The following is a 64,554-nucleotide window of genomic DNA, read 5'->3' as shown; positions in this document are numbered from 1 at the left end:
GGGCGAGCCGATCCCCGCTTTGCTCCGCTGCCTCGTGTCCTCGCGGGGACGGCAGGACAGGCGTCCCCACCGCATCCCTCGGCTCCCGGATCCGGTGCCGGCACCGCTGCCGGGTGCTGTGGCTCCAGCCCCACAGGGCGTCAGTCGGAGCCCTGGAAAAGGAAGAGATTTAAGAACCCCGCAGGGTTTTCCCTTCTTCCACGGAGGCGCAGGAGCCCCGGCGGGGTCTGGGGCAGGGCAGGGACGGGGGTCCCCTGTCCCCAACTCGCTCCACGTCACCCCGGCACCACCGCTGTCCCCGTGCTTTTGCTTGCAGGTGGTGAAGATGGAACGGGAACGGGGGGACGAGGCTCCGCGCGCTGCTGGACCGGCACGGACAGCCCGGGAGCTGCTCCCCGTCCAGGCACCGCAGCATCACACCACGGCCGAGCATCTCCCCGAGGCCGGAGCGTCGTGCCAGCGGGGTCACGGTAGGCTGGGTAACGCAGCACGAGGAGGGGGAAATCTCTCCGGGACTTTCCAAAGCCTTTTTGGGGAGGGATGCCCAGCTCGGCAGGGTGGGGGGGATGCTGGTGTGCAGCTGGGCGCGTAGGAGGTCCCCCCGGCGAGGGCAGCGAGCCTGCAGACCCGCTGGGGATTTCCCCACGCCTTCTCCACCCCACGCTCACAAGTCCCCCGGGTCTCTTCTTGGCACCCCCAAATTTATCCTAGGGTGGGGGGGGGTCTCTGCTTCCCGCAGGGATCTGGCCGGGAGCACCCCCGGGGTCGGCAGGAGCCTCCTGCTGTTAGAACCACCCGAATCCACAGGTGCAATAAAACCCCAAAGCTCTTTCATCCAGTCCCAGCCTCCTCTTAATGGCAATTAAAACCTCCTCCAGCCCCATTCCTGCCTGGGGTGCTGTTAATCCTCCCTTGGCACCCAAAAGGCAAAGCGAGCTGCTCCCGCCCGGCCGGGAGGAGGGATGAGCCGCGCTGTCCCGGCTCTGCGAAGCCCCAGGGCCTCATCCTGCCCGGCGCGTGGGCTTTGCAACGATGTCGGCTGCAGCTAAAAAGGGGCCTGGAGGCGGCCGTGGTCTCGGGGTGGGGGGCTCGTGCCGGCGGGGTGGGCGCTGGAGGGGGCCGGGACACGTGAAAACGTGAGCGAAATGTGTTTATTACGAGGAGTCGGTCGGCGCGATTGCTATCGATCGGGAGCTGTCACCTTCCATCCCCGCTAATGGGACCTGAAGAGGCTTCAGGAACCGGAGCGGGGCCTCATCCTGCTCCCGGCACGGTGCCCCAGCACCCCTCGCCTGGCTCCTGCCTCCTTTCTCCCTTTTCCTTTCCTCCTCTTGCTCTTTTATCATTTTCTGCCGATTCTGCCTTCCCGTCTCCGGTTCACCACATCCCCTCGCTCTTCATCTCCCCCTCTCACCCCGTCCCTCATCCTCATCCTCAGATGAGCCCCCTCCGCTCCTCCCTTCCCTCCTCCTTCCCTTTTCATCCCCCCTCTCCCTTTTTCTTTTCTTTCCCCCCCTCGCTCCACCCCGACCCCTCGGTGGGGGGGGGGATTAACCCGTGAGAAATGACTTAGTGATCCCGGCTCGCGTTTTGCGACTCCATCCCGGCGGCGGGGGGGGGAGATGGGGACACCTCGGTGGGTGATCCGCAAGGAAATGCCGGGGCTGGACCGGGAGCATCCTCCAGTTCTGTGCCGGTGCAGGGGGAAACCGTGCACAGGGTGCCGGGACACGGTGGGTCGGGGGGTCCGGCACTGCTGCCTCCCCGTCCCGCTGGCTCCCGGCGCGCTTTAGGCGTTCAAGTCTGAACAGATAGCGAGAGGCCCGGGCCCTTCCTCCCAATTACGAGGAGGGAAAGCCAAGGAACGGGAACTCGTCCGGCGCTTTGGTAGGCAAAGCGCTCGGCGCCCGGGGGGCCCTGGCATCGGGCCGCCGCGGCTGACGGTGTCGCAATGGGTGGGCAGCCGCGAGCCGGCTACACCCTGCGGGATTCGCAGCGAGCTCCTGGATCGGCAAGAAACGTTCTCCCGGCTCCACCCGGCCTCCGCGCTGCCAGGGCGCGTCTGGCTGGCTCCGGCTGGGCTCGGGCCGCGGGCAGGAGCGTTGCCGGCGGAGCTGTGCCGGCTGGGAGCGGGCAAAGCCCAGCCCCAGCGCCGGGGAGGTGCCGCGGGCACCGTGCTGCTGCCCGCGGTGGGCGCATCCCGGCGAGCTTGGCCGTGCGGAGCGGGGTCGTGCTGCCCGTGCCGTGGGCTTGTATCCCAGTGGGAGCCTGGCTGGAATGGGAGATGGATGCGGCACGGGGAGCCGGGAGATTTCCACTCCAGCCCTCATGCCTGGGTGCTGGGGACCCGGACAACTCAAGTTTGCAGCATCCCGGTGCCTCCAGAGGGGATGAGCACCCACTCGAGACCCCCCCGCAGCCATCCCCCGCGCCCATCTCCCTCTCCCGCCCCATCCATCGGTCACCCCCCCGGCCTGTACCCCTTTCCATCGCGTTAGCCTCGCTTGATGTAACCAGCAAACAGCCCCGGGATTTAATTTCCCGGCACCAGGCAGAGCGGGGTACGCGGAGGGGGGGGGATGCTGCTCCCCTCCATCACCGCCGGCTTCCCGGGACGGCTGAGCCGAGCGGGGCTTCTCCCCGTGGCAGCCCCTCGCCCAGCCTTCCCCTTCGGGTCCCGGCTTTTCCCCATGGCCGAATCCCTCCCGGCTCAGATGTGACCCTGCGCCGCTGGAGGAGATGAACCGGGGAAGGTCCCATCCGGCTGCCCGGCATCACCCGCTCCGCCCGGATCACAGGGATGGGCAGCGCGGGCAGGGATGGGCTGCCGGCCCTTTTGGTGGCCCTGGGCTTCGTGTGTGGTTCCGGGAGGGTTTTCCAGAGGGCTCCGGGGTTGGTGAAACCCCGTCCTGGCCAAAACATCCCTGCCGCATCCCCGCTTCTCCGGCGGGACCCCCCTGGCGCTGCCGGCCAAGGCGCCCGGTGCCCTTCCCGGCTGTCCCCCTCCCCGTAGGGAGGGACTGGTGCGCAGGGCCCTGCACCCCGTCACTCGCAGGGACCGGACGCGAGGAAGAGGAGGAGGAGGAGGAGGAGGAGGAGGAGGAGGACCACAGCAGTGGTCGGCAGCCCGCGGCTGGCGAGGGGTTAACGCAATCGTCCGTGCAGCCACAGCCGCCCTCCCGGCAGGACTGGGTTTTCATTTGAAGTGACCCTAACGCGGTGAAATGCATCAGGCCGGGTGCGCCAGCGGCGGGGAGCGCACGGGCGAGACGGACGCCGGGTGCCGGCAGGAGGTAGGAGACCCCCACCCCCCCGAGCGATCCGGCGCGGATGCTTCGGGCCCTTTCCTCGCAGCGACCCGGGGGTCCCAGCACCCCTCGGAGCCCTTCTTGCTCCCGGCGCGGGTTGGATGCCCACCGCAACGGCACCAGGCGGGCAGAGGGCACGGCCGGTGCCCCCGACACTCCGGTTCCCCCCACGGCTCCCACCCACGTGGCTCTGCTCGGGGTCACGGTGCCGGCCTCGTGCTCCCGAGGCTGCTCAGTGCCTGCACCTCTGCCTGCAGGCAGGGCTCGGCGCAGGCAGGATTCACTGCAGGCAGGGCTCGGCGCAGGCAGGGAACGGGTCTCATTTTCCCATTTTCACCAGTTTCACCAAACCAAGGGCAGGGTTTCCCCCTGTTCGTTCGGGGCGGTGCCCCCGCGCCAGCCCCCACCTTGCTGCCGGCTCCGAGGAGGATTTAGGCAGCGAGGGGAAAACCCCAAAGAGCTTTGAGGATTAGGGCTGGGCTCGGGGGGATGAAGATGACGATAACTCAGCCCAAATCCCAGCTCCATAAAAGCTCCATGGTCAGGAGCTGGATCCAGTGCCCCCCTCACCCCTTGTGCCCACCACGGCCGCCCCGGGATGGCCGTATCCCGCCCCGGGATGGCCGTATCCCGCCCGGGATGGCCGTATCCCGCCCCGGGATGGCCGTATCCCGCCTGGGATGGCTGTATCCAGCCCAGGATGGCCGTATCCCGCCCCGGGATGGCCGTATCCCGCCCCGGGATGGCCGTATCCAGCCCGGGATGGCCGTATCCAGCCCGGGATGGCCGTATCCCGCCCCGGGATGGCCGTATCCCGCCCGGGATGGCCGTATCCCGCCCCGGGATGGCCGTATCCCGCTCCGGGATGGCCGTATCCCGCCCGGGATGGCCGTATCCCGCCCCGGGATGGCCGTATCCCGCCCGGGATGGATGTATCGAGTCCTGGGACGGGCTGTATCCAGCCCTGGGATGCAGGAGGGGACCGAGCAGGGGACACGGATGCCACCGTCCCAGGGCTGGGCATGGCCGGGGAGCAGCCCAGCCCCCCAGGGACCCCCTCAGCCCCTCGCCTGGATGTTTCCAGGGCTGTGACTTTCCGGCGTGACCTTCATCCCCTTCTCATCCTCCCCCCCAGCCCGGTTAGGATTTCTCTTTGAAACCTTTTAAATCCCACGGTCCCTGGAGAGGGAAGGATGGGAATGAGCGGGGCCAGGGAGGGAAGGGGGGGAAACCACCGTGAGCGTCGGAGGATGCTCCGAGCCGGGGCTGGGGCTGGGGTTGGGGGTCGGACCCCGTGGCACGGGGGGGGCTCCCAGCCCCGGGAAATGAGGGGGTGACCGAGGGTGGCTGCGATGATCCTCCGTCCCCATCCCGCTGCCGCAACCCCTCTCCCCTGCCCCTGGGATGAGCCCCGGGATCTGCTCCCCCCCCCCCCGGCCCTCTTGGGGTCCCCCCGGGCTCCTGGCTGTTCCGATGCTCCTTAATCCGCTTGTTTTAATAGCATTAAATGCTTTTAAACAAACAGGCCCTTCACCTCTGCCTGCCCGGGGGGTGACGTCCCCCCCCAGGGCTGGGGGGGGGCCGGCTAAGGAGATTGGAGCGGGATTTGGGAGAGATAAAGGAGCAGGAACCCGGCCAAATCCCAGCCTGGATCCTTGCGGGATCAGCCCCAAACGCTCCCTTGCATCCCCCCCCCACTGTCCCCCTTCCCTGTCCTGGGGGGACCCCGGGCATCCTGGCTCCTTGCCCACCCCCACAGCAGGACAGCAGGGACCCCCTGCCCCGGTTTGGAGCCCCCCCCCCCATGTCTGCGGTCCCCACTCTGCCTCTCTCCCCCTAATCCGGGGGGGACCCCCACCTGGAGATGGGGCACCCCAGGAAAACACCCTCAGGGCTGAGGTCCCGCAGGGTTCAGGGGGACCCCGGACCCCCACCCTGCACCAGAGACTTGAAAGAGGCGACGAGGCCCTCGCGAATGAGAGACGGAGAATAAATGAGGAGAGGAGAGGAAAAAACGGGGCAGGAAGCCTTTCCATCGGCACCCGAGCCCTCGGGGGGGTTCGCAGCCTCCGTTTGCCTTCCTGCTCCCATCCAAATATCCCAAATTGTCCCATTTGGATTTACCCAGCCGGGATACGGAGCCGGGGAAGCGCCGCGGCCGCTCGGGCGAGGGAGAGGAGGGAGCGGGGAGGGGGATGAAGCCGCTGTCACCCTGTCCCATCGCTCCCATCTCTTTTGTTTTTTTCCTTTTTTTTTGGCTAAATCTGGGATCACGCTCAGATAAAACAGGGAGGGGGGCACCCACCTCCGGGCACCTGCAGCCAAAGGGGCACAAACCAGTTGGGGTTTGCGGCAGCGGTTCCTTCGCCGCCGCCGGGCAGGGACCCCCAGACCTCCCCCCCTGCACCCCGACTTGGCTCCCCCCGCTCCCTCTCCTCCCCGGGGGGTGTAAGCAGATTTACGCTTAACCCATCCCACCCTTTATATACCCAGGTGATGCTCCCCGAGACCCTCAGAGGGTTTCTCCTGCCCAGCAGCTCCCACCCGGGAAGACCCCCCCAGCCGGGCTGCAGGTGAGTGGGGCAGGGGGGGCTGGGGGGTCCCCCCCCCCACCCCGGGACTCCACGGGAAGCCATCGGGGTTGGTGGTTTTTGGGGTTTTTGGCGCTGCTGAACCCCCTGCAAGTGAGGATGCGAGTTGCAGCGGCATGGCCTGTCCCGGCCACGGCAGGGAGGTCACGTAGCACCCTGCATCATCCCCCGGTGCTGGGTGCATCCCCCTCGTCCTGGGTGCATCCCCCTGGTGCTGGGTGCATCCCCCCGGTGCTGGGTGCATCCCTAGTGCTGGATGCGTTGTTGGTGCTGGGTGCATCCCCCCAGTGCTGGACGCATCCCTGGTGTTGGGTGCTTCCCCCCAGTGCTGGGTGCATCCCCGGTGCTGGGTGCATCCCCCCATGATGCAGGGTGCATCCCCCCGGTGCTGGGTGCATCCCCCCGGTGCTGGGTGCATCCCCCCGGTGCTGGGTGCATCCCTAGTGCTGGATGCATTGTTGGTGCTGGGTGCATCCCCCCAGTGCTGGACGCATCCCTGGTGCTGGTGCTTCCCCCCAGTGCTGGGCGCATCCCCAGTGTCGGGTGCATCCCCCCAGATGCAGGGTGCATCCCCACGATGCAGGGTGCATCCCCCCAGTGCTGGGTGCATCCCCCCGGTGCTGGGTGCATCTCCAGTGCTGGGTGCATCCCCGGTGTTGGGCGCATCCCCAGTGTCGGGTGCATCCCCCCAGATGCAGGGTGCATCCCCACGATGCAGGGTGCATCCCCAGTGCTGGGTGCATCCTCTCACTGCAAGGTGCATCCCCCAGATGTTGGGTGCATGCCGCGGTGCTGGATGCATCCCGGGTGCAGGGTGCTCACCGCAGAGCTCCTCTGCTTTCTGCTGGCAGGCTGGAGGATGCAGCGTGGCTGCGCGTCCCCGGGGCTGCCCGTCCTGCCCGGCTCCTACTGGGTATCAGGTGAGCGCCCAGCAGAGCCCAGCGAGCGGGGCAAAGCCTTGGGGAGGGAAGGGACCCCCCGCTTTCCTCCCTGCCTGCACCCAGGGTCGGTCCCTCCCTGCAGACCCACAGCCAGACTCCGGGATGGGGCACGGATCTCGTCACCATCCTCCCCGGCAGGGAGCAGTGACCTTGGGGTGATGTCCCCCCCCCCGGGCCCCAGAGAGCCCTAAGCGTGGTCCCGCTCGCTCCGCAGGACTGGCCTTCCCCGACTGGGCGCACAGAGCCGGGTCCGGCCCCGGCTCCCGGCAGATCCAGTTATGGCATTTCATCCTGGAGCTGCTGCAGAAGGAGGAGTTTCGCCATGTCATCGCCTGGCAGCAGGGCGAGTACGGGGAGTTCGTCATCAAGGACCCTGACGAGGTGGCCCGGCTGTGGGGCAGAAGAAAATGCAAACCCCAGATGAACTACGACAAGCTGAGCCGGGCGCTCAGGTGCCGCAGGGGACGGGGGGCACGGGGGCGCAGAGCCCTCGTCGTCCCGCGGGTCCCCCCAGGGTGGCATCCGCCATCCCAAGGGGACCCCTCGGCTCACCCTGTTCCCAGCCCTCGGCGGGGGTGTCCGTCCGTCCGTCCGCCCGTTAACACCCTCGCCTCCCCCCCAGGTACTACTACAACAAGCGCATCTTGCACAAGACCAAGGGCAAACGCTTCACCTACAAGTTTAACTTCAGCAAACTCCTCTTCCTCACCTCCCCGCTGTGGGATGCCCGCTGCCCGTCCTCGCTGCCGGGCACTGGCAGCCTCTGCCACCCCCCCGCCGTGCCCCCCGGCATGCCAAGCCAGGTAGGGGATCGGGGGGACCCAGCCCGGCTGGGGACATCCCTGGGGACAGGCTGCCCTTCCCCGGGGCTGCCACGTCCCCTTTCACCCCCTGCAGTGGGTGCCGAGCGTGCTGAGCCGGCGGGTGCTGGCGGAGCCGCTGGCCTGGCACTGGGGTCCCCCGTACTCCCAGCACCCTGACATGCTGGAGAAGAGGGCAGCCACCGCCGGGACCCGTAAGTGTGGGGCCAGTGGCCATGGCAAGTGCTGGCACTGGGCACGCTGCTGCCTGCGCAGGCAGGGGATGCACCGGGGACAGGCAGGGCTGGCTGCCTGCAGGCAGGGCAGGGGGCTGCAGGGCGGTGGAGAGCAGTGGGTGCCAAGGCTTTTGTGGGTGCAGGGTTTGGTGGGGCTCGGGGCCCTTGGTGCAGGCAGGAGGGCCCTGCCTGCAGCCCCAGCACAGGCAGGGACGCCGCCGTTGCCGATCCCACAGCAGCACCCAGTGGCTGTGGGTGGGAGAGAGGACGGGGCACCCACCCGGAGGGTGCCGAGGCTAAGGGAGACGGGACCAGCCGGAGCATCCCGGGGTGCTGCCGGAGCATCCCGGGGTGCTGCCCGCGCCCGTGGCTTGACCCCGGCTCAGCCGTGCCGTACGGTGCCGCCGCCGGCCCCGCTCAGGGTGCTCCTCGGCTCTTGCTGCCCACAGGCCTCGGCTCCGCGCCCCCCCCCATGCCTGGGGGGCTCCTGCTGCCGTCTGGGGGTCCCGGAGGAGCTTCCCCGCCTGGCTGCCTTCCCCCCGCCGCTGCCAGCCCTGGGCCCCCCGGCACCCGCCTGGGCCACCTTCCCCGGCCACGTCCTGGCCCCCCCCAACCGCCCCCCACTGCTGCTGCCCCCCCAGCCGGGGATCCCCCGCCATGCGGGGCTCCCCACATGGGTGCCTCTGCACCCCGGCTTCCCCCCCAGAGCCTTCCCGGGGCTCCCGGTCGTGGCCAGGGGGCTGGTGTCGGAGCCCCCATCATCCCAGCCGAGGGAGGAAGGCGAGGAGGAGGAAGAGGAGGAGGAAGAGGAAGGCCGGTGTGGTGCCACCGCTGTGCAGACCTGCCCTGGGGTGAAGCTGGAGCTCAAGGTCAGGGGGACGGGCAAAATTGGGGTGCTCCCGGCCAGCAGCTTCGCATCCCCCCGGCCCCCCGGCTCGGCCCCCCAGCCGCCCTAGGGTGGGCTGTGCATCAGGGGGGCGGGGGGCAGCCACGACACCCCCTCGTCCCCCCCATCCCAACCCCGCAGCACCCCGGGATGTGGCCGACATCCCCACGAGGTCCGGCTGAGCCCCCCACGGGGTCTGGGGTGCCCCTGCGGCCCCCAGGCTCAGCCCTTTGTGTCGTCCCCCCCCCCAAATAAACCAGTTTGCAGAGCGGGGTCTGGCTGTTCTCACCCCGGGCGGCACCCCAAATCCGGTGGCACCCCAAAGCCACCGCCACCACGGAGGGGAGGCCGCGTCCACGGCCCCAAACCCCCCCCGGGGGCCTGCAAACGGGATTTCGGGGGACGGTGGCGCTGGGGGATGCAGGAAGGACAGGCTGGCCCCCAAAATATGGCCCCGGGGGGCAGTGGGAGGCTGGGAGCCGGTGTGGGGTCGGGATTCGGGGTGCGGGGGGACGAGCCAGGCGGCTGCCGCTCGCTCCCAGGGATTCCCGGAAAACGGCTCATTTTCATTTTCACTTTTCCATGTTTTCCACGCTGGGAAATCCGCAGGGGCAGGAAGGGGGGGAAAGCGCCTCGCTCTCCTTTTTGGGGCTCCCCTCTGTCCTCCCCTCATGGGCACTCAAGGGGTGGCGAGGATTTGGGGGGGCTCCTCGCGAGGCACCCCTCCGTGGGTGTCAGGGGGTGAGCCCCCACGTCCCCTCTGAAGCCTTGTGCCCCCCAAATCCCGGCGGCGGCTGAGGGCCCCCCCATACCTGGGGTAGAGGTGGGACCCCTATAACCGGGCTGCGTCTGTGGGTCCCCCCCAGCCGGGCTGTGACGGGGGGTCCCAGCAGACCCCAGCCACGTGCTGGTCCCCAGTGACAGGCTGTGGGGGGTCCCCCCGACCCCGGGTTGTGTCTGTGGGTCCCCAATACTGAGGCTGTGTCTGTGGGTCCCTCCACACCCGGGTGTCCCCATGTGCCCCCCCACACTTGAGTGTCCTCATGGGTCGCCCCCATCCACGCTGTCCCCGTGGGTCCCCCACACCCGGGTCTCCCCATGGGTCCCCCACATCCACGCTGTCCCCGTGGGCGTCCCCCACACCCGGGTCTCCCCGTGGGTCCCCCACACCCAGGTCTCCCCACAGGTCCCCCCCTCCACGCTGTTCCCGTGGGCGTCCCCCTCACCCGGGTCTCCCCACGGGTCCCCCCTTCCACGCTGTCCCCGTGGGTGTCCCCCACACCCGGGTCTCCCCATGGGTCTCCCACATCCACGCTGTCCCCGTGGATCCCCTCCCACCCCCAGGTCTCCCCATGGGTCCCCCACATCCACGCTGTCCCCGTGGGTCCCCCATACCTGAGTCTCCCCACAAGTCCCCCCCTCCACGCTGTCCCCGTGGGCGTCCCCCTCACCCGGGTCTCCCCACGGGTCCCCCTTTCCACGCTGTCCCCGTGGGCGTCCCCCACACCCGGGTCTTCCCGTGGGTCCCCCCACACCCGAGTCTCCCCGTGGGTCCCCCTCACCCGGGTCTCCTCGTGGGTCCCCCCATACCCGGGTCTCCCCACGGGTCCCCCCCTCCACGCTGTCCCCGTGGGTGTCCCCCACACCCGGGTCTCCCCGTGGGTCCCCCACACCCGGGTCTCCCTGTGGGTCCCCCCTTCCACGCTGTCCCCGTGGGTGTCCCCCACACCCGGGTCTCCCCGTGGGTCCCCCCACACCCGGGTCTCCCTGTGGGTCCCCCACACCCGGGTCTCCCTGTGGGTCCCCCCTTCCACGCTGTCCCCGTGGGTGTCCCCCACACCCGGGTCTCCGCGGGGGTCCCCCCACACCCGGGTCTCCCTGTGGGTCCCCCACACCCGGGTCTCCCCGTGGGTCCCCCCACACCCGGGTCTCCGCGTGGGTCCCCCCACACCCGGGTCTCCCTGTGGGTCCCCCACACCCGGGTCTCCCTGTGGGTCCCCCCCTCCACGCTGTCCCCGTGGGTGTCCCCCCCCCCGGCCGGGTGTCCCCTCAGGTCGCGTCCCCCCCCCCCCCCTCCACCGCCCTCCTCCCCCGCACGGCCCCCGCCGGCGCTGCCCCCTCGGCGGCGGCGGCGGGGGCCGGGCGAGCCCGGGGATTGGGAGCGGGCGTAGGCCTCTCCCTCGGCCCGGCCCCCAGCGCCGCCGGGCGGGTCGGGGGGGGGCCGCGCCGCCGCCGCCGCCGCCGCTCGGAGCCGAGCCGGGCCGGGATCAACGCCGGGAGCCGGGGGGTCGGGTCGGGCCCCGCCGCCGCCGCCGAGGCCGCCGAGGCCGCCGCCGGGCGCCGGGGATGGTGGCGGCCGGAGCGGGGCGGCGGCTCCCCGCGCCCTGACCGCCGAGGGGCCGCGGGCGAGGCACCATGAGCGTGCGGCCTCCGCAGGCCCTCGACAGGTAGGTGGGCGGCCGGGGAGGGCCGGGCAGGGCCGGGCAGGGGGGGCCGCAGCTCACCGCGGCCTCTGGGCGGCTGTCAGCCGGGGGAGCGGGGCTGGGGGCGGCGGGGAGACCCCCCCCCCCCCCGCAGCCGGAGGGTCCCCAGTGAGAAAGCAGCGTTTTTGGGGTGAAACTCTTGGGTTTTGGGGAGCGCGGGCAGGGCAGGCCGCGGCCTCTCCGGCTCCCGGGGGAGCGGGGTCTCAGCCCGCCCTGGCCCCCCGGGTCGCGTCGCTCCATCACCCCGGGATGGTCCCGTCCCGCCGCGATGCTCGGGCCAGGTGTCCCCCCCCCGCCCCCCCCAAAAAAACCCACCCCAAAACCAACCCCACCCATCCCACCTCCGACCGGTGGGAAGATGAAGGCAGGCAATTAAGCTAATTAAACCCCAGCGGGATGCGTTCGCTTTCTGCCCCGGGAATGGGGGGCAAGCGGCTGGTGAGGGTCCCGCTCGTGTCCCCCCACCCCGTCTCCGGACAGCGTGGGCCCGGGTGGGCAGCGCTGCCTGCGTCTTCCCCGCTCTGTGCGCGGGAAGGTGGAGGTCCGAGCAGGGCTGGGAGCTGGATACGGCACCTCGCTCCTCGGGGCCGGCTCGGACCCCTCTTGGCACCCACGTGCGGGGTCCAAGCAGACCGGCGTGGCCGGGGGAATAAGCCCTAGAAAAAACGCATTTGGTTTTGGAGTGATTTGAGGGATGGAGGAGGATTGTGACTGTCCTGTCTTGGGGCAAGGGGCTTCCTCGTGTCTCTGGCACGGCCGGGCTCATGGGCCGGGACCCCCGGTCCAGCCGCAGGGATGCGACAGTGCCTATTCCACGTGGATCTCGCCCATTCGTGCCGCCGGCATGGCTTTCTGCCGAAAACGAGCTTTTCTTTTCGCTCCCCGTGCCCCAGAAGAAACCGATTCAGGGCGTCGGGGGTGGCTGCGATGCCGCGTCCGCTGGAGACATCCCTGGCCGACGGCGTTGAAGATGCTCAACGTGGGCTCCCGGCGCATCGGCACACGCTGCTGCGCCGAAAGGTGGTTTGGTGCGTTCGTTGGCAGGATGGGCAGCGTGTTTCCACCTCCTTCGCCAACGACCGGCTTTCTCCTGGTTTGGGGGAAAAAGCGCGTGTGTGAGGCAGGAGCTGGGGTGGAGCACGAAACCACCCCACCGTCCTTTGCATAACTCTTAATTAGCCGGAGAACCCGGCCACGAGGCCAGCGACGAGGCTCTGTCTGTTCGCAGCCAGCCCCTCCGGAGCAGAAATTAAGGAGCTGCTGAATTTCGCTCCCATCCCGAGCGGGGAAGCGGCAGGATCAGGTCCCGGCGGCGTGTCGGAGCGGGGACGCGCTGCGTGAGCCTCGCTGCCTGACTTCCCCGCCTCTGGGAGCTGTGGGGCGTCATTACCGGGCTTAAGACTTCTCTCTGCTCTTTAAATAGCCGCGGTCTCCTCCGCTCTTTAAGGTCAGGCGCCTGAAGTGCCCTGGCCGAGCCGGGCTGCTGGGTGGCACGGCTCTTCAGCAACCAAAATGACTTGAAAAGGGGTTAACGTGAGGACTTTCCCCCCCAAAACACCCCAGCAGCCCCTGCCCTCCTGCTACCACCCAGCAAACAATGGCTTTGGGGTGGGCGGAGGGCTTCTGCCCGCCGGTCCCCGCAGCCCATCGATGTCCAGGCAGCTCCTGCGGCAAGTAGGCAGGCTTCCAGGAGAGGCAGACCAGTGCAAACCAGTACAGGTCTCCCTCCTCTGGTGTTAGATGCAGAAGGAGCTGTGCGTCACCAGCGAGCGCCGTCCGGCTGCAGGGACGTTGCCTTGTCCGTGGGTTTAGTCGCCGCTCTCTAACCTCTCGTGTCGCCACGGTTTTAATCGTAGAAGGACCCACGGAGAGGCTGGAGCATTTCGAGAGCGGCCGTTCCCGAGCTGCACTGGTGGAAAGAGGCGCGATCTTCCCCGCTGTGGGGTGCGCGGCTCTTGTTTAGGAGGAAGGTCGGGGAGAAAACATCCCTTCGGGGTAGGTTATTCCATATCTCGCTCGCTGCTACAGATCTCGCACCCCAAAAAGCGCCGTCGGTGCCGGACAAACCAGCTCTGCCAGTCTGTGTTTTCCAGGAGATGAGTGGCACCGTTAATGATTACACTGCCCGGCACGGGGAGAGCTTGGGAGCGATTTGGAGCTGCTCACGGTCCCTACCCGTCCTGCTGCGCGCTCCGGCAGCGTTCCCGGAAAAGCTGGGCCCCGCGCTGCGTGTGAACCGCATCTTCCTTGGTGGGGAATTCGGATTCCGGCTCCGCTTTCCCCGTCGGACTCTCTCCTCGCTCCCGTGCCGTGGTTTTCTTGCAGGCGGGGAGGGGAAGGATGGCACCCACTTTTTAAAACAAAATTTTGTGGGAGGAGAGGGCTTTCGGCGTGCAGGATTGCTGCTGATCCGGCCTAACTTTGCTGGTAGAGGTCACGATACTTAGCATTCATGTAGCAGGGTGCGTGCGCAAAGCGCTTTGCAAACATTATCTAATTAAGACGTAAATACTTGCTCACCCCTTCCTCGCCTCCCGCCTTGGCTCCCGCAGCCCCTCCGTGCTCTTCCCCAGCTCTTGCTGGTCTCTGCCAGGCGGAATGCTCCAGTCTCCGTCTCTTTTTGGGGCTAATCCTGCTCGGGAGCTCCCACAGCCGCCTCCGGGAGTGGAGCCGGGGTTGTTTAGGGTCTCCCTTCCCCGGCTGCCCCCTTGCAGAGGCTGCCAGGGCCGTTTCGGGAGAGAGCGGTGCAGGAGGACCCCGGCCCAGCGAACCGGGCAAGCATCGCGACTGCGAAACCCGATGAATTTTGCGTAACCGACTGGCTGCCCGAAATCACAGCTGTCCCCGCGCTCAGCCTCCGATCCTCCCCGTGGGGAATTGGCATTGCAAAAATTTGCAGCACACAGACAATTAGAAATGTGGGGAACGGAGTCTGCTGCGCCATTAAACAACCAGAGCTGCTGTGCTCGTCGTGTTAATTTTTTTTTTCCCCATTTAATTAAAAGTCTTAATTTAAATAAAGCTTTTGCAGAATCCCCTGTCTGCTGCGACAAAGTTGCTGGAGGAATCCGGGGATTTAAATTCAGTTTGCTGGGGCGTGTACATGGGACTTTGCATCCGATTTGCAAAATGAAATTTGTTACCAGCCGCCTCCTGAGGGCTGAGGCTTTGCTTTGCTTTTCTCCCTTGGAAAAAAAAAAAAAAGGCAGAGAGAGAGAGAGAAAGGGAAAAAGCTTTGCTGCATAAACCCCAGATGGATCCGGGATGACTCCCAGCCTCGTGGATTTGCGGGCGGACGGGCAGCAGCTGCAGGGTGGCTTGGCAGTCGCACGTAGCCTGCGTGCCACGGGGACGCGTCGGAGCTCAGCCGCCCGCCGCGTTGCTGCCGCCGCTGCCCCGGCCCTGCCGAACCCCTGGGGTTGGCATCGCGCTGGCGGTGCCGGCTCTGCTGCCGGGAAGAAGGAGCTGGCTCGCAGCCTGCAAACGCACCGGGGTCGGCACGGCGGGGATGGAGGCACCGGGCTCTTGATCCAACACCGGCCAAAAGTCCCCGGAGGGCTGCTCTCGTCCCGGCGCTTCAAGCGGGCTCTGACGTGCGTTGCCGGCTGGGAGTCGGAAACCTGTTGTGCGCTCTCGTGTGGGAAAAGATGAGAAGAAAAGCAGATCTCCTCGGGGACGGGGGGTGTCGGCGCAAGCTGCGTCTGCAGGCGGCCAAAAATGTGGAGAACTGATTTTTCCCCCCCCCCCTCTCTTTCTTTCATTTGCTAGCAACACCCTAGCAAGGTTTAAATCTGCCTCGCCGTGCAAACTCAGACGCAGACGCATAATTACAAGCTTCCCCGATGCGTCATCGTGCAGCGGGCGATGGAGCGGCCGCGGAGCAGGAGCGGCGGGCGGCTTTGAGCCTCAACCCCTCCGTCCCCTGCAGCCGTCCCCAGCGAGAAGCAGCAAGCGTTCCCAGGGGACGCAGCCCGCTGCCGCGGCGGGGGGCTGCGGGGGGACGGCCCGGGGAGATGTGCATCCTCGGCAGGGCCCGGCTTTTCCGCTGCAAGGCTGGAGCCGCTCCAGCGAGAGGAGCGTCGGGGCTGGACGCGTTTTCCCTCTGCCGTGCCGCGGGGAGGGGGAAGGGGAGGAAGCTGAATCTTTTTTTTTTTTTTTTTATTTTATTTTTTTTTTTTTTTGTAGCTGAAATTCCTTCCTTCCTTCCTGTCCCCAGAATACCAGTATGTGAAACCATCCGTGGGGCTGTGGCCCGGGAGAGCGGCCGGCGGCAGGGTTTGGCACGGGAGATGTCGGGTCATCCTGGTGCTACCGGCAGTGCAGACCGTATCATCGGGCTGCGGTGGAAGCAATGACTCAATTGCAAGAGGCATCCCACCGAGGCGCTGATTTCCCTTTTCAAGTTGGTTTTTTGGTGTGTTTTTTTTTTTTTTCTCCTTTTTTTCCATATATATTTCTATTTTTTTTGCAACTTTTCCTGCTGACAGGCCTCCCCGCTCACCTCCAAAGGCAGCGGGTTTCCAGGCGTGCCGGTGTGGGCTCCGGCTGTTAGCAAAACGTTTTCTCTTCCCTGGAGCTGGGATCGCAGGGAGCAACCGTTTGGAGACCTGGGAGAGGAAAAAAAATAAAGCTCCCGGTCTGGGAGCGAGCGTTTTGCAAAGCTCTGGCTGGAGGCTGACCCGCTTTGAGGATCTGATCCTGTTCCTCTCTTAATCTTTTAATTGTGGCGTTTGCTCTGCGTGGGCTCGCGGGGTGGCAGCGCCTGTGCTGGGCTTTGCTCTTTAGCGTGCGTGATGATTTTATCTTCCTCCTTGGTTTTCTCTTTTTTTATTTTTCCCCTTGGCTCCCCTCCGCCTGGCTGGCTGCCGCTCGCCGGGATGCCCGCCGTGCCCTGCTCTCTCCCATCCTGGCAGGCAGGCTAGGCAGAGCATCGCGTCTTCGTGAAAAGCAAATAGCCGTCATTTAACTGAAAGTAGCCAAAATCGGCAAAAAATAACCTCAGAGGGTAGGGCGGAGGATGCGGCTGCAGGTGCCGGTTCGGAGGTTGGCACCAGCGCTGGGACCGGGTAAATCAAGGGCGGTTGCAGGATTCGGGCATCGTGCGAGGGCTCTGGAGTTACAATTTTTAGGAAAACCGGAGGGCTGATCTTTTAGGGTACCGAAAGGAGCTTCCCCGGCTGGAAACCGGTGCCGGGGTCAAGTCTCTGTCGAGCTGGCAGCGTTTGGTTTAAAATGGTATGTTTTGGCTCTCCGTAAGTCAATTAGGAAGGAGCTTATGCAAAGCCGAATTAAACGACTCTTTTAGACGGCAATAAGCCAGCGCTGGCCCGGCTCCTTCGAGTGGGGTGGAAACGGGCTCCTGCCACGGGTGCGGGGTTGGCATCTCCCCGTGTGGGACTGGTGTCGGACTGGGGGCTCCTGGCCGGGCTGGGGGGGGCTCAGCCGCATGTGGTCCTGGTGCCATCGGGCACCGGGGAGCTTCCCCTAACGAAGAGGCTTAACGACTGTCCCTCTGTGCGGCAGCGCCTTAAGCCCTGGCATCCGGGGCGATGCGGAAGGAGGAGCCGCTCCTTCCTCGGCCTGGATAAGCGGCAGGTCTGCCCTGCCCCGAGCACCCTGCGCCTGGCTGCCGGCTAATCCCGAGGGGTTAATCCTGCACCTACCCTTTGACCGGCAACAGTGCCGGTCCCCATCCTGGATTGCCTCTGAAACGGGGGGGACCGGTCCCATTCCTGCCCCCAGCTCCCAGGGAAGCTGTTGGGGATGCTTCGGCTGTGTCCCCCCTTCCGCAGCCCCCGTCCCGGGCTGCGACCGTGCCCGAGATCCCGGTTTATCCCCCACTTCAGCAAGCGAGGGTTGTGATCGAATAAATTGGAGGCTGCGGCAGAACGGCTGGGCGGGTCGGCTCTGGATTGGGATTGTCCAGGCAGCCTCAACCGAGGTGTTTCCTAATATTTGTCTCCTGGAGCCGGGGAGCTGTTGCGCCTCGAGAACCGGCTACGGCCGCGGGGCCGTTGGGTTTACGCCGCTGTGGGCTTCGACTTTGCATTCCCGTGGGGTGGTTTTGAGGGGGGGGACCCTCTCGCTCGGCCCCCGCAAAGGGCTGGTCCTGCAACGAAACCGGGCTGGGTTCGCTGCGGACGTTGTTTTAAGCAGGTGGGGGCTGGCTAAGGGGGGGTGCTTGCCTGGGAGACCCCCCCCATGCTTCCCCCAGCCTGCCTCCAGGCAGCCCCCCTGCCCGAGGGACGACGCTGGGGGGCAATGCCGGGCAGCGATGCCGAAGGGCGATGCCGAGGGGCGATGCCGAAGGGCGATGCCGAGGGGCGATGCCGAAGGGCGATGCTGAGGGGCGATGCGTCCCTCTCCCCATCGCCCAGAGGAAGGTGCGAAACTGGAAGGAGGAGGCGAATCCTTCGCTGGGGAGTGGGGGGCGCGGGGAGGTCTTTTTGGGTCCCGCCACCCTCCCCGAGGGGTGTACGCGTGCCGTCGCCGTGCCGTGTGTCCCACCTCTGCCTCTGGATCTCGTTGTCTCCTCTCACCGCCACCACCCCTGTCTCTGTCCTCCCCAGCAGCCGACCGGGCAGCAAGAGGCAGCCTCACCTGCCCCGGTAAGCGGGGTCAGGGACGGGGCTGCTTCTGCTCTCATCCCGCGCCCTCGCTTCATCGCAGCCTTCGGGGTGTAAGGCAGAGACCGGCTGCTCTTTCCGCCGGGAACACCATCGTTTTCTCGCTCTTCCCGTTGCTTTCTGACCGCTCCGGCCCTGCCCTGATGAGGGAGAGCTATGGCTGGTTTGGTTGGGAGGAGGAGAGACAGGACAGCGGAGCCGGGCTTTCATCCCTGGGATGGCGTGGGATCATGGAGGGGCACAGGGAAGGGGAGGCAACGCTCCAGGGCCCTCGTTTTGCAGATGGAGCCAGGTTTGGAGGCAGAATCAGGCCCCCGAGGAGGGGTAAAGGCTGGGGGCTGCTCTGGCCGCAGCTTGTGGATCTCCTGCCCACACACCAAACCTGCCGGCACCGTCTTATTCAAGCAGTGTTTGCCGGGATGGCTGCCCAGCCTGGACTTCTCCAGACCCCTGTTAGCTGGAGAAAAAACGCCAGGGCTAAAAAGAGCCTTGCGGACGAGCCCCCCCTTCCTATCGCCGTCCTTCCAGCGCGGCAGCGAGGGGATGTGCTGCGCCCCTCCGATGCACAGAAAGCCCCAGCCCACGCGCCCGTCCAGCATCCGAAGCCTTGCTGCGGGACTGGCGAGGCTCAGCGAGAGGGCAGGACCGTCAAGTATCCGTCCGTTGTCCGTCCGTCCGTCTGTCTGTCTCTCACCCGTCCTTTGCTGCTTCGTGTTTCTCCTTCCATCAGCCCCGTTGCAGGCTGGTAAAGACCTGACGCCGAGCTCCGTCCCGTCTGCGCTGCATGAGGCATCTCTTCCCCTCGCCTGCCGCCTTTGCCGCCTCCCCGAGCCCCGCTCACCCCGGGCAGCGCCCGCCGCTCCTCCCTGCCGGCGAACGTGAGGCCTTGGGGTCCTTTCTGGGGCTCTCCTGCGATGGTGAAGGGAGAGGAGCCTTTTCCCAAGGCGGTTTGGGGACAGGCAACTGGAGGATGGGCAGCACTCGCGCCGTGCTGGCTGCCTTTGCCTTCCAGCTCCATGCATTTGTTTTTCCCGAGCTCAAGAAGGAGCCGTGGATGGAGGACGGCTCCGTCCAGCTGTCCCTGGTCCCACCGTGGCTGGAGGACGGCTCCGTCCAGCCGTCCCCGGTCCCACCACGGCTGGAGGATGGCTCCGTCCAGCCGTCCCCAGTCCCACCAGGGCTGGAGGACGGCTCCGTCCAGCCGTCCCCGGTCCCACCGTGGCTGGAGGACGGCTCCGTCCAGCCGTCCCCGGTCCCACCGTGGCTGGAGGACGGCTCCGTCCAGCCGTCCCCGGTCCCACCGCACTGGAGGACGGCTCCGTCCAGCCGTCCCCAGTCCCACCACGCTGGAGGACGGCTCCGTCCAGCCGTCCCCGGTCCCACCACGGCTGGAGGACGGCTCCGTCCAGCCGTCCCCAGTCCCACCACGCTGGAGGACGGCTCCGTCCAGCCGTCCCCGGTCCCACCGTGGCTGGAGGACGGCTCCGTCCAGCCGTCCCCGGTCCCACCACGGCTGGAGGACGGCTCCGTCCAGCCGTCCCCAGTCCCACCGTGGCTGGAGGATGGCTCCGTCCAGCCGTCCCCGGTCCCACCGTGGCCGGGGGATGGCTCTGTCCCCCCCTGAGCTCTCCCCTCCTCCGCAGGTTAAGCAGCCTGTCTTCCCTGGGTGATTCCTCTTCAGAGCGGAGGTCTCCCGGGCACCACCGCCAGCCCTCCGACTCCTCCGAAACCACAGGTAGCTTTTCCTGCCTTCTCGTCTGCTTCTCTTGCGCTTGAGGACTACATTTAGTGCCCTGTCCGAGCCCAGGGAGCTCGGTCCTTGCAGCGCCCTTGGGGACAGGGCTCCTGTGCCCCTTCGCAGCACCCAAAGTCACCCGGCCAAGGCTGCGTGTGCCTGGGGGGGGCAGGAGCCTTCCTCGGCTGCCGGCGACGCAGCCCAGCGGGGCCAGGGCTGATGTTCCAGCTGCCCGCAGCCGGGAGCTCTTCCCAGCACCCTGCCCGTGCTCACCGGGGCACCCTGTTTTCAGGAGAAGGGGTCCAAGCAGGGACATCACGCGAGGGGTTCGTAGGGTGAGGAAGAATTAGCCGTGCCCTTGGGATCTGGCAGCGGGGTGGCTGACTCCGGGGGCTCTGCACTGGGCGCTGCCTTGGGGGAGCCGGCAGGAGCCGCAGTCCCCGAAACCGAGAGCGGCGGGGGGTCCCCACAACCCAAGCCGGCGCCCCAGGCTTGGAGTCTTACTGGTTCTCCCTCCTCTCCCTCCCCAGGTCTGGTCCAGCGCTGTGTCATCATCCAGAAGGACCAGCATGGCTTCGGTTTCACCGTCAGCGGGGACCGCGTCGTCCTGGTGCAGTCGGTGCGGCCAGGTGAGGGGGGGCCGGCGCTGGCAGCAGGCAGGGGGGGCAGGAGATGCCTCGGGGCTCCCCTCACCCGCTCAGAGCCACATTCCTCATGAGAAAATGTGGGAGAAAGGGGTTTTCCTTCCTAAGTATTCCTGGCTTGGCGTCTCACTACGGCATCGGCCGGGATGGGCGTGACACCATTGCTGGGGGGAAGGAAGGCGTTTTTGGGGGGAGCTCCCCAAAACCACCGCACTCTCCCCACTCCTTCTAGAACCCGGGGAGCTGCTGACGGCGGGTGGGTGGGGAATTCCCTTTTGTAGCCCTGGGTAAACACGGATTCAGCAGCTCGCTGCTCTTGGCGCTGTGCTGCAGGAGACGCTGCCGGTTTTGCTGTATAATGACTTTGCGGGGTGGCAGGGCTTGGAGCAGCAATTTAAATAGACAATGAGCTGCTTATTTTACAGCGGATGTTCCCACCTCCTCCCCCTTCCCCCCCTCTAGCCCGAAAGCCAGGAAAAAGGAGAATATAGGAAAGGGAAAACGCTGCGAGTTTCAAGGGCAGGTTAGCTCTGGAGTGCCTCTCTCCTGCAACTTGGAGCTGCGTGGGGAGCCCCCCGCGTCGGCCCCCTCACCCCGGGGCCAGCTGGGGGGACGGGGATGAGGTCCCCAGGTGCAGGACAGCCCGAAGTCCCGTGCCCCCTCTCCCCGTTTACTTCATTTTGTCAATAACGAGACCGTTAAAGCCGAAAGAATCTGAACAATCCGACGTACTTTCCACTCGGAGCTCACTGCCGTGTCTCAGGCCCTTGGCTTGGAGTTGAACCTCATGGAAACATTTTCCTCTTGGTTTTGGCTTTAGGAAAAGCGCATTTTTCGTGTATTCCAACCTCGGCAGCTTTGTTAAAGAGCAGGCAGGGGGAGAGGAGGCAGAGCAGGGCTGCTCTTCCTGGGCCCCGCTCCTGCCTTTGGATCCAGGCACGTGGTGGCTCTCTAGATGTGTTGGAGCCAACCCGAATGGTGGGATAACAGGTTGGGGCCCCCTCTTCCATCCCAGGGCGGGTGGAAAAGGCTGGCGTCTGACTGGGTGAGCAGAGAAGGGCTTGTCTGGACGAGCCATGAGCTGAATGTGTGCTGGGTGTTGTGCCTAAAGCACCCAAGGCTTGGTCGCCAGCCTTGTCTTGTGGGGAATATGTGCCTGGTGGTCCCCGTGTCCCCCCCCGGCAGGACGGTAGCTGCACAGACTGTGCCAGGACGATCTGGGACCGGCGGGAGGGGAGCCCCTGGCTCCGTCTGCTGCCCCTCCGGCCCTCCTGACGCCTGTCTCTCCTCCCTGTGTCGCAGGGGGGGCGGCCATGAGAGCCGGGGTGCAGGAGGGGGACCGGATAGTCAAGGTGAGCATCCCCAGCAGCATCCCTGCTGCTTCTCCGTGCGGGGCCGCGCGCCCCGCTCCCCCCCTCGCCAGCCCGTCTGACCCCCTCTCTCCTCTCCCAGGTGAACGGCACGATGGTGACCAACAGCTCTCACCTCGAAGTGGTGAAGTTAATCAAGTGTGAGTACGGCCAGGGAGCTGCCGTGGCTCCTTCTCACCCCGGCTGCCCTGCCCGGCCGCCCCGCTCCATCCTGCCTGGGCTGCTGCGGGTGAAACGGGAGGAGGCAGCGCGGGTGTGCAGGAGCAGGTTTCCGTCGGGCTGTTAGGGAGATTGGTGGCAGCCAGCCCCCACTTCTTGCACCCACTGGGTGATGGTCTACCCCGTAGCAGGGTCCTAAAATGACAAATCAGTGTTTACAGCCTCGCTCACGAGCCTTGCAGCGTGGAGAGGGGCACCTCGTTCCTCCCCAGCCCGGGAGGATCCCACCCAAGGGCAGGTGTTGATTCTTGGGAAAAGATGGGAAAACCTGTCTGGGTCCAGTGAGTGTTTGCAGGGTGGAGCAGGGCACCTACCAGCAGAGGTGGCCTTGCTGCTTACAGGGACACGGACGTGCCCACCCCGATGCCGTGATGCCCATCGGATGTTTTAGCCTGAGAGAGTGAATAATGGAAGTCTTTCTCCCTTCCCCACTCCCAAATTTTTCCAGCCGGTGCCTACGTCGCTCTGACCCTCCTGGGCTCTCCCCCTCCTTCGGTGGGGCTCTCCAGTTCTCAGCAAGATGTGAGCATGGCGGGGGCTCCCCGCATCACCCCCGCCTGTCCCCCACCGCCTCCCCCACCGCCGCTCCCTCCACCGCAGCGCATCACCGACCCCAAGCCCCTGCAGGTAGAAGAACCGGGCGGTGCTCCCACCCCGCCGTCCACGCTGCCGCCCTGCTCCGTCCCCCCACCGCCCGACGCGGCGGGCGGGAGGGAGGCAGAGCTCAGCCTTCTTTGCATCCATCTGAAATTGCAGGATCCCGAAGTCCAGAAGCACGCGACGCAGATTCTCCGGAACATGCTGCGGCAGGAGGAGGCAGAGTTACAGGTACGGCGGTGGCACGGCTCTTTTCTTCTGCGGAGCCGCAGCGGAGCAGCCCTCGGTGCTGCCCCGGTGCCGTCCTGGCTTCCCGGCCCTTGCAGCACACAGTGACTTGCTTCAGCCCATCGTCCCACCGACCTGCTCAGCCCCGTTTCCTCGTGGGCAGCGGGACGGGACTTAAGGAATTGGGGCCGGTGTCAGCGTCCCCTCTCATCTCTCCGCTCAGCGCTTCTACGAGGCGTACAGCCGAAACCCTGCCACCGCGGTGGAGGAGCAGATCGAGGGAGCGCGCCGGCGGGTCAGCCAGCTGCAGCTCAAAATCCTCCAGGAGACCGGTGGCTCCTTGGTACGTGAAATTAGTGGGGTTACCCCCGCTTCAGGGATCCTGCCTTCTTCCTGGCTTCCCTCTGAGCCTGGCTGGAGCTTGGGGAGACCCTCCCGAGGCGGTGGGCACAGCGGTGGAGTCATCCCTGGTTTCCAAAACCCGCTGCAGTGGGAGCTGCTGCGGCTGGCCCGTCCCTGGCCCCGCGGCCGGGTGTCCCCAGGTGCCGGGGGACATCCCACCGGTCCAACACACCTCCTCCTGTTGCAGGATTCGGGGCAGCTGTGCGGCGACTCCGGCTTGGCCGGTTTCAGGGTGATGGAAGGTGAGTTGTGCTGGCGGCTCGGACCGTCCCCGCGTCCCCGTCTCCTGAACACACGGGTCAGTCTCTCCTCTGCTCCCAGGACGCCTCTCCCTGGACTCGCAGGACGGTGACAGTGGGTTGGAGTCCGGGACGGAGCGGTTCCCCTCCGTGAGTGAGGTGAGAGCGGGGCTACTGCGGCCATGGGGAGCCCACCCCAACTTCTGCTGGGCCCTGGGAGTGGGGAGAAGAGCCCGGGTGGACGGGTCTGTGCCTCCTTAGGAGTCGAGGACCTGCCGTTGCAATCGTAATTATTTGTTTGCTATCTGAAGAAGCTGAATTTCTTGTAATGCGGTCTTGGCTCTGAATTTCTTGGGCTTGTAATGCTTAGCCTGGCATGACTGCCCCAAAATGAAGGGTACCCCGAAGTTTCTAGCTTGTGGTCCTAATCTTAAAGTTTTTCTGATGGCCCTGGAGGGTTTTTGTGGTTTCCAAGTTCCCTGGGCCCATCTCCCTTTATGGTCTCTGACCTGGAAACTGCTCTTGAGATGGCCCCGAGTGCTTCTGCCGGGTGGGTGAGCCGCGGCGTCACCCCCCGGCGTGGACCCTGGCTGTCCCCGTGTCCCCTGACGCCTGCGCTGCCGTCCCGAGCAGATCTCCCTGAACCGCAACTCCGTCCTCTCCGACCACGGCCTGGACAGCCCGCGAACCTCCCCGGTCATCACCGCCCGCCTCTTCCAGCACCATCGCCGGCAGGGCTCCGACACCCCCTTCGAGCAGGTGGGCTGGGTGGGGGGTCCCGCTGCACGGCCGGGGCGTCCGATGGGTGCTTGGTCCCATCAGACGTGGTCCAAGCCTCCCTCGGGAGCTGGCGGGGTGGGTGCTGCCGGGAGGGCGAAGGCGTCCCCCCAAAGCCGGGCGCCTGGCTCCTAACTCTGTCCCCTCTCCCTGGCAGGGGTTGGACCGGGCAGGACGACCCCTCATCATCGGGCCGGAGGAGGATTACGACCCAGGATATTTCAATAACGAGGTAACGGTGTCCAAAGTATTCTTGGCTTTTGTCTCTTCTCCTTAGGGTCCTCCCACATGGGTCCCTTGCCCTGGCATCTGGTGGCATTTAGAAATCCTCCCGGGGGACATCCAGGGACGGGCTGGCCCGGGGGAGGCGAGCGCCCGGCTGGGGTGAGGAAGGGGATGTGGGAGCTGGAGATTTACCCCGGTGCTGAGCTGTGGGACGGGCCTGATCCGGAGGAGTTAATTCCTTTCCTTCCTAACCGGCTCTTTCTCCTCTGGTCCCTTCTCTGCGCAGTGCGACTCCCTCTTCCAGGACCTGGGCAAGCTGAAATCCCGGCCGGCGCATCTGGGGGTCTTCTTGCGCTATATCTTCTCCCAGGCAGATCCCAGCCCCCTGGTAAGGGACCCGACGCAGGCACCGAGCGGGGTGGGGGGGGGGGATGCAGACGGGGCGGCGTATTTGGCACCGTCCCCTCCTCCGGCTGCGCGCAGGGTGGTGCTGGTTTGCTGAGCCCGTCCGCCAAGCTTTGTGTTACCCTTCTGCTGGAGGCTGCCTGAGGGTAAGGCAGCTGCCTGCACCCCCCTGGTCTCCGGCTGCCTGCTGCAGGCAGCTGCCAGCCAGTGGTTCCCACAGCACGTGAGAGGGGAAACCCAGCGGAGGGTTACGCTTCCTCCCCTTCCTCCCAGGCGTGGCACGGTGGGGTGCTGCCCTCCCCAGACCCCGGTGATCGTTTCCTGTTTCATGGCCGTTACGGGCGCCGCTTTACCGAGCCTTTCACCTCCTTGTTTCTAAACCTTCCTCCGCCTTCGCTGCCCACCTCCGCTCTCCCCTTCTTGCAGCTCTTCTACTTATGCACGGACGTTTGCCAGCAGACGACCGCCAAGGATTCCCGGGTTTTGGGGAAGGACATCTGGAACACCTTCTTGGACAGGAACGCGGTAAGGGCAGGACTCGGCTGTGAGCCTGCAGAGGAGTGCTTGTCCCTGCGGGGGATCAGCTGGAAAGCCAGCGTTGGGTGTCGCGTCCCTTGCATGGGGACGCTTTTTTAGTGGTGTTTTTGCCACTGACGTTGCTTTGTTGCCGCTGGTTCCTCCGCATCGGTGCAAGCGGTTGCGTAAGGCGCGTACCCACGCGTTGCACAATTGCAGCTGCCCCGGTGCCTGGAAGCTCGGCGCAGGCAGGAGAGGAGGGTCCTGGCTCCCGTTAGTGCTCCTGGGGCCCGGTGCCCCCTCGGAGGGAGCGGGGTCCCATTGCGCTGCTCCGGAGGGGGGGTGTGTTGGGTGCTGGGATGAGCACTGGGCACTTGGTGTGAGCTCTCACCTCTCTGGCTGCAGAAACTGCCGTGGGGCGATGGTGCAGGGGTGCAGGGCACCCTCTCCACGCTGGCTTGAGCGTGGCTCTGGCGTGTGCGCGCCGTATCCCCAGCTCCTTCCAGCCCTGCTCGCTGCACGGGGAAAGTGAAAACCGGTGCTGAGCCATTCTTCTCTTCTGCCTTCCCTCCCCAGCCTCTCCGAGTGAAGGTGTCTGAGCAGCTCCTGGCCGAGATCGGTGAGTGAGGGGCTCCGGGGTCATGTGCCGCGGCCAGCGCCTGCCGCAGCACCCGCGGTCTCCACGGCTGGCGTCGCCGGCACCTTCGCCCTGAACAAACGCTGTTTGTTAGGATGCCAAATCAGGATCCCAAAGGACTTCTGCAGGACTCTGCCTGTTGCCCTTTTAGAGAGCGTGTGCCGAGGTTTGGGACTGGGGTTCCTGAGTTCTTCCCCAGCTCGGTCCCGGTGGTCCCGGGGGTCTTGTTATGGGCAGGTGTCTCAGCCTGGGTGTGCAAAATAGGAGACAGGTTGTCCCATCCTGGAAACCAAGCGGCAAGGGGGGCCGTGCTCTGGCAGGGGGAGGCCAGCAGAGAGGCTCTGCGGTCTCCCTGCCTGCCCCGCTCTGCCCAAGGGCCTGAGGCTGCCAGAAGATCCCTTGTGTCCTTCCTTGCATGCTGAGCACGGTTGGTGACACCAATTCTCCTCTCCCATCCCCAGAGACTCGCCTGCGGAATGGGGACGATGTCCGAGCCGCCCTCTTTGAAGCTCAGGAGATGGTGATGCCAGAGATACAGGAGCAGATCCAGGACTACAGGTAACGCAGCTGCCCGGGTGCCCCGCAGAGCTCGACGGGCTCCTGCCCGTGCGGGTGGCCGGTGCCCGGGCTCGTGGCCCTGACCCTTGTCCTCCGCAGAACAAAGCGCACCATGGGCCTGGGGAGTCTGTACGGGGAGAACGACCTCTTGGACCTGGACGGGGACCCCCAGAAGGAGCGGCAAGTGGCCGAGAAGCAGCTGGCCCAGCTGGGCGACATACTGTGAGTGCCGGGCTGCTGCGGAGGCTCCCTGCCCTGCTCGTGGGGGAGCGCCTGTCTGCCTGGATTTGGGGCGAGGACGTGGGGAAGGAGATCGGACACAGGCTTAGCTCTGCTCCTTGATCCTGCTTGATCCACACGTTTGCTGTTGGAGGTGGGAAGGAGAGTTTGGAGCAGGCGCTGGGTGCGGTGAGGGGCAGGGGGCACGGTGGGCTGGAGGGCTCGGTGCTGCGAGCGCCTTGCCTGGGGGCTGAGTAGAGGAGCCTGTTCCAAACAAGCTCTTTTATCCCTCCCCATCTCTCTCTCCAGGTCAAAATACGAAGAGGACAGGAGGTGAGTGGCCCGGGGGCGCAGGGGGAGCGCATCCGGATGCGACTGCCTTACGGTTGTTAGCTGAGGAGGCACAAGGAGAGGAGTCGCGGGAGCATCCCCTTCCCGTGCCGACCTCTGGCACCCTCTCCCCGTGCCAGGCGTATCCCTGTGGGCTCTCCGGCCGGCCCTGGGGGAGGGTGAACACTTACCTCGGGGTCCTGCTGTGCCGGGTGCGGCCCCCTGCCAGCCCCTGCCACCCCCGCTCCCCCTCTTGAACTGCTTCTTGCCTTTCCTCCCTTCTCACTTGCCTGCCTCCCCACCCGGGCATCCTCTCCTGCCCGGGGAGGGATGGACCCTCTCTCCCCCCGGAGCCCCGCGGGATGTCCCGGCCTCCCGCGTTGTCTCCCCTGGCCGCAGTGCCCTTGTCCTGGTGTCGGATCTCCAGCCTCACGCTCTCCTCTCTTCCAGCTCCCCCATGGCCTTTGCCCTCAGCACGTATATGAACCACACAGGCATCCGCAGCCGGGAGCCCCGGGTGGCCGGCACCAGCGAGAAGTCCCAGTCCCTCCCAGACAGGGACAAGTGGCTGCCCTTCTTCCCCAAGACCAAGAAGGTGGGTGGCTTGCTGGCAGCCGCTCCTCTGCCTTGGGACCAGGCTTTCGCTGCTGGATCTTTTGAGGCGACCCGGGGGGGGGGTTCTCCAGAGATCCCCGTCTCCCCCCATGCCTCGGAGAGCCACTTAGTGCCAGGGCAGAGCCGGATCCCGGCCCCGTCCCTTCCCCGACGGCTCATGCCGCAGCGTTCAGGCAGCACGGGGAAGGCTGGGGACACCCTCGGGGCCCGGGTTTTTATCAGCGCTCTTTTCGGGTGTCCCAACAGAGCAGCAGCACGAAGAAGGACAAGGATGCCATGGAAGACAAGAAGCGCAACCCCATCCTCAAGTACATCGGGAAGCCCAAAATCTCCCAGAGCAGTGAGTATCGGGACCTTCTGGGGTGCCGTACCCGCCTGCCTCCCTGCTGCTGGAGGAGATCTGCAGCCGTCGGCGTGCCCGGGGCCGTCGGGTGGCCTTTGGCACCCGCGGGACCCCAGTTCACCCGGTAGCAGGCGTTTCTCATCAGTCACCCCCTGCTCCGCCAGCCGCTCGTTGGAAACCTGTTGTGTGAACCGTCCGTGCTCCCGAGGGCTGGGGGGGTGGGAAGGTGCAGAGCCCTCCCCCCAGATTTGTCTTACGTAGCCAACCCTGTGTGTGAATCTACACGTGTGTGTACACGTGTGTGAGTGTACATGTGTGTGTGAGTGTACACGTGTGTGAGTGTGTGTGAGTGTACATGTGTGTGTACATGTGTGTGTACACGTGTGTGAGTGTGTGTGAGTGTACATGTGTGTGTGAGTGTACACGTGTGTGAGTGTGTGTGAGTGTACGTGTGTGTGAGTGTACACGTGTGTGTGAGTGTGTGTGAGTGTACATGTGTGTGTACATGTGTGTGTACACGTGTGTGAGTGTGTGTGAGTGTACATGTGTGTGTGAGTGTACACGTGTGTGAGTGTGTGTGAGTGTACGTGTGTGTGAGTGTACACGTGTGTGTGAGTGTGTGTGAGTGTACACGTGTGTGAGTGTACGTGTGTGAGAGTGTACGTGTGTGTGAGTGTACGTGTGTGTACACGTGTGTGTGAGTGTGTGTGAGTGTACACGTGTGTGAGTGTACATGTGTGTGTACATGTGTGTGTACACGTGTGTGAGTGTGTGTGAGCGTACGTGTGTGTGAGTGTACGTGTGTGTGTGAGTGTACGTGTGTGTGAGTGTACGTGTGTGTACGTGTGTGTGAGTGTACACGTGTGTGTACACGTGTGTGTGTGAGTGTACGTGTGTGAGTGTACGTGTGTGTGAGTGTACACGTGTGTGAGTGTACACGTGTGTGAGTGTACGTGTGTGTGAGTGTACACGTGTGTGTACGTGTGTGAGTGTACACGTGTGTGTACACGTGTGTGTGTGTGAGTGTACGTGTGTGTGAGTGTACGTGTGTGTGAGTGTACGTGTGTGTGAGTGTACACGTGTGTGAGTGTACGTGAGCGTACGTGTGTGTGAGTGTACGTGTGTGTGTGAGTGTACGTGTGTGTGAGTGTACACGTGTGTGTACGTGTGTGTGAGTGTACACGTGTGTGTACACGTGTGTGTGTGAGTGTACGTGTGTGAGTGTACGTGTGTGTGAGTGTACACGTGTGTGAGTGTACACGTGTGTGAGTGTACGTGTGTGTGAGTGTACACGTGTGTGTACGTGTGTGAGTGTACACGTGTGTGTACACGTGTGTGTGTGTGAGTGTACGTGTGTGAGTGTACGTGTGTGTGAGTGTACGTGTGTGTGAGTGTACACGTGTGTGAGTGTACACGTGTGTGAGTGTACGTGTGTGTGAGTGTACGTGTGTGTGAGTGTACACGTGTGTGAGTGTACGTGTGTGAGTGTACACGTGTGTGTACACGTGTGTGAGTGAGTGTACACGTGTGAGTGAGTGTACACGTGTGTGAGTGTACACGTGTGTGAGTGTACACGTGTGTGTGTGAGTGTACACGTGTGTGTGTGAGTGTACATGTGTGTGAGTGTACATGTGTGTGAGTGTACACGTGTGTGTGTGAGTGTACACGTGTGTGAGTGAGTGTACATGTGTGAGTGAGTGTACACGTGTGTGAGTGTACGTGTCTGTGAGTGTACATGTGTGTGTGAGTGTACGTGTGTGTGAGTGTACGTGTGTGAGTGAGTGTACACGTGTGTGAGTGTACGTGTGTGTGTGTACGTGTGTGTGAGTGTACACGTGTGAGTGAGTGTACACGTGTGTGAGTGTACGTGTGTGTGTGTACGTGTGTGTGAGTGTACACGTGTGTGAGTGTACACGTGTGTGTGAGTGCACACATGTGTGTGTGAGTGTACGTGTGTGTACACGTGTGTGAGTGTACATGTGTGTGTACACGTGTGTGTGAGTGTACACGTGTGTGTGAGTGTACACGTGTGTGTGTACACGTGTGAGTGCACACGTGTGTGAGTGCACACGTGTGTGCCCGTGTTCCTCTTCCTCCCCTTCTGCTTTGAGTTCTCATGCCGTTAGCTCCCACCTTCCCTCGTTGCCTCCTTCGTTGCTGAAATGCAGGATTGATTTGACATCTCATTTGTTTTTTTTCCTTTCAGCATTTCATGTCCCTTTGTCCCCTGTGGAAGGTAAAAGGCCTCTTCTTTTGTTTGGCATTCACCTCATGTCCTTAGTTTTATTTTGTCCCCCCCGAGCTACCCCAGCGTTGTTGCACCGGGTGTTGGGCTGGGCTCGGATGGGTGCCATGGGGTCCGGGAGGAGGGCTGCCCTGCTCGGGCATCCCGGGTGCGGGCACCCGCTCGGCACATCTCCCGGAGGGAGCCGGCAGCCCCTTCGGTGAGCGCTCGCGGTGCCGCCGGCGCCTTCGCCTCCGCAGCCCGAGCTGGACGGGGCTCCGCCGGGCAGACGGCCGAGGCTGCGGTGCCGCGGGGCGGGCGGCAGCACCAGCCCCTCCTGCCCAGCCGCGCACAGCCCGCTCTCACCGGGGTTGCTTCCTTGCTTTCGCCCCAGCAGTCAAACCCGGCAATGTGAGGAACATCATCCAGCACTTTGAGAACAACCAGCATTACGAGAGCCAGGAGCCCGGCACCCAGCGTCTCTCCACCGGCAGCTTTCCCGAGGACCTGCTGGAGTCGGATGGGTAGGGCAGGGGGACGCATGGGGGGCAGCTCTCGGGGCTCCCACGGCGCTTTTTGGTGGGTTTGCGTGCGTGGGGACGTCTCTGCCTGTCCCGTCAGGCTCAGCCTGTTCTCGGCTTTGTCTCCCTGGTGCAGATCCCGCGCTGAGATCAAGCTGGGCCGCTCGGAGAGCTTGAAGGGCCGGGAGGAGATGAAGAAATCCCGGAAAGCAGAAAACGTGCCTCGGTCCCGTAGCGATGTGGATATGGATGCCGCAGCCGAGGCCACGAGGCTTCATCAGTCGGCATCGTCTTCTGCTTCCAGCCTGTCCACAAGGTAGGAGACGCCGTCCGAGCCCCGGGCAGGGCGGACCTGGATTCCCCTGGGAATGTTTGGCTTCAAAGGGGGGCTGGGACAGCCGGGGGTCTGAAAGCTGAACCCCTTGGACTGAGACGCTGTCTCTTGGGAAAGCTTTTGCTAAGCCTGTGGGTCGAGACCAAGCCCCAGCCGTGCAGACCTGGGGCCCAGCTGCCTGCAGAGCCTCCTGGCCCGGGGAAAACAAAGAGAATTTGGCTTTAATCCCCATTTGTGCCCCAAACCCCTCTCGCAGCCAGTAGCACCGGACCCACGTCTGGAAACGCTGCTGGGTGCTGCCCCACGGGGTGCAGCGATGGGAGGAGGGGGTTGGCCAGGACATCAGGACACCAGGGTGACTTTCCCATTCCTCCCCAGGTCGCTGGAAAATCCCACCCCCCCGTACACGCCGAAGATGGGACGCAGGTGAGTGGCCCAGCCTCGGTCTCTGCCGTCTCTACCGCGCCGCCCCGAGCCGGCCGGGGTCCCGGGGCCCGGTTTGCCTTCAGAACAGGAGGGTCACTGTAGGGGTGTGCCGGGGCTGTGCCCCTGCTTTGGGGGTCAGAGGGGCTCCATCTGTGCCTTCCTAGCTTTTCCCTCCCCGTAAGCGAGCCTTGACAGAGCACAAGGGGAGGCGATGCCCAGGGCTGCCCCGGGAGGGCGTCCCCTCTTAGTTCTCCATCCTCCTGGGGCGAGGGGGCACCTCTGTTCCCTTGTGTCTCACGCAGGAGCTTAAAGGACCTATATAGATGTCTGCTGGGGGACCTAGTCTTTTAGCTCAAGAGTCAGAGGCTTGTACTTCTTGTGCTGAAGGCCCCGGGTTCAAGCCGAAATAGGGCCCAGGTAGATATTGGCTGTACTGGGAGCGCTGCGGGGTGGGCTGGCTGGATGCGGGTGGCTGCAGAGTACTCCCACCGCCGCCTTTCACCCTCCCCAGGAGCATCGAGTCGCCCAATCTGGGTTTCGGCGTGGATCCCTTCCTGCCTCATCTCCTGGAGGACGAGCAGGGCCAGCTCTCCGACCTGGAGCCCGAGCTGGACTCCCAGAACTGGCAGCACACGGTCAGCCGGGAGCTGGTGGCCAACCTGCCGCAGAAGGAGATCGATCGGCAAGAGGTGATCAACGGTAAGGAGCATGGGCATCCCAGGGACGCGAGGGACCCCCCAGCAGCGCGCCCCAGCACCGCAGGGCTCCCCTGAACACTTCTCCACCCCTGTGCTTTTCGCACAGAGCTCTTTGCCACCGAAGGGTCTCACCTCCGCATCCTCCGAGTCCTCGACCTCCTCTTCTATCAACGGATGAAGAAGGAGAGCCTGCTGTCCCGGGAAGAGCTGGCACTCCTCTTCCCCAACCTCCCTGACCTGATAGAAATCCACAGTAAGCCTCTTCCTGCTGGGATCCTGCTCTCTCCTGGAAATACCCCCCTGCAGCGGGAGCAGAGGGTGGCCCACGTGGCCCACGGCTGCCCGGGGCTCCTGCGTGGTCACCCACCATTTGGACCAGCCCTGATGGCATCGTGCCGTCTTGCCGCTCCGACCTCTCCTTTCCCTCTCCTGGGAGCAATCCAGAGCCTGTTTTTTCCGGGCTCTGCCAATGCCCGTGTCTGGGACGCCTGGTCTGTACCAGCCCTTGGCATAGCACGCTTGCAGGACACGCTTTTGGTGTCACACTCCGTGACACACCGCGTCCGTGACGGCAGCAATCGAAGCCCATCTGCACCCGTGCCGGAGAGCCGGCAGGGACCCTCTGGGGCAGGGACCCTCTGGGTGCTTGCACAGACGACTGGTGGGTGGCCCCAGCACCCCGTTCACGTGAGCCCTGTCTGTCTCTCACATCCTCATTCAGATTCTCTCTCCGAATCCATGAAGAAGCTCCGGGAAGAAGGACCAATCATCAAAGAAATTGGGGATCTCATGCTGTCTCGGGTAAGGGGGGACAGGGGTGGTAGAGCCACCAGGGACATCTTCTTGTCCTCCAGCGTGGAGGGCTTGACATCTTTTAGGGGAGGTAGAGGTGACCCCACTGTCACGGCTGCGCTTAGAGCGGTCGAGCTTGGGGAGACTCGGGGCTCAGGGCCAAGCCTGGGGGGTGCCTGAGCCCAATTCTCCCCTGCACCCCCCCAGTTTGACGGCCTGGCCAAAGAGGAAATCCAGCAGGTCGCTGCTGACTTCTGCTCTTACCAATCCATCGCCCTAGAGCTGATCAAAACCAAGCAGCGCAAGGAGACCCGTTTCCAGATCTTCATGCAGGTTTGTCCCTCTCCGGGCTGTTCCTCACCCCGGCGCTCCCCTGGCTTCCCCTGATCCCACCTCGGGGTTTTCATCCTCTTTCCTCGCCCTAGGAAGCAGAAAGCAACCCGCAGTGCCGGCGCCTGCAGCTCAAGGACTTGATTATCTCCGAAATGCAGCGCCTGACCAAGTACCCGCTGCTGCTGGAGAACATCATCAAGCACACCGAGGGTAGGGGCTGGGGGGGCACCGGGGGCCGGTCCCCAGGGTCACTCGGCTGCGTGCTCCCATCTCCAGCACGTCCTTCGGCTGGCTGGAGGCGATTGCTTTCTACCCTGGGGCTCTCTGTTGCCATCCAGAGCAAAATCCCAGGGCGGTGGAAAGGACGTGGGGGGGTCCTGGGGGTGGGAAAATCTCCCTCTTGTCGGTCAGGAGCTCCGGGCCAGCGGCGTTTTGTGCTCGGGATGCGGCTGGGAGCCTGTCACAGCCCCGTCTCCTCCGGGTGCTGCTGACCCACTCCCACCTCCCTGCCATCCCAGCCGGCACCTCGGAGCACGACAAGCTGTGCCGAGCCCGGGACCAGTGCCGGGACATCCTCAAGTACGTGAACGAGGCGGTGAAGCGAGCGGAGAACCGGCACCGGCTGGAGGGCTACCAGAAACGCCTGGATGCCACCTCGCTGGAGAGGACCAGCAACCCGCTGGCTGCCGAGTTCAAGGTAGCTCCAGCTCCCGGGCATCAGCGAGGGGCTGGCGGGGGTCTGCCTGGCCCCGGCCCCCGCTCACCACCACCCTCGGCTTCCCGCAGAGCCTGGACCTCACCTCCCGGCGCATGATCCACGAAGGGCCGCTCACCTGGCGCATCGGCAAGGACAAGACTGTGGGTACGAACCTTCCCCACCGCCCGGTACTGGGAGCACTGGGAGACCTCCCCCTCCATCCTCAGCATCCCCCAGGACATGGGCATTTTACTTCCAGCCCCAGCGGCATTACAGGGACCCCTTTAGCCCCCCTTTGCCGCATCCGCCGGGCCATCGGGTCCCTCCTGGCTGCAAGGAGGGAGCTTCCACCCGGCTTTCGATCGCATCCCTGGCTGAGCCTCAGCTCTGTCTCCTCTCCCACCCCAGACCTGCACGTGCTGCTCCTCGAGGACCTCTTGGTGCTGCTGCAGAAACAGGATGAGAAACTGGTGCTCAAGTGCCACAGCAAGACGGCGCTGGGCTCTTCGGACAACAAGCAGACCTTCAGCCCCGTCCTCAAGCTCAACTCCGTGCTCATCCGCTCCGTAGCCACAGGTAGGGAGAAAGGCCAGGGAGAAGCCACGGGGGCTGGCAGCGAGGACTGCTTGTCCTCCGGCCACGTCCCACTGCTGGTGACAGCCGTGCCAGTGCGTTGGGTTAAAGCCCTCACCGTGCTCTGACCTTCCTCATCACTCTTGGTCATCCCACGTAGATAAACGAGCCCTCTTCATCATCTGCACGTCGGAGTTGGGACCCCAGATCTATGAGCTGGTGGCACTGACGTCCTCCGAGAAAAACGCGTAAGGCTCGGTGGGATGGGTCCTGGCAGCCGTGGGCAGCGCCTGCCCGGGGCGGGGGCTTCTCTGGGGGGCAGCAGCCCCCCCCGGGGAGCTGACGAGGGGCTCTCGGCCGGGCAGGTGGATGGAACTGCTGGAAGAGGCGGTGCAGAGTGCCACGAGGAATGCCACCTTCCCCCCCAAGCGCCGGACGCCGGAGCCCATGCGTGCAGCACCCACCGGGTGAGCAGCCCAGTCCCGTGCTGGTGGGCGCTGGGGGATGAGGCCAGCAGGCTGCTGGAGGGCAGTTGGGATAGGGACAGGTCACTGGGGACCTGGGGGTGGCTGCCAGGGCGCCTGGCACCTTCTGAGGGGGCTTCGGCAGCGTCTGCCCGGGGGTCGGTGCTGCCCCCGCGCCCCTGGCTCCTGCCTCTCGCCTAACGCGCCGTCCCCGTCCTCGCAGCCTGGTGTTACAGGACCCCGACGTCTCCCCCGTCCTGTCCCGAGGCGCCAGCTCTGGAGCAGAGGCAGAGGACGGCTCCTCCGGTGAGCTCCCCCGGCCCTGCCTGCCGCTCGCTGCCTGCACCCTGCCCGTCTTTTCAGGGCCTGGGTCTGAGCTCTCCCCTTCTCCCCGCAGCCGACGACAATCCCACCGCGCTCCTGGGCAGGGAGAAGCCCCCGGCGCTGCTGGAGGAGCCGGTGAGCAGCGAGGTGGAGGAAGAGGAGGAAGAGCTGCCCGCAGCCCCCCTGCCCACGGGCGCGGAGGCGGCTGACGCCTTCCCGGCCGAACGGCCGGGGCCCCCCACGCGCCTGCCGCTCCCGGGGCCCCTCGGCGCGGAGGGGCTGGCCGAGGCGGCGCTGGAGGATGGTGAGTGCGGCGGGGGGCTCCGGCGGGGAGACCCCCCCCCCCCCCAGCGATGCCAGCCTCTCCTCGGGGGAGCTGAAGCCCAAAACGGCTTCTTCCCCCCCCCCCCTCCTTCCTCCACGCCCCCCATCCCAGTGGAGAACCTGCGGCTCCTGATCCTACGGAGGCTTCTGCCCTGCCGGGATGCGGAGCCCGAGGACGACCTGACGCCCACGCCGTCGGTCATCGGGGGTGCTGGCCAGGCCTGGGACTCGGTGCTCTCCAGTCAGGATTCGGCCTCCCAGGAGGTGCTGGCAGAGCCCCCGAGCGCCGCCGAGGACGCGAAGCCACGGTCAAGCCGGGAGGAGCCGGGCGAGACGGGTGCGGCCGCCGAGGAGCCGAGCAGCTACAAAGTCGTCCGAAAAGGTAGAGGGGCGGCGGCGAGGGTCCTCGGCCAGGTGGGGGGGGGGGGGGGGGGGCGGGTGCTGGGGACCCCTCTCCTCTCCCTGACCTGCCCCTGGCTGGGATTTTGGGGTCTCCCTCCCCGCTTGCCTGCGTGAGCTTCGCTGGATGGGAGCTGGGGGCTTGCACGGGGGGCCGAGGGGTGCAGGTGAACCCACCCCCTGTGTGCACCCCCCCCAGGGGAGTGGGGGCTCTGACGGGTGCCGGTGATGGGGTGCTGGTGGGTGCTGGTATTGGGGTGCTGGTGGTGGGTGCTGGTGGACGCCATATTGGGGTGCTGGTGGTGGGTGCTGATGGGTGCTGGTATTGGGGTGCTGGTGATGGGTGCTGGTGGATGCCGGTATTGGGGTGCTGGTGGTGGGTGCTGGTGGATGCTGGTATTGGGGTGCTGGTGGTGGGTGCTGGTGGATGCTGGTATTGGGGTGCTGGTGGTGGGTGCTGGTGGATGCTGGTATTGGGGTGCTGGTGATGGGTGCTGGTGGATGCTGTATTGGGGTGCTGGTGATGGGTGCTGGTGGATGCCGTATTGGGGTGCTGGTGGTGGGTGCTGGTGGATGCCGTATTGGGGTGCTGGTGATGGGTGCTGGTGGATGCCGTATTGGGGTGCTGGTGATGGGTGCTGGTGGATGCTGTATTGGGGTGCTGGTGGCGGATGCTGGTGGATGCCGTATTGGGGTGCTGGTGATGGGTGCTGGTGGATGCCGTATTGGGGTGCTGGTGATGGGTGCTGGTGGATGCCGTATTGGGGTGCTGGTGATGGGTGCTGGTGGATGCTGTATGGGGGTGCTGGTGATGGGTGCTGGTGGATGCCGTATTGGGGTGCTGGTGGCGGGATGCTGTTGGGTGCTGGTGGTGGGTGCCGGTGATGGGGTGCCGGTGGCGGGGCCTGCTCACCCCTTCCCTCTCCCTCCCCCCTCTCTTTTCGGGGTGCACAGCCCAGGCAGAGGGTGCTAAGGAGGCCACGCCCTCGCCAGGCAGCAGCCAATCAGAAACTGAGCTGCAGGAAGGAGGCGGAGCTAATGTAGATGGTAAAGAGCCCCCCCCATCCCCTCCCCAGACCTGGCAGAGTGTCCCCATGTCCCCGTGTCCCCGGGGGGGCCACGTTCCCATTTCGCCCCAAAGGGGATGCCCCCACGTCCCTCGAGGGGAGCCGTGTCCTCTAAGGGGGACTCGGGCAGCAAAACCCCCCCCGGGGGGGGGCCACCAACACCCACCCGAGCAGGCCCCTGCCACGCTAACGCTGCTCATCCCCTCTTCAGGCAACTACTTCTACGTCAGCATGCCCACGGGACCCCCCCAGCCCACGGCCCCGGACCCCAGCCCCCCGCGGGGCTCCCCGCAGGAGGCACCCACCCGTCCCAGCCCCGCCGAGGGGTCCCCGGACCCCCCAGCTCCCCTCCGCGACATGGACCTCATCTTCCGCACCATCGAGCAGCTGACGCTAAAGCTCAACAGGCTGAAAGTGAGCCCCCCCCCCAAATTGGGGAAAGCCGGAGGGACGGGGGACGGGGGGGTCCCATCAGGGTGTCATGGAGGGTGGGGGACATGGGTCTCGACCCCAAACCTGCGCCCACCCCTCTGACGTGGCACCCTTTCTCCCCGGCACCCTCCAGGCTGTCGAAACAGCCCACCGGGAGCTGCTGCGGTCCCTGGGGCGCAGCTCCTCGGCCGACGTCACCCCCCTGGGGGGCTCAGCCCCAGAGACGGACGGGTGGTCCCAGCGGCCCCCCAGCCCCGACGGTGACAGCCCCCTGTCCCGCGCCCTCCGGAGCCTGCATGGCCCTGCCACCAACGCCCCAGGTAAGACCCACGCCGTGCAGTGCTCGGCCCCCCCCATCCCCTCGCCCCTCCCCGTCCCCCTCACCCCCTTCTCCCCATCTTTTCCAGGCTCCAGAGCCCCCCTCGCCGAGGACCCCGCTCGCGACACCGGCCTTTAGCCGCAGTGGGGAGGGGGGGGTCTCCCCCCTAGAGTCGCTCAAAGCCGGGGTGCTGCCCCTCCGCGCCCCCGTCCCCCATCCCGGCAGCCGTGGAAGCCTCTCCCCAAACTGCCGGGGGCTTCGGCTGGAAGGAGGGAGCACGATCCGGTGGGGCCGGCAGCCGGGTCCCCCCCCTCACCCCTTCGCATGGCAGCCCCGGCTCGGCCCCCCCCGCGCCCCCCCCGGCCGTGAGAGCTGGATCTAGTCTGTATAAATGCACTTTGTTCTGTTCCTCTCCGTGCTGCGGCCCCCTCCCCGCTCCCCCCCGCCTATAAATATGTACGTACGTGCACCCCTCCTGTAAATAACCACCGCCGGCCCCCCCGGCCGGCAGCCGGGGACAGGGGGGCAGCGGGGACGCCCCGAGCACCGGGCTCTTCTCCCTGGCTGCCGCCGGTGACAATCGGTGACCCAAGGGGGCGGCCGGGGAGCCGGGGTGACGGCCGGGGCGCGTCCCACCTCCGCTCCCCCCCCCCCAATCCCTTCTCCCCCTCCCAGGTGTCGCGGCGAGGCCAGCGCTGGGGTGTCTGATATATATATTATATATAATAGAGCCAAGACTGACCAGTTGCTGTTCGACGCTGTATCATCTGGTTTATTTTCTTCCTTTCCATGGTAAAGGTTTTGATTTCTTTTTTTTTTTTTTTAAAAAAAAAAAGAAAAGACAAGCAGCGAGCTCTCCTCCGCCCGCGCGGCTCCTCGGGGGGGCCGGCTAGCTGCCCAATTCCTGCTCCTCCTGCTGGCCCTGAGCTTTGGGGAGGGGGTCCCGCAGTGGCAGCAGTTCCCGGAGCCGCGCGAAGGCCGGGCTGGTGGGAGGGATGCGGTTCTTCTGCGGGGAAGTGGGGTGTCAGGCGCTGCCAGCCCCACGGCGACGCCGGCCCCACGGCGACGCCGGCCCCACGGTGACACCGGCCCCACGGCGACGCCGGCCCCACGGCGACGCCGGCCCCACGGTGACGCCGGCCTGCTCACCTCCAGGGAGAGGCGCAGCAGCCCCTGCTGCCCCGGCACCTTTGGCTTCTTCTCCCGCTGCTGCCCCTCCAGCGCCGCCAGGAACGCGCCGAGGCCCCGCTCGGTGATGTGGTTGTCTGTGGAGGGAGGGGGGGGGGGTCGGGGACAAACGGTTGTTGTGGGGGGGGGCGGTGGGGACAAGCCACCCACCCACCCACCCACCCACCCTCGCTCACGGGTCAGGTTGAGGTTGAGGAGCGCCCGGTTTCCCGGCAGGACGACGCTGTCCCGGTGCTGCCTGGCCTCCTCCAGCAGCGGGTGCGACGGCTCAGCCGGATCCAGCGCCTGGACACAGGGGGGGCCCGGAGGGCGTGGGGGACCCCAGAGTCGGGCCCCCCCTCCCCACCCTGCCCCCCGGTGTCCCCCCACCTCCGAGCTCAGCTTCTCCTGGCTGCTCGGTTTCGCGTCTCTGCCGTGGGCAGCTCTCGGCTCCAGCACTGCCGGGAGGGAAGAGCAGGGAGGGAGCTAAGCCAGGCATGGCCCCCCCGTCCCCCCCCAGCCCGTCGGACCCTCACTCACGCTTCTTGGGCTGCCTGGCCTCCTCCTTCCGCAGCGGTTCCTGCAATGGACGGGGCAGCGGCTTGCGGACCCCCTGCCTCCCCCCCACTGTGCACCGCAAAGCTGGAAGGGTGGGGAAACTGAGGCACGCCTCCTCACCCTCTTCTTGGCGGGGGTTTTGCCGTGCTTGGCTGGGGGCAGCTTGTCGGGGACCGCGCTGCTGCGCCGGCTGGAGGGACGCTCGCTGTGACCCTCCATCTCTTTTGGGGTCTGGGGGAGAGGGCGCTCAGGGTGCCGGCAGCGCCCCGGAAGCCTCCGACCTTTCCCGGAGGTGGGGAGGGAACTTGTCTCCCGCAAACCGGGGAGCGGGGGTCTCACCGCGTGGGACCATCCCAGCGCCTCCGCCAAAAGCAGCCGCCTCCGCTCCACCACTTCGGCGTGCGTCAGCGCGAACGGCCCCAGGACCTGGCCGGCAGCGGGGCTGGGGTCAGGGCAGGATCTGGCCCGAGCCGCAACCCCGCAAAAGATGGGGGGCACCCACCTCGGCGAGCCTGATGGCCCCCGCGTCGCCGATGTCGTTGTTCGCCAGGGACAGGGAGAGCAGGGAACGGTTCAAGCGCAAGCCCTGGAGGGCCAAGGGATGGGATGGGTGCTGGGGTGCTGGGCACCCAGCTGACCCCCACGCCCTCCCGCTGCCCACCTGGGCGATGTAGCCGGCTCCCAGGTCCGAAATGCGGTTGAAGCTGAGGACGAGCGAGACCAGGCTGCGGTTGGAGGAGCTGAGGGTGGAAAGGCTCTGCCCGATGAGCCGGGCGGCCTCGTCCCCGATGCCGTTGTTGCGCAGCGAGAGGTGGGCCAGCCTGCGGGACGGGCAGCGCGGGCCTGGGCTTTGCTGCCTGCACCCAGGGGCTGCCTGCGGCTGGGGACCCGGCGGGGGTCCCGTGGGGGGCTCGGCCCAGCTCCGACTCACGTGCTGTCGCTCCCCATCAGCATGTGAAAGGCGGGCTCGGGCAAGGGGTTCCCCTCCAGGCTGAGCATCCTGCGGAGGAACCCCCCCCAGCCGGCATTAACGATCCTCCCTGGCACCCCCGTTCCTAATATTTGGCCTCAATTAGCGATAACGAGGGAGCACCCCTCGATCGGCCGCGTACCGGAGGCGGGGGCAGCGTGCCAGCAACGCCACCAGCGCCGGGAGCAGCCGCTCCGTCAGCCCGACCTTCCAGAGGCTGTGGGAGGACAGAGCGGCATCAGGACCCGCTGCCGGGGAGGGGACGCGCTGGCATCTCGGGGTGGTGGGGGTGGGGGGGCTGCCTGCGCCCCCCTCCCTGCCCGCACTCACTGCACTGCCTGCAGGCTGGCCAGGGTGGGCAGGCACTGGCTCAGGACCCCCAGCACGTCCTCCTCGATCTTCCAGCCTGCCGGAGACAGGGAGGTCAAGGCCGCGTGACGGGATGGGGGGGGGAAAGAGTCCCCAAAATGTGGCCTCCCCCCTCCTGAGAGCGCTGGCACGGCTGGGGGGGGGATCCCACAGGCTGATTTCCAGGGGGTTCTCATCGCTGGGTGCCAGGGGGGACCCTGGGGCTCCCCAGGACCCACCTCGCAGGAAGACGGCGCGGACGCTCCGGGGGTCCTCATGCTCCCTCTCCACCTGGATGCAGGGCTGGAAGTAGCTGTACTTGCGCTCGATGCGGGCCAGGGTCTCCGTCAGCGTCGGCTCGGCCGGCTCCTCTGCGGGACGGGGACGAGGGTGGGTCTGGGGGTGCTGCCAGCAGCCCTGCGCTCCCCCGGGAGGGACCCCACAGACACACAGCTCTTCCCCCCCCGCACCCCGATGTCCCTCGGCTCCGCTCACCATCCGCAGGGAAGCTCGGGGCTGGCCGGAGGGTGACTTTGGGGACGCCGGCGATGCCAGCCCGGGCACAGAGCTCAGGGAAGTCCTGCTCCAGGAGGCCGGTGCACTGGTACTCCTCTGTGGGCAGGGCAGGCAGCAGTGGGGGGGGACATAAGGGGGACCCCCGCAAGCTCCCCCCACCCCTGTCAGGGCCGGGGGCTCACCTGCGCCCTGCTCGGCCTTCCTCCCTGCGCTCTTCATCTCCTCCTCCACAGCCGCCGCCACCTTCTCCCTGGGCGCCCGCTCCCCCCGCCGCCTCATTGCCCGCAGCTGGGGGGGGCACCCGGGGGGAGGGGGCTCAGTGCCCCCCCCCGCACCCACCGGCCCCAGCGCTGGCCCTGCCTGGCACCCAGACCCCCCGCATCCCTGGGCCAGGGGGTCTCAGTGGGGTCCCTATGCGGGTGACTGGGGATCCCAGGGCCCTATGGGGGTCCCAGGGTTGGGGACCCTATGGGGATCCCTATGTGGGTGAGGGAGGTCCCAGGAACAAGGGGCCCTATGGAGGCCTCCCTGGGGGGATCTCAGGGCTGGGGGGGGGCCTATGGGTGTCCCTATGCTGGGTGGGGGGTCCCAGGGCCCTACTGGGGTCCCAGGGCTGGGGGCCCTATGGGGATCCCTATGTGGGTGAGGGGGGTCCCAGGGACAAGGGGCCCTATGAGGGGGGTCTCTTGGCTGTGGGGTCCCTATGGGGGTCCCTGCAAGGGGAAAGGGTGGCCCAGTGGCAGGGGGCCCTGTGGGGGCTCTATGGAGGTCTCCCTGGGGTGAGGGAGGGTCCCAGGGTTGGGTGGGCCCCATGTGGGTCCCTACGGAGGTCTTCCTGGGGGGGTCCCAGGGCTGAGGGGGCCCTATGGGGGTCCCTATGTACGTGAGAGGGCTCCCAGGGCTGGGGGACCCTATGGGGGTCCCTATGGAGGCCTCCCTGGGGGGGTCCCAGGCTTCGTGGCCCTGTGGCGGTGAGGGGGGTCCCCGGGGCGGAGGAGGCCCCATAGGGGTACGGGGGGGGTCCCAGGGCCGGACGAGGACCCATGGGGGTCCCTACGGGGGTCTCCCGGGGGGGGGGTCCCAGGCCCGGGGGCCTACGGGGGTGCGGGGGGGGGGGGCGGTCCCCGGGCCGGCGGTAACCTCCGTCCTCCGGCTCTGCCCGTCCCCAACGCGCAACGCGAGGGGCGGGGCTTCGGGGCGCTGCCGCGCCTGCGCTGGGCGGGGCCGGCCTGCGTGGGGCGGGGCCGGCAGTGGGAAGGCGGGGCTGGCGCGGAAAGGGCGGGGTCAGCCTGGAAGGGGCGGGGTGGCAAAGAAGAGGCGGGGCTGGTGCGGAAAGGGGCGGGGCCGGCGCGGAAAGGGGCGGGGCCGGCGCGGAAAAAGTGGCAGGGCCGGCGCGGAAAGGGGCGGGGCCGGCGCGGAAAGGGGCGGGGCCGGCGCGGAAAGGGGCGGGGGCGCCAGCACCGCTGCCTGTGGATGGAGGGGCCGGGCACTGGGCAGGGACGCTGGGAGCACTCAGGCATGGGGAGAAACTTGAAATGCGACGAGCATTCGGGAAGTAAAGGGAAAAGCGGATGAAACAGGGACAGCAAACTACAGCAGAGACGCAGAACGCAAATTTTAAATCGAGGGCACTAAGGAAAGAACAAGGATTAATTTAAGAAAGACACCGAAAGAATAAAAGTTGGCCTAGAAAGGAGAATTAAAAAGCGATGGGTATGAGGGAAGCACGGGGGGGGGGGGGGGGGAAGCGGCAAAACCGCGGCAAAAGCCGCGAAGGCAGAAGCGCAGGGAGCGAGCGGGTGCCCCAGCCCCCCCCCCCGAGCCGGCGCAGCGAGCTCCGAGCTCCGGACGAGCGGCGGCTCTGACTCAGCGTGGGCGGGGGCGGGAGGGACGGCGGCCAAACCCCCTCGGGTACAAGAGCAGCCCCGGGCGCGGCGCGGCTGTTTGCGCCGGCAGGGCGGACCCCCCCCCCCCCCCCCCCTCCAGGCTCTAGAGGCTCAACTCGTGGTCGTCGCCCTCCCAGAAGAGGACCTGGCCATGGCAACCACTCGGCCGAAAGCCATCGCCAGGAGAAACGTGGCGACCCAGACGGAGCCCCCACGCAAACACCCATCTGTCCAGGCCTCCGGCTGCAGGGAGTGCCCGAGCCTGTCCCTGGTACCGGCGGGCAGCAGAGACGACGCCTGTGTGCGCGGTGACCAGGCGGATGATCTGCTCAGCCTGTGGCAGAGCTGAAGGTGGAGACGTTCAGGAGTGTGAGAGGGAGATGGATCGGCGGAGCCGCACCCTGCCGTCCCTGAGGCAAGGGCAGCACATGGAGGCTCCACAAGAAGCGGAGGAACCCCTGCCCTCTTGCTGCCAGGCAGAAGGAGGGGACCCAGGCGATGGAGGGGAATGGACACAGGTCCCTGCTCAGGGCACCAGGCGAACCCCCGCCCAGCCTCCCTCACCCCAGCCTTCCCAGTTGCCCTTACACAACAGATATGGGGCTCTGGATCTAGAGGGCCAGACAAACGAGGATGCAGATGAAGGCCCACCCAGGGGGGTGCCCGAGGCGAGGCAGCCAGCCCCACGCATTACGACTGCCTCCGCTAAGAAAAAAAGGAGGGTAATTGTCCTAGGTGATTCCCTTCTGAGGGGGACGGAGGGCCCAATTTGCTGGCCAGACCCATCCCACAGGGAAGTCTGCTGCCTCCCTGGGGCCCGGGTGAAGGACATTACTAGGAAGCTCCCCAGTCTGGTACAGGGCTCCGATCACTACCCGCTACTGGTTATACAGGCTGGCAGTGAGGAGGGTGCAGAGAGAAGTCCCGAAGGGATCAAAAGGGACTTCAGGGCACTGGGGCGACTGGTGGGAGGATCGGGAGCACAGGTGGTGTTTTCCTCGATCCCTTCAGTGGCAGGGAGGAATACTGAAGGGAACAGGAAAACTCATCGGATCAACACGTGGCTCAGGGGCTGGTGCCATCGGCAAAATTGGGGCTTCTTTGACCACGGGGAGGTTTACACGGCACCGGGCCTGCTGGCGACGGACGGAGTTCAGCTGTCTCACAGGGGGAAAAGGATTCTCGCGTGTGAGTTGGCGGGGCTCATCGAGAGGGCTTTAAACTAGGTTCGAAGGGGGAAGGGGATAAAACCAGGCTCTCTAGAGAAGAGCCTAGGGACCGCACGCCAATGTCGGGGGAGAAATCGGCAGCGCAGCTCAAGTGCATCTACACCAGTGCACGCAGCATGGGCGGCAAACAGGAGGAGCTGGAAGCCATTGTGCAGCGGGGTAGCTATGACTTAGTCGCCATCACGGAAACGTGGTGGGATGAGTCTCACGATTGGAGTGCTGCAATGGATGGCTATAAGCTCTTCAGAAGGGACAGGCGAGGAAGGAGAGGCGGTGGGGTAGCCCTGTATGTTAGGGAGTGCTTCGACTGTCTACAGCTCAATGGTAGTGATGATGAGGTCATCATCATGTGCTTGTGGGTAAGGATGAGGGGGAAGGCCAACAAGGCAGATATCCTGCTGGGATATCTATCCTGTTATAGACCACCTAGCCAGGACGAGGAGGCAGACGAAATATTCTACCAGAGGCTGGCAGAAGTCTCCCAGTCGCTAGCCCTTGTTCTCCTGGGGGACTTCAACTTTCGGGATGTCTGCTGGAAATACCACACGGCAGAGAGGAAACAGTCGAGGAGGTTCCTGGAGTGTGTGGAGGATAACTTCCTGACGCAGCTGGTAAGTGAGCCCACCAGGGGAGATGCCTCGCTTGACCTGCTGTTCACAAACAGAGAAGGACTGGTGGGAGATGTGGTGGTCGGAGGCTGGCTTGGGCTCAGTGACCATGAAATGGTAGAATTCTCAATACTTGGTGAAGTAAGGAGGGGGGCCAGCAAAACCGCTAGCATGGACTTCCGGAGGGCGGACTTTGGCCTGCTCAGGACACTGGTCGAGAGGGTCCCTTGGGAGACAGTCCTGAAGGGCAAAGGGGTCCAGGAAGGCTGGACGTTCTCCAAGAAGGAAGTCTTAAAGGCGCAGGAGTGGGCTGTCCCCATGTGCTGTAAGAAGAACGGGCGGGGAAGGCGACCGGCCTGGCTGAATGGGGAGCTCTGGCTGGGACTCAGGAAAAAAAGGAGGGTTTATCACCTTTGGAAGAAGGGGCAGGCAACTCAGGAAGAGTACGGGGATCTCGTTAGGTCGTGCAGAGTGGAAATTAGAAAGGCAAAAGCCCAGCTAGAACTCAACCTGGCCTCTGTTGAGAGACAACAAAAAATGCTTTTACAAGTGTATTAATGACAAAAGGAGAGCCAAGGAGAATCTCCATCCTTTATTGGGATGGGGGATAATTGGGATGGGTGGGGGGGGAACGTTGCCACCAAGGACAAGGATAAGGCTGAGGTACTTAACGCCTTCTTTGCCTCAGTCTTTAACAGTTGGAGCAGTTATCCTCAGGGTACTCAGCCCCCTGAGCTGGAAGACAGGGACGGCGAGCAGGATAAACACCCCATAATCCAAGAGGAAGAAGTTAACGACCTGCTACGCTACCTGGACGCTCACAAGTCTATGGGGCCGGATGGGATCCACCCGAGGGTACTGAGGGAGCTGGCAGAGGACCTTGCCAAGCCACTCTCCATCATTTACCAACAGTCCTGGTTAACTGGGGAGATCCCGGACGACTGGAGGCTTGCCAATGTGACGCCCATCTACAAGAAGGGCCGGAAGGAGGATCCGGGGAACTACAGGCCGGTCAGCCTGACCTCGGTGCAGGGGAAGATTATGGAGCAGTTCGTTTTGAGGGCGCTCACAAGCCATGTGCAGGACAACCAGGGGATCAGGCCCAGCCAGCATGGGTTCATGGAAGGCAGGTCCTGCTTGACCAACCTGATCTCCTTCTATGACCAGGTGACCCGCCTAGTGGATGAGGGAAAGGCAGTGGATGTGGTCTACCTGGACTTCAGTAAAGCCTTTGACACTGTCTCCTACAGCATTCTGGAGAAGCTGGCGGCTCATGGCCTAGACAAGTGCACTCTTCGCTGGGTAAAAAACTGGCTGGACGGCCGGGCCCAGAGAGTTGTGGTGAATGGAGTTAAATCCAGTTGGCGGCCGGTCACCAGCGGTGTTCCCCAGGGCTCAGTACTGGGGCCGGTCCTGTTCAATATCTTTATGTCCTGGTTTCGGCTGGGATAGGGTTAAATTTCTTCCTAGTGCTGTGTTTTGGATTTAGTATGAGGAGAATGTTGATAACACACTGATGTTTTCAGTTGTTGCTGAGTGCCTTCCTAGTCCAAGGACAGCTCCCGTGCCTACTGACTGAGCTAGGTACACAAGATGGGAGGGAACATAATCAGGACAGCCAGCCCAGCTGGCTAATGGGGTATTCCATACCATGTGACGTCATGCTCAGTATATGAAGGGTAGGCGTGATCCAGGAAGTGCCGATAGCTACTTGGTTATCGGTCAGCGCGGGTGGTGAGCAATTGCATTGTGCATCACTCATTTTGTATATTTTATCATTATTATTTTCCCTTTTTTCCCCTGTTCTATTAAACTGTCTTTATCTCAACCCACGAGTTTTTTCTCACTCTTACCCTTCCGATTCTCTCCCCGTCCCGCTGGGGGTGGGGGGAGCGAGTGAGCGGCTGCGTGGTATTTGGCTGCCTGCCAGGTTAAACCATGACACTTTATCAACGATCTGGATGAGGGGATCGAGTGCTCCCTCAGTCAGTTTGCAGATGACACCAAGCTGGGCGGGAGTGTTGATCTGCTGGAGGGTAGGAAGGCTCTGCAGAGGGACCTGGACAGGCTGGATCGATGGGCTGAGGCCAACTGTATGAGGTTCAACAAGGCCAAGTGCCGGGTCCTGCACTTGGGTCACAACAACCCCAGGCAACGCTACAGGCTTGGGGAAGAGCGGCTGGAAAGCTGCCCGGAGGAAAAGGACCTGGGGGTGCTGGTCGACAGCCGGCAGAACATGAGCCGGCAGTGTGCCCAGGTGGCCAAGAAGGCCAACGGCATCCTGGCCTGTATCAGAAATAGTGTGGCCAGCAGGAGCAGGGAGGTGATCGTGCCCCTGTACTGGGCACTGGTGAGGCCGCACCTCGAATCCTGTGTTCAGTTCTGGGCCCCTCACCACAAGAAGGACATGGAGGTGCTGGAGCGTGTCCAGAGGAGGGCAACGAAGCTGGGGAAGGGCCTGGAGCACAAGTCTGATGGGGAGCGGCTGAGGGACCTGGGGGTGTTCAGCCTGGAGAAGAGGAGGCTGAAGGGAGACCTCATCGCGCTCTACAACTACCTGAAAGGAGGTTGTAGCGAGGTGGGTGCTGGTCTCTTCTCCCAAGTAACAGCGATAGGACGAGAGGAAATGGCCTCAGGTTGCGCCAGGGGAGGTTTAGATTGGACATTAGGAGAAATTTCCTCACCAAAAGGGTTGTCAAGCCTTGGAACAGGCTGCCCAGGGAAGTGGTGGAGTCACCACCCCTGGAGGTATTTAAAAGACGTGGAGATGAGGCCCTTAGGGACATGGTGTAGTGGCCATGGTGGTGTTGGGTTGATGGTTGGACTGGATGATCTTAGAGGTCTTTTCCAACCTTAATGATTCTATGATTCTATGAAATAGGGACAGCAAACGAAACCTGAGGAAGAAATAAAACTTCAAAAGCGAGGGCAGTAAGAAAAGGCAAGAAATAGTAGAAAGGAAAGGCAGTGAAATAAAGACAGCAAACGGGATAAAAGTAGAAAATTTAGAAAGCGACAGGGATTAAGGAAATGAAGGGAAAAAATGAAACAAAGAGACGGCAAACTAAAAGAGAGACATAGGAAGAAAATTTAAAAAGCGACGGCACTAAGGAAAGGCAAGAAATAACTAAAGACAGCAAAATAAAGACAGCGAATGGGATAAAATCAGTCCAAAAATGTTAAAAGCAACGTTGATTAAGGAAATTAGGAAAAAATCTACGCACAGCGGTGACGAACTAAAATGGAGATGTAAAAGAGAATTTAAAAAGCGAGGGCACTAAGGAAAAACACATGATTTTTAAAAAACTGCAACAGGAATAAAAGTAGGCAGAGAAAGAACATTTAAAACACAAGCGGGATTAGGGCAATAGTAAAAAAAGGGGCATCAAACTAAAAGAGATGTAGAAAGAAAACTTAAAAACTGAGGGCACTAAGGAAGGACAAGAAAATAATTAAAAATTAAAGACAGTGGACGGGATAACAGTAGGCATGGAAAGAAAATTTCAAATGTGACGAGCATTAGGGAAATCAAGGAAAAAGAATATGAAATAGGGACAGCAAACCACAGCAGAGACGTAGAACGAAATTTTAAATTGAGGGCACTAAGGAAAGAACAAGAATTACTTTAAGAAAGACAGCAAAAGGCCTAGAAAGAACAATTAAAAAACAAATGGGTATTAGGAAAGCACAGGGGGAAAAAAAAAAGTAATAGGGACAGCGAACTAAACCAGAGATGGAAATAAAACTCCAAAAGTGAGGGCACGAAGTAAAGTGCAAGAAATACTAGAAAGGAAAGGCAGTGAAATAAAGACAGCAAAGAGGATAAAAGTAGAAAATTTAAAAAGCGTTGGGGATTAAGGAAACTAAGGGAAAAAACGAAACAAAGAATCGGCAAAATAAAAGAGAGACGTAGGAAGAAAATTTAAAAAGCGATGGGGATTAAGGAAATGAAGGGAAAAAACGAAACAAAGAGTCAGCAAACTAAAAGAGAGACGCAGGAAGAAAATTTAAAAAGCGACGGCACTAAGGAAAGGCAAGCAATATTAAAAAATACAGACTAGGACCCGTGGAACAAAACCGGTGGCTGGAAGAAAAAAACTGGGAGCCCGGGGAACAAAACTGGGGGCCTGTGGAACAACCCGCGCAGCAAAACAGGGGCTTGCGGAAGAAAACCGGGGCCCGTGGAACAACACGTGAGTTTGTTGTTCAGCACGGAGGCCCGCGGAAAAATCAAAAGGGTTTCAGGAAAAAAACCGGGTCCCGAGGGACAAAACCAGAGCCCGTGGAGCAAAACGAGGGCCCGAGGAATAAAAGGAGAGCCCGAGGAAGAAAACCGGGGCCCGAGGAAGAAAACCGGGGCCCGAGGAAGAAAACCGGGGCCCGAGGAAGAAAACCGGGGCCCGAGGAAGAAAACCGGAGACCAAGGAAGTAAACCGGGGCCCGAGGAACAAAACCGGGGCCCGAGGAACAAAACCAGACTTTGAGGAACACAAGAGCCCAAGGAAGAAAACCGGGGCCCGAGGAAGAAAACCGGGGCCCGAGGAAGAAAACCAGGGCCCGAGGATCAGAACCGGGGCCCGAGGGACGAAACCAGGGCCCGAGGGACGAAACCAGGCCTTGAGGATCAAAACCAGGCCTCGAGGAAGTGAACCGGGGCCCGTGGAAGAGAACCGGGGCCCGTGGAAGTGAACCGGGGCCCGTGGAAGGAAACCCGGGCCTGTGGAGAAAAACCGCGGCCCGAGGAGCAAAACAGGGGCCCGTGGAAGTAAACCAGAGCCCGTGGAAGTAAACCAGAGCCCGTGGAAGTAAACCAGGCCTCGAGGATCAAAAGCAGAGCCCGAGGATCAAAAGCAGAGCCCGAGGATCAAAAGCAGAGCCCGAGGATGTAAACCAAGGGCAGTGGAAGTAAACCAGGGCCCGAGGGACAAAATCAGGGCCTGAGGGACAAAATCAGGGCCCGAGGGACAAAATCAGAGCCCGAGGAACAAAAGCGGGGCCCGAGGAACAAAAGCGGGGCCTGTAGTAGAAAACGGGGCCTCGAGGAACGAAAGCAGGGCCCGAGGAACGAAAGCAGGGCCCGAGGAACTAAACCAGGGCCCGTGAGGCAAAACCAGGGCCCATGGAATAAAACCAGAGCCCAAAGAAAAAATCAGAATGTGCGGAAGTAAAATGCGGCCCGAGGAGCGAGACCGGGGCCCGAGGAGCAAGACCAGGGCCCGAGGAGCAAGACCGGGGCCCAAGGAGCAAGACCGGGGCCCGAGGAAGTAGACCAGGGCCCGAGGAACGAGACCAGGGCCCGTGGGGCAAAACCAGGGCCCGTGGGGCAAAACCAGGGCCCGTGGGGCAAAACCAGGGCCCGTGGAGCAAAACCAGAGCCCAGGGAATAAAACCAGAGCCCAGGGAATAAAACCAGAGCCCAGGGAAAAAAACAGAATGTGTGGAAGTAAAACGGGGCCCGAGGAGCGAGACCGGGGCCCGAGGAGCGAGACCGGGGCCCGAGGAACAAAACCGGGGCCCGTGAGGCAAAACCGGGGCCGGTGGAGCAAAACCGGGGCCCGTGGAGCAAAACCAGAGCCCAGGGAATAAAACCAGAGCCCAGGGAAAAAAACAGAATGTGTGGAAGTAAACCGGGGCCCGAGGAGCGAGACCGGGGCCCGAGGAGCAAGACCGGGGCCCGAGGAAGTAACCCAGGGCCCGTGGAACGAGACCAGGGCCCGTGGAACGAGACCAGGGCCCGAGGGACAAAACCAGGGCCCGAGGGACTAAACCAGAGCCCGTGGGAAAAAACCAGGGCCCGAGGAACAAAACGAGGGCCCGTGGGGAAAAAACGAGGGCCAGTGGAGCGAGACCAGGGCCCGAGGGGCAAAACCAGGGCCCGAGGGGCAAAACCAGGGCCCGTGGAGCAAAACCAGGGCCCGTGGAGCAAAACCAGAGCCCAGGGAATAAAACCAGAGCCCAGGGAAAAAAACCAGAACCCAGGGAAAAAAAACAGAGCACAGGGAAATAAACAGAATGTGTGGAAGTAACCCAGGGCCCGAGGAAGTAACCCAGGGCCCGTGGAACGAGACCAGGGCCCGAGGAACGAGACCAGGGCCCGAGGAAGTAGACCAGGGCCCGAGGAACAAGACCAGGGCCCGTGGAGCAAAACCAGAGCCCAGGGAAAAAAATAGAATGTGTGGAAGTAAACCGGGGCCCGAGGAGCGAGACCGGGGCCCGAGGAAGTAACCCAGGGCCCGAGGAACGAGACCAGGGCCCGAGGAACGAGACCGGGGCCCGAGGAACTAGACCAGGGCCCGAGGAACAAGACCAGAGCCCGTGGAACAAGACCAGGGCCCGAGGAAGTAGACCAGGGCCCGAGGAAGTAGACCAGGGCCCGAGGAAGTAGACCAGGGCCCGAGGAACGAGACCAGGGCCCGTGGAGCAAAACCAGGGCCCGTGGAGCAAAACCAGAGCCCAGGGAATAAAACCAGAGCCCAGGGAAAAAAATAGAATGTGTGGAAGTAAACCGGGGCCCGAGGAGCGAGACCGGGGCCCGAGGAAGTAACCCAGGGCCCGAGGAACGAGACCAGGGCCCGAGGAACGAGACCAGGGCCCGAGGAAGTAGACCAGGGCCCGAGGAAGTAGACCAGGGCCCGAGGAAGTAGACCAGGGCCCGAGGAGCGAGACCGGGGCCCGAGGAGCGAGACCGGGTCCCGAGGAACGAGACCAGGGCCCGAGGAACTAGACCGGGGCCCGTGGAGCAAAACCAGAGCCCAAGGAAAAAAACCAGAGCCCAGGGAAAAAAACGAGAGCCCAGGGAAAAAAACCAGAGCCCAGGGAAATAAACAGAATGTGTGGAAGTAACCCAGGGCCCGAGGAACGTGACCAGGGCCCGAGGAACGTGACCAGGGCCCGAGGAAGTAGACCAGGGCCCGAGGAGCGAGACCGGGGCCCGAGGAGCGAGACCGGGTCCCGAGGAACGAGACCAGGGCCCGAGGAACGAGACCAGGGCCCGTGAGGCAAAACCGGGGCCCGTGAGGCAAAACCAGAGCCCAGGGAAAAAAACCAGAGCCCAGGGAAAAGAACCAGAGCCCAGGGAAAAAAACAGAACGTGTGGAAGTAAACCGGGGCCCGAGGAAGTAACCCAGGGCCCGAGGAACGAGACCAGGGCCCGAGGAAGTAGACCAGGGCCCGAGGAAGTAACCCAGGGCCCGAGGAACGAGACCAGGGCCCGAGGAACGAGACCAGGGCCCGAGGAATGAGACCGGGGCCCGTGGAACAAGACCAGGGCCCGAGGAAGTAGACCAGGGCCCGAGGAAGTAGACCAGGGCCCGAGGAAGTAGACCAGGGCCCGAGGAACGAGACCAGGGCCCGTGGAGCAAAACCAGGGCCCGTGGAGCAAAACCAGAGCCCAGGGAATAAAACCAGAGCCCAGGGAAAAAAATAGAATGTGTGGAAGTAAACCGGGGCCCGAGGAGCGAGACCGGGGCCCGAGGAAGTAACCCAGGGCCCGAGGAACGAGACCAGGGCCCGAGGAACAAGACCAGGGCCCGAGGAACTAGACCGGGGCCCGTGAGGCAAAACCAGGGCCCGTGGAGCAAAACCAGAGCCCAAGGAAAAAAACCATAGCCCAGGGAAAAAAACCAGAGCCCAGGGAAAAAAACCAGAGCCCAGGGAAATAAACAGAATGTGTGGAAGTAACCCAGGGCCCGAGGAACGAGACCAGGGCCCGAGGAACGAGACCAGGGCCCGAGGAACGTGACCAGGGCCCGAGGAACGAGACCAGGGCCCGAGGAACGAGACCAGGGCCCGAGGAAGTAGACCAGGGCCCGAGGAAGTAGACCAGGGCCCGAGGAGCGAGACCGGGGCCCGAGGAGCGAGACCGGGGCCCGAGGAGCGAGACCGGGGCCCGAGGAGCGAGACCGGGTCCCGAGGAACGAGACCAGGGCCCGAGGAACGAGACCAGGGCCCGTGAGGCAAAACCGGGGCCCGTGAGGCAAAACCAGAGCCCAGGGAAAAAAACCAGAGCCCAGGGAAAAAAACCAGAGCCCAGGGAAAAAAACAGAACGTGTGGAAGTAAACCGGGGCCCGAGGAAGTAACCCAGGGCCCGAGGAACGAGACCAGGGCCCGAGGAAGTAGACCAGGGCCCGAGGAAGTAACCCAGGGCCCGAGGAAGTAACCCAGGGCCCGAGGAACGAGACCAGGGCCCGAGGAACGAGACCAGGGCCCGAGGAAAGAGACCAGGGCCCGAGGAACGAAACCAGGGCCCGTGGAACGAAACCAGGGCCCGAGGAAGTAACCCAGAGCCCGAGGAAGTAGACCAGGGCCCGAGGAACGAGACCAGGGCCCGAGGAACTAGACCAGGGCCCGTGGAAGTAAACCAGGGCCCGAGGAAGTAAACCAGAGCCCGTAGATGTAAACCAGAGCCCGAGGAACAAAACCAGAGCCCGTGGAACTCATCCAGGGCCCGAGGAAGAAGACCAGGGCCCGAGGAAGAAGACCAGGGCCCGTGGAAGTAAACCAGGGCCCGTGGAACTAAACCAGAGACCGAGGAAGAAGACCAGAGCCCGAGGAAGAAGACAAGAGCCCGAGGAAGAAGACCAGGGCCCGAGGAAGAAGACCAGGGCCCGTGGAAGAAGACCAGGGCCCGTGGAAGGTAACCAGGGCCCGTGGAAGGTAACCAGAGCCCGTGGAAGGTAACCAGGGCCCGTGGAAGAAAACCAGGGCCCGTGGAAGGAAACCAGGGCCCGAGGAACAAGACCAGGGCCCGAGGAACAAGACCAGGGCCCGAGAAAGTAAACCAGGGCCCGAGGAAGTAAACCAGAGCCCGAGGAAGTAAACCAGAGCCCGTGGAAGTAACCCAGGTCCCGAGGAACAAGACCAGGTCCCGAGGAACAAGACCAGGTCCCGAGGAGCAAGACCAGGTCCCGAGGAGCAAGACCAGGTCCCGAGGAGCAAGACCAGGTCCCGAGGAACAAGACCAGGGCCCGAGGCACAAGACCAGGGTCCGTGCAACTAAACCAGACCCTGTGGAAGTAAACCAGAGCCCGTGGAAGTAAACCAGAGCCCGTGGAAGTAAACCAGAGCCCGTGGAAGTAAAGCAGAGCCCGAGGAACAAGACCAGGGCCGGAGGAAGTAAACCAGGGCCCGAGGATCAAACCCGGGGCGCGAAGATCAAACCCGGGGCCCGAGGAACAAGACCAGGGCACGAGGAACAAGACCAGGGCACGAGGAACAAGACCAGGGCCCGTGGAACAAGATCAGGGACCGAGGAACTAAGCCAGAGCCCGAGGAAGTAAACCAGGGCCCGTGGAACAAGACCAGGGCCCGAGGAATAAGACCAGGGCCCGAGGAACAAGACCAGGGCCCGTGGAAGTAAACCAGGGCCCGTGGAAATAAACCAGGGCCCGTGGAACAAAACCAGGGCCCGAGGAACTGAACCAGGGCCCGAGGAACTGAACCAGGGCCCGAGGAACTGAACCAGGGCCCGAGGAACCAAACCAGACCCGGAGGAACCAAACCAGACCCGGAGGAACCAAACCAGACCCGGAGGAACCAAACCAGACCCCGAGGAACAAAACCAGAGCCCGTGGAAGTAAACCAGAGCCCGTGGAAGTAAACCAGAGCCCGTGGAAGTAAACCAGACCCCGAGGAACAAACCCAGGGCCCGAGGAACAAACCCAGGGCCCGAGGAAAAAAAACAGAGCCCGAGGAAAAAAACCAGAGCCCGTGGAAGTAAACCAGGGCCCGAGGAACAAGACCAGGGCCCGTGGAAGTAAACCAGGGCCCGTGGAAGTAAACCAGGGCCCGTGGAAGTAAACCATGGCCCGTGGAAGTAAACCAGAGCCCGTGGAAGAAAGCCAGAGCCCGTGGAAAAAAACCAGAGCCCGTCGAATTAAACCAGATCCCGTGGAAGAAAACCAGAGCCCGTGGAAGAAAACCAGATCCCGTGGAAGAAAACCAGATCCCGTGGAAGAAAACCAGATCCCGTGGAAGAAAACCAGAGCCCGTGGAAGAAAACCAGAGCCCGTGGAAGTAAACCAGAGCCCGAGGAACTGAACCAGTGCCCGAGGAACTGAACCAGTGCCCGAGGAACTGAACCAGTGCCCGAGGAACAAGACCAGGGCCCGAGGAACAAGACCAGGGCCCGAGGAACAAGACCAGGGCCCGAGGAAGTAAGCCAGAGCCCGAGGTAGTAAACTAGGGCCCGAGGAACTAGACCAGGGCCCGAGGAACTAGACCAGGACCCGTGGAAGTAAGCCAGGGCCCGAGGAACTAGACCAGGGCCCGTGGAAGTAAACCAGGGCCCGAGAAAGTAAACCAGAGTCCGTAGATGTAAACCAGAGACCGAGGAAGAAAACCAGAGCCCGTGGAACTGAACCAGGGCCCGAGGAACAATACCAGGGCCCGAGGAACAAGACCAGGGCCCGAGGAACAAGACCAGGGGCCGTGGAAGTAAACCAGAGCCCGTGGAAGTAAACCAGAGCCCGTGGAAGTAAACCAGAGCCCGAGGAACAAGACCAGGGCCCGTGGAACTAGACCAGGGCCCGTGGAACTAGACCAGGGCCCGAGGAACTAGACCAGCCCCCAGGAACTAGACCAGGGCCCCAGAAACTATACCAGGGCCCGAGGAACAAACCCAGGGCCCGAGGAACAAACCCAGGGCCCAAAGAACAAAACCCGGCCTCGAGGAACAAGATCAGGGCCCGTGGAAGTAACCCAGGGCCCGAGGAAGTAAACCAGAGCCCGAGGAAGTAAACCAGAGCCCGAGGACGAAACCCAGAGCCCGAGGATGAAACCCAGAGCCCGTGGAACTAAACCAGGGCCCGAGGATCAAGACCAGGGCCCGAGGAACAAAACCAGGGCCCGAGGAAAAAAACCAGGACCCGAGGAACTAAACCAGGACCCGAGGAAGTAAGCCAGAGCCCTAGGATGAAACCCAGAGCCCGAGGACGAAACCCAGAGTCCGAGAAAGAAACCCAGAGCCCGAGGAACTAAACCAGAGCCCGTGGAACTAAACCAGAGCCTGAGGAACAAAACCAGGGCCCGTGGAAGTAAACCAGGGCCCGAGGAACAAGACCAGGGCCCTAGGATCAAAACCAGGGCCCGAGGAACAAGACCAGGGCCCGAGGAAGTAAGCCAGAGCCCGAGGAAGTAAGCCAGAGCCCTAGGATGAAACCCAGAGCCCGAGGACGAAACCCAGAGTCCGAGAAAGAAACCCAGAGCCCGAGGAACTAAACCAGAGCCCGTGGAACTAAACCAGAGCCTGAGGAACAAAACCAGGGCCCGTGGAAGTAAACCAGAGCCCGTGGAAGTAAACCAGAGCCCGAGGAAGTAAAGCAGGGCCCGAGGATCAAACCCAGGGCCCGAGGATCAAACCCAGGGCCCGAGGAACTAGACCGGATCCAGAGGAACTAGACAGGGGCCCGAGGAACTAGACCAGGGCCCGTGGAAATAAAACAGGGCCCGTGGAAGTAAAACAGGGCCCGTGGTAGTAAACCAGGGCCCGAGGAACTGAACCAGAGCCCGAGGAACAAGACCAGGGCCCGAGGAACAAAACCAGGGCCCGAGGAACAAGACCAAGGCCCGAGGAACAAGACCAGGGCCCGAGGAACAATACCAGAGCCCGTGGGACTAAACCAGAGCCTGTGGGACTAAACCAGGGCCCGAGGATCAAGACCAGGGCCCGAGGATCAAGACCAGGGCCCGAGGAACAAGACCAGGGCCTGTGGAACAAAACCAGACCCGGAGGAACAAAACCAGACCCGGAGGAACAAATCCAGACCCGGAGGAACAAATCCAGACCCCGAGGAACAAAACCAGACCCCGAGGAACAAAACCAGACCCCGAGGAACAAAACCAGACCCCGTGGAAGTAAACTAGAGCCCGTGGAAGTAAAACAGACCCCGAGGAACAAACCCAGGGCCCGAGGAACAAACGCAGGGCCCGAGGAACATACCCAGATACCGTGGAAAAAAACCAGAGCCCGAGGAACAAAACCAGAGCCCGTGGAAGTAAACCAGGGCCCGAGGAACAAGACCAGGGCCCGTGGAACTAACGCAGAGCCCGTAGAACTAAACCAGAGCCCGTGGAACTAAACCAGAGCCCGTGGAACTAAACCAGAGCCCGTGGAACAAAACCAGGGCCCGTGGAAGTAAACCAGAGCCCGTGGAAGTAAACCAGAGCCCGTGGAAGTAAACCAGAGCCCGAGGAAGTAAAGTAGGGCCCGAGGAAGTAAAGCAGGGCCCGAGGATCAAACCCAGGGCCTGAGGATCAAACCCAGGGCCCCAGGAACAGGACCAGGGCCCGAGGAACTAGACTGGATCCAGAGGAACTAGACCGGGACCCGAGGAACTAGACCAGGGCCCGAGGAACTACACCAGGGCCCGTGGTAGTAAACCAGGGCCCGAGGAACTAGACCAGGGCCCGAGGAACTAGACCAGGGCCCGAGGAACTAGACCAGGGCCCGAGGAACTGAACCAGAGCCCGAGGAACAAGACCAGGGCCCGAGGAACAAGACCAAGGCCCGAGGAACAAGACCAGGGCCCGAGGAACAATACCAGAGCCCGTGGGACTAAACCAGAGCCTGTGGGACTAAACCGTGGTCCGAGGATCAAGACCAGGGTCCGAGGATCAAGACCAGGGCCCGAGGAACAAGACCAGGGCCCGAGGAACAAGACCAGGGCCCGAGGAACAAGACCAGGGCCCGGGGAACTAAGCCAGAGCCCGAGGAAGGAGACCAGGGCCCGAGGAAGGAGACCAGGGCCCGAGGAAGGAGACCACGGCCCGAGGAAGGAGACCAGGGCCCGAGGAAGGAGACCAGGGCCCGAGGAAGTAAGCCAGAGCCCGAGGAAGTAAGCCAGAGCCCGAGGAAGTAAACCAGAGCCCGAGGAACTAGACCAGGGCCCGAGGAACTAGACCAGGGCCCGAGGAACAAGACCAGGGCCCGAGGAACAAGACCAGGGCCCGAGGAACAAGACCACAGCCCGTGGAACTAAACCAGAGCCCGTGGAACTAAACCAGGGCCCGAGGATCAAAACCAGGGCCCGAGGAACAAGACCAGGGCCCGAGGAACAAGACCAGAGCCCGTGGAACAAAACCAGACCCGGAGGAACAAAACCAGACCAGGAGGAAAAAAACCAGACCCCGAGGAAAAAAACCAGACCCCGAGGAACAAAACCAGACCCCGAGGAACAAAACCAGACCCCGAGGAAGTAAACCAGACCCTGAGGAACAAACCCAGGGCCCGAGGAACAAACGCAGGGCCCGAGGAACAAACCCAGATACCGTGGAAAAAAACCAGAGCCCGAGGAACAAAACCAGAGCCCGTGGAAGTAAACCAGGGCCCAAGGAACAAGACCAGGGCCCGAGGAACAAACGCAGAGCCCGTGGAACTAACGCAGAGCCCGTGGAACTAAACCAGAGCCCGTGGAACTAAACCAGAGCCCGTGGAACTAAACCAGAGCCCGTGGAACTAAACCAGAGCCCGTGGAAGTAAACCAGAGCCCGTGGAAGTAAAGCAGGGCCCGAGGATCAAACCCAGGGCCCGAGGATCAAACCCAGGGCCCCAGGAACAGGATCAGGGCCCGAGGAACTAGACCGGATCCAGAGGAACTAGACCGGGACCCGAGGAACTAGACCAGGGCCCGAGGAACTACACCAGGGCCCGTGGTAGTAAACCAGGGCCCCAGGAACTAAACCACGGCCCGAGGAACTGAACCAGGGCCCGAGGAACTGAACCAGGGCCCGAGGAACAATACCAGAGCCCGTGGGACTAAACCAGAGCCTGTGGGACTAAACCAGGCCCGAGGATCAAGACCAGGGCCCGAGGAAAAAGACCAGGGCCTGAGGAAAAAGACCAGGGCCCGAGGAACAAGACCAGGGCCCGGGGAACTAAGCCAGAGCCCGAGGAAGTAAGCCAGAGCCCGAGGAAGTAAGCCAGAGCCCGAGGAAGTAAGCCAGAGCCCGAGGAAGTAGACCAGGGCCCGAGGAAGTAGACCAGGGCCCGAGGAACTGAACCAGGGCCCGTGGAACAAGACCAGGGCCCGAGGAACAAAACCAGGGCCCGTGCAACAAGACCAGAGCCCGTGGAACAAGACCAGACCCCGAGGAACAAGACCAGACCCCGAGGAACAAGACCAGACCCCGAGGAACAAGACCAGACCCCGAGGAACAAGACCAGACCCCGAGGAACAAAACCAGACCTCGAGGAACAAAACCAGACCCCGAGGAACAAAACCAGACCCCGAGGAACAAAACCAGACCCCGAGGAACAAGACCAGGGCCCGAGGAACAAGACCAGGGCCCGAGGAACAAGACCAGGGCCCGTGGGACTAAACCAGGGCCCGAGGATCAAGACCAGGGCCCGACGAAAAAGAGCAGGGCCCAAGGAACAAGATCAGGGCCCGTGGAAGAAAACCAGGGCCCGAGGAAGAAGACCAGAGCCCGTGGAACAAAACCAGAGCCCGAGAAACAAAACCAGAGACGGAGGAAGAAAACCAGAGCCCGAGGAAGTAAACCAGAGCCCGAGGAAATGAACCAGGGCCCGTGGAAGTAAAGCAGAGCCCGTGGAAGTAAACCAGGGCCCGAGGAACAAGACCAGGGCCCGAGGAACAAACCCAGGGCCCGAGGAACTTGACCAGGGCCCGAGGAACTTGACCAGGGCCCGAGGAACTTGACCAGGGCCCGAGGAAGGAGACCAGGGCCCGAGGAACTTGACCAGGGCCCGAGGAAGAAGACCAGACCCCGAGGAAGTAAACCAGAGCCCGTGGACGTAAACCAGACCCCGAGGAAGTAAACCAGAGCCCGAGGAAGTAAACCAGGGCCCGTGGAAGAAAACCAGGGTCCGTGGAAAAAAACCAGGGCCCGTGGAAGAAAGCCAGGGCCCGAGGAAGAAGACCAGAGCCCGAGGAACAAGACCAGGGCCCGAGGAACAAGACCAGGGCCCGAGGAACAAACCCAGAGCCCGTGGAAGTAAACCAGAGCCCGTGGAAGTAAACCAGAGCCCGTGGAAATAAACCAGAGCCCGTGGAAGTAAACCAGAGCCCGTGGAAGTAAACCAGGGCCCGAGGAACAAGACCAGGGCCCGAGGAACAAGACCAGGGCCCGAGGAACAAGACCAGGGCCCGAGGAACTAGACCAGGGCCCGAGGAACTAGACCAGGGCCTGAGGAACTAGACCAGGGCCCGAGGAACAAGACCAGGGCCCGAGGAAGTAAACCAGAGCCCGTGGAACTAATCTAGACCCCGAGGAAGAAAACCAGGGCCCGTGGAAGTAAACCAGGGCCCGAGGAACAAGACCAGGGCCCGAGGAACAAGACCAGGGCCCGAGGAACAAGACCAGGGCCCGAGGAACAAGACCAGGGTCCGAGGAAGAAGACCAGGGCCCGAGGAAGTACACCACGGCCCGAGGAAGTAAACCAGAGCCTGAGGAAGTAAACCAGAGCCCGTGGAAGAAAACCACGGCCCGAGGAACAAGACCAGGGCCCGAGGAACAAACCCAGAGCCCGTGGAAGTAAACCAGAGCCCGTGGAAGTAAACCAGAGCCCGTGGAAGTAAACCAGAGCCCGTGGAAGTAAACCAGGGCCCGAGGAACAAGACCAGGGCCCGAGGAACAAGACCAGGGCCCGTGGAAGTAAACCAGAGCCCGTGGAACTAATCTAGACCCCGAGGAAGAAAACCAGGGCCCGTGGCAGTAAACCAGGGACCGTGGCAGTAAACCAGGGCCCGAGGAACAAGACCAGGGCCCGAGGAACTAGACCAGGGCCCGAGGAAGAAGACCAGGGCCCGAGGAAGAAGACCAGGGCCCGAGGAACAAGACCAGGGACCGAGGAATAAAACCAGACCCCGTGGAAGTAAACCAGACCCCGAGGAAGTAAACCAGGGCCCGTGGAAGTAAACAGGGCCCGTGGAAGAAAGCCAGGGCCCGTGGAAGAAAGCCAGGGCCCGTGGAAGAAAGCCAGGGCCCGAGGAAGTAAACCAGAGCCCGAGGAATTAAACCAGAGCCCGTGGAACAAGACCAGGGCCCGAGGAACAAGACCAGGGCCTGAGGAACAAGACCAGGGCCCGTGGAAGTAGACCAGGGCCCGTGGAAGTAGACCAGGGCCCGTGGAAGTAGACCAGGGCCCGTGGAAGTATACCAGGGCCCGTGGAAGTAAACTAGGGCCCATGGAAGTAAACCAGGGTCCGAGGAGCAAACCCAGGGTCCGAGGAACAAACCCAGGGCCCGAGGAAGAAACCCAGAGTCCGAGGAACAAACCCAGAACTCGAGGAACAAACCCAGAGCCCGTGGAAGTAAACCGGAGCCCGTGGAAGTAAACCGGAGCCCGTGGAAGTAAACCAGAGCCCAAGGAACAAACGCAGAGCCCGAGTAGGTAAACCAGGGCCCGAGGAACTACACCAGGGCCCGAGGAACTACACCAGGGCCCGAGGAACTACACCAGGGCCCGAGAAGAAGACCAGGGACCGAGGAAGAAGACCAGGGCCCGAGGAACAAGACCAGAGCCCGTGGAACTAAACCAGAGCCCGTGGAACTAAACCAGAGCCCGAGGAACAAAACCGGGTCCCGAGGAATAAAACCAGAGCCCGTGGAACTAATCCAGACCCCGAGGAAGAAAACCAGGGCCCGTGGCAGTAAACCAGGGCCCGAGGAACAAGACCAGGGCCCGAGGAACAAGACCAGGGCCCGAGGAACAAGACCAGAGCCCGTGGAACAAGGCCAGAGCCCGAGGAACAAAACCAGACCCCGAGGAAGTAAACCAGAGCCCGTGGACGTAAACCAGACCCCGAGGAAGTAAACCAGGGCCCGTGGAAGAAAGCCAGGGCTCGTGGAAGAAAGCCAGGGCCCGTGCAGAAAGCCAGGGCCCGAGGAAGAAGACCAGGGCCCGAGGAACAAGACCATGGCCCGAGGAAGTAAACCAGGGCCCGAGGAAGTAAACCAGGGCCCGAGGAAGTAAACCAGAGCCCGAGGAAGTAAACCAGAGCCCGAGGAATTAAACCAGAGCCCGAGGAACAAGACCAGGGCCCGAGGAACAAGACCAGGGCCCGAGGAACAAACCCAGGGCCCGAGGAAGAAACCCAGAGACCATGGAAAAAAAACAGAGCCCGAGGAACTAAACCAGAACCCGTGGAAGTAAACCAGAGCCCGAGGAAATAAACCAGAGCCCGTGGAAATAAACCAGAGCCCGTGGAAATAAAAGAGAGCCCGAGTAAGTAAACCAGGGCCCGAGGAACAAGACCAGGGCCCGAGGAACAAGACCAGGGCCTGAGGAACAAGACCAGGGCCCGTGGAACTAAACCAGAGCCCGAGGAACAAACCCAGGGCCCGAGGAACAAACCCAGGGCCCGAGGAACTAGACCAGGGCCCGAGGAAGAAGACCAGGGACCGAGGAACAAGACCAGAGACCGTGGAAAAAAAACAGAGCCTGTGGAACTAAACCAGAGCCCGAGGAACAAAACCAGGGGCCGAGGAATAAAACCAGAGCCTGTGGAACTAATCCAGACCCCGAGGAAGAAAACCAGGGCCCGTGGCAGTAAACCAGGGCCCGAGGAACAAGACCAGGGCCCGAGGAACAAGACCAGGGCCCGAGGAACAAGACCAGAGCCCGTGGAACAAGACCAGGGCCCGAGGAACAAAACTAGACCCCGAAGAACAAAACCAGACCCCGAGGAAGTAAACCAGAGCCCGAGGAAGTAAACCAGGGCCCGTGGAAGAAAACCAGGGTCCGTGGAAAAAAACCAGGGCCCGTGGAAGAAAGCCAGGGCCCGAGGAAGAAGACCAGGGCCCGAGGAAGAAGACCAGGGCCCGAGGAATTAAACCAGAGCCCGAGGAATTAAACCAGAGCCCGAGGAATTAAACCAGAGCCCGAGGAATTAAACCAGAGCCCGTGGAAGAAGACCAGGGCCCGAGGAACAAGACCAGGGCCCGAGGAACAAACCCAGGGCCCGAGGAACAAACCCAGGGCCCGAGGAACTAGACCAGGGCCCGAGGAACTAGACCAGGGCCCGAGGAACAAACCCAGAGACCGAGGAACAAACCCAGAGCCCGTGGAAGTAAACCAGAGCCCGTGGAAGTAAACCAGAGCCCGTGGAAGTAAACCAGGGCCCGTGGAAGTAAACCAGAGCCCGTGGAAATAAACCAGAGCCCGTGGAAGTAAACCAGAGCCCGAGGAACAAACACAGAGCCCGAGGAACAAGACCAGGGCCCGAGGAACAAGACCAGGGCCCGAGGAACAAGACCAGGGCCCGAGGAACAAGACCAGGGCCCGTGGAACTAAATCAGGGCCCGAGGAACAAACCCAGGATCCGAGGAACTAGAGCAGGGCCCGAGGAAGAAGACCAGGGACCGAGGAACAAGACCAGGGCCCGTGGAACTAAACCAGAGCCCGTGGAACTAAACCAGAGCCCGAGGAACAAAACCAGGGCCTGAGGAATAAAACCAGAGCCCGTGGAACTAATGCAGACCCCGAGGAAGAAAACCAGGGCCCGTGGCAGTAAACCAGGGCCCGTGGCAGTAAACCAGGGCCCGAGGAACTAAACCAGAGCCCGAGGAACAAGACCAGGGCCCGTGGAACAAGACCAGGGCCCGAGGAACAAAACCAGGGCCCGAGGAAGTAAACCAGAGCCCGTGGACGTAAACCAGACCCCGAGGAAGTAAACCAGGGCCCGAGGAAGTAAACCAGGGCCTGTGGAAGAAAGCCAGGGCTCGTGGAAGAAAGCCAGGGCTCGTGGAAGAAAGCCAGGGCCCGTGCAGAAAGCCAGGGCCCGAGGAAGAAGACCAGGGCCCGAGGAAGAAGACCAGGGCCCGAGGAAGAAGACCAGGGCCCGAGGAAGTAAACCAGGGCCCGAGGAAGTAAACCAGAGCCCGAGGAAGTAAACCAGAGCCCGAGGAATTAAACCAGAGCCCGAGGAACAAACCCAGGGCCCGAGGAACAAACCCAGGGCCCGAGGAACTAGACCAGGGCCCGAGGAAGAAGACCAGGGACCGAGGAACAAGACCAGAGACCGTGGAAAAAAAACAGAGCCTGTGGATCTAAACCAGAGCCCGAGGAACAAAACCAGGGGCCGAGGATTAAAACCAGAGCCCGTGGAACTAATCCAGACCCCGAGGAAGAAAACCAGGGCCCGTGGCAGTAAACCAGGGCCCGGGGCAGTAAACCAGAGCCCGAGGAACAAGACCAGGGCCCGAGGAACAAGACCAGGGCCCGAGGAACAAGACCAGGGCCCGAGGAACAAGACCAGAGCCCGTGGAACAAGACCAGGGCCCGAGGAACAAAACTAGACCCCGATTAACAAAACCAGACCCCGAGGAAGTAAACCAGAGCCCGTGGAAGAAAACCAGGGTCCGTGGAAAAAAACCAGGGCCCGTGGAAGAAAGCCAGGGCCCGAGGAATAAGACCAGGGCCCGAGGAAGAAGACCAGGGCCCGAGGAAGAGGAC

The 64,554-nt window shown here is 63.3% G+C and overlaps 2 protein-coding genes across 16 annotated transcripts; one reads left to right on the top strand and one right to left on the bottom strand.

Annotated features, from left to right (window-relative positions):
* The first annotated feature begins 21,563 nt into the window (after positions 1-21,563).
* On the top strand, positions 21,564-38,117 carry ARHGEF11 (Rho guanine nucleotide exchange factor 11). Its single transcript, XM_075175917.1, has 38 exons — positions 21,564-21,602; positions 21,703-21,901; positions 22,288-22,466; positions 22,596-22,667; positions 22,888-23,007; positions 23,254-23,308; positions 23,388-23,464; positions 23,939-24,064; positions 24,240-24,314; positions 24,594-24,695; positions 25,139-25,237; positions 25,805-25,847; positions 26,327-26,423; positions 26,523-26,645; positions 26,952-26,975; positions 27,423-27,567; positions 27,834-27,927; positions 30,137-30,166; positions 30,552-30,678; positions 30,812-30,991; positions 31,388-31,435; positions 31,947-32,134; positions 32,240-32,386; positions 32,855-32,934; positions 33,133-33,258; positions 33,351-33,468; positions 33,777-33,955; positions 34,045-34,120; positions 34,364-34,531; positions 34,689-34,776; positions 34,894-34,995; positions 35,216-35,298; positions 35,390-35,620; positions 35,753-36,022; positions 36,994-37,086; positions 37,318-37,520; positions 37,672-37,858; positions 37,946-38,117. Exons 1-38 carry the CDS (start codon positions 21,564-21,566, stop codon positions 37,993-37,995), a joined length of 4,443 nt encoding a protein of 1,480 aa, XP_075032018.1. The 3' UTR covers positions 37,996-38,117.
* Positions 38,118-38,256: 139 nt separating this feature from the next.
* LRRC71 (leucine rich repeat containing 71) lies at positions 38,257-42,587 on the bottom strand. 15 transcript variants are annotated; one of them, XM_075133393.1, is made up of 16 exons: positions 42,557-42,582; positions 41,599-41,704; positions 41,396-41,512; positions 41,140-41,271; positions 40,883-40,958; positions 40,695-40,769; positions 40,514-40,582; positions 40,244-40,403; positions 40,085-40,168; positions 39,922-40,008; positions 39,703-39,813; positions 39,565-39,604; positions 39,415-39,482; positions 39,222-39,330; positions 39,007-39,122; positions 38,609-38,863 (listed from the first exon to the last, which is right to left on the bottom strand). In XM_075133393.1, exons 2-16 carry the CDS (start codon positions 41,693-41,695, stop codon positions 38,747-38,749), a joined length of 1,458 nt encoding a protein of 485 aa, XP_074989494.1. In that variant the 5' UTR covers positions 41,696-41,704; positions 42,557-42,582; the 3' UTR covers positions 38,609-38,746. The 15 variants fall into 15 exon arrangements, with proteins under 15 accessions (XP_074989485.1, XP_074989483.1, XP_074989486.1 ...); XM_075133390.1 differs by having other exon boundaries at positions 39,222-39,482; positions 42,557-42,587; XM_075133391.1 differs by having other exon boundaries at positions 39,222-39,482; positions 42,515-42,582.
* Between the last annotated feature and the right edge of the window lie 21,967 nt (positions 42,588-64,554).

The sequence above is a fragment of the Calonectris borealis genome, chromosome 29, assembly GCF_964195595.1.
Source record: "Calonectris borealis chromosome 29, bCalBor7.hap1.2, whole genome shotgun sequence".
Taxonomy (NCBI): Eukaryota; Metazoa; Chordata; class Aves; order Procellariiformes; family Procellariidae; genus Calonectris; species Calonectris borealis.
Note: the sequence above shows the minus strand (reverse complement) of the source record. Positions and strands in the feature narration are given on the sequence as shown.

What these genes read in the sequence shown, in the direction of transcription:
- ARHGEF11 (XM_075175917.1), top strand. Translation starts at nt 21,564, where the DNA reads ATGAGAGCCGGGGTGCAGGAGGGGGACCGGATAGTCAAG. An exon ending in TCGGCAAGAGGTGATCAACG is followed by an intron (nt 32,135 to 32,239) that starts GTAAGGAGCATG and finishes CTTTTCGCACAG; the next exon opens with AGCTCTTTGCCACCGAAGGG. An exon ending in AGGCGGAGCTAATGTAGATG is followed by an intron (nt 37,087 to 37,317) that starts GTAAAGAGCCCC and finishes TCCCCTCTTCAG; the next exon opens with GCAACTACTTCTACGTCAGC.
- LRRC71 (XM_075133379.1), bottom strand. Translation starts at nt 41,695, where the DNA reads ATGAGGCGGCGGGGGGAGCGGGCGCCCAGGGAGAAGGTGGCGGCGGCT. An exon ending in AAACCCCCGCCAAGAAGAGG is followed by an intron (nt 39,626 to 39,702) that starts GTGAGGAGGCGT and finishes GGGGTCCGCAAG; the next exon opens with CCGCTGCCCCGTCCATTGCA. An exon ending in AACCTGACCCGTGAGCGAGG is followed by an intron (nt 39,123 to 39,211) that starts GTGGGTGGGTGG and finishes CTCCCTCCACAG; the next exon opens with ACAACCACATCACCGAGCGG.